Source organism: Beta vulgaris, chromosome 9 (assembly GCF_026745355.1).
Source record: "Beta vulgaris subsp. vulgaris cultivar EL10 chromosome 9, EL10.2, whole genome shotgun sequence".
In the NCBI taxonomy this organism is placed as follows: Eukaryota; Viridiplantae; Streptophyta; class Magnoliopsida; order Caryophyllales; family Amaranthaceae; genus Beta; species Beta vulgaris.
Window position 1 is genome coordinate 3,800,744 of NC_079210.1, and position 72,089 is coordinate 3,872,832.

The 72,089-nt window shown below is 34.3% G+C and overlaps 2 protein-coding genes and 2 long non-coding RNA genes across 7 annotated transcripts; 2 read left to right on the forward strand and 2 right to left on the reverse strand.

Annotated features, from left to right (window-relative positions):
• Nucleotides 1-322: 322 nt before the first annotated feature.
• On the reverse strand, nucleotides 323-10,498 carry LOC104902733 (GDSL esterase/lipase At2g42990). The gene is made up of 3 exons (XM_010690627.4): nucleotides 10,037-10,498; nucleotides 2,918-3,407; nucleotides 323-705 (listed from the first exon to the last, which is right to left on the reverse strand). The coding sequence occupies exons 1-3, from the start codon at nucleotides 10,436-10,438 to the stop codon at nucleotides 512-514; spliced, it is 1,086 nt and encodes a 361-aa protein (XP_010688929.2). The 5' UTR covers nucleotides 10,439-10,498; the 3' UTR covers nucleotides 323-511.
• A 14,699-nt stretch (nucleotides 10,499-25,197) lies between these two features.
• LOC125493471 (uncharacterized) lies at nucleotides 25,198-28,010 on the reverse strand. The gene is made up of 2 exons (XR_007270071.1): nucleotides 27,608-28,010; nucleotides 25,198-25,901 (listed from the first exon to the last, which is right to left on the reverse strand). It is a non-coding gene; the product is annotated as an uncharacterized LOC125493471 (long non-coding RNA).
• A 30,224-nt stretch (nucleotides 28,011-58,234) lies between these two features.
• Nucleotides 58,235-64,590, forward strand: LOC104882974 (uncharacterized). Of its 4 annotated transcripts, none has more exons than XR_007269738.1 (7): nucleotides 58,235-58,383; nucleotides 58,481-58,564; nucleotides 58,958-59,064; nucleotides 60,205-60,403; nucleotides 61,405-61,702; nucleotides 64,194-64,266; nucleotides 64,347-64,590. It is a non-coding gene; the product is annotated as an uncharacterized LOC104882974 (long non-coding RNA). The 4 variants fall into 4 exon arrangements; XR_007269736.2 differs by having other exon boundaries at nucleotides 58,237-58,383; nucleotides 58,950-59,064; nucleotides 61,396-61,702; XR_007269737.2 differs by having other exon boundaries at nucleotides 58,237-58,383; nucleotides 58,975-59,064; nucleotides 61,396-61,702.
• Nucleotides 64,591-65,464: 874 nt separating this feature from the next.
• Nucleotides 65,465-66,205, forward strand: LOC104902776 (uncharacterized). Its single transcript, XM_048637357.1, has one exon. It carries the CDS (start codon nucleotides 65,465-65,467, stop codon nucleotides 66,203-66,205), a length of 741 nt encoding a protein of 246 aa, XP_048493314.1.
• Nucleotides 66,206-72,089: the final 5,884 nt, after the last annotated feature.

Sequence of the window (72,089 nt, forward strand, 5' to 3'; positions counted from 1 at the left end):
TCTATGTGTCTTTTTCCTAAATCACTGGAAAATGAATAAAGAAAAGATGTAGACAAACTTACTATTAAATGCATCGATTTAATCTTCTTTTCTTAAAAGTAAAGCCTTGTAATTCTTTTTTTTTTAATCTAAAGCTATAGTAACTTGCGAAATAATAATAAGAACAAAGATAATTACTGCAGCAATATAGTTCACATATATACTGTCAAAAGAAAAAGATAGTTCACATATAAGGGAGATAACTACAAGACACTCTAGTGATAAAAAAAAGTTACAAAAGTGAAGGCACCAAATTGGAATAAGTGAAAACAAACAACATTGATTGAAGTGAAAATTTTGTCAAACCTCAAACTACCTAAGTGAATATTTCCTCTTCTTTGTATATAATCAAAGGGAGATTTCTGAAAGTCCAGTATAATTGGTCTCCCCTCAAACAGAAAATAAGAAAGAATTTCCATATTCTTTTTCTACATACATTCTTACCAATAATTGAAGAATACATAGTATGTCCCTACAGAAATTTGTACAGAACTGTCTTGAACAGATGTTCAGCCATAATTCGATTGGTTTTCTCAGTTGGGTGAAAAGAATCCCAGAACACATATTTGTCAGCATCAGAGCAGGTCAATGAATTATCCAGACTGCATAGATAACTCATCTCCAATAATCCAGTCCCACAACATGCTTTATATGTAACTTCCATCCCTGTCAATTCATCAAATCTTTATTAGTCAATCAACTTATAACTACCCCAGCCAAACTCATAACTACTAGTGTATCATCATCATCCATCTCTAATCAATCATATATGGATCAATATTCTGAAAATTGTTACTCCATAGTCTCCATATATGCCTTTTTTTTTATTAGAGTTAGGGTTAGGGTTTGACTTTGGTTTAAGTTAGTTAATTATGGTTAGAGGGGGATTAGTGGTTAATGACTAACGGACTTTAATCGCTGTTAGTCATTAAGGGTAATTGAATGCATTCTTTGAAAAATAGATGATATATGGTAAATTTGAAAACTCGAAAAGGTATATAATGCACAAAATAAGAGGTATGTGGTGAAAAAATTGTTCTGTTATATACATCAAAAATAAAAACAGAGAGGTCATCTATATACTAATAGAATGCCACATAAGTTCTGACAAAAAACCTCTTTTTCTACCGGAAATGACTCAAAGAAGGTGCACGTAAGGATTTGATCCATCAACCATTTACTTAGAATATCATCACTTTTAAAGCTATATCACCTCTTATATAAATCAAGTCCAAATTACTAAATGATTTTACCATATCAAAAAAGGCATATCAGCAATCCCATTCAATTTCATAATAGAAAAACCAGCAAAAAGTCAATATATACTTACATTAAAACTGGCAAAACTGATCCAATAGCAACCCAAAATTGACCTTAAACATGAAATGACCCCCACTTGACAACAATCCAACCTGAATCAAGTTGATTTGAACTTGACCGGATTCAAACCAAATTATTCCATCAACTATGATTCAATAAACAAAATTTGTTTTAATTTTTTAATACTTTTTTATTTACTTTTATATTATCTTCTATATGTTGTTTTTTAAACAATGACTTATAATATTTTATATTAATCATTATACTATTTTTGAATTATTATATTTAATTTAAATATTGACCTGACACGCAACATAACTGACCCGACCCAACCGACCGTGTGAATGCAAAACAACACGTCGTGATTTGACCTCAACACGGACCTGAAAATAAGCAGATAACACGACCTGAAAATAAGCAGATCCAAAACAAACCCGATCCGGATTGACCCGGTAATTTGGATGATCTGGTTGTTTGCTACCTCCACTAACAATGGTGGAAACGCATATGAAATACTTCTCCATTTCTTTACTGACAATATTTTTACTTTCATCCTTGTCGATGTACAACTTTGACCATTAATATCTCTAGTCATATTGTGAAAATTATAAAAAGTTGAAATCTTGTAAATATTTAATGAGACAAATCCAACTACACCTTACATGCTTAAATTTCAGATTTTTGGTCAAAGTAAGTGCATGAATAGTGCAAGTGACAAACGTTGCAAGTAAAACAAAAAGGAGGAAGTATATACTTAAACTTTTCTCCAGTTCTTTCGATGAACACCATGAAAATTTGAATATCTATATTATATTTATATATATCACGATTAAAACACGTGGTAAAAATTATACCGTGTCGCTCTCTCAAATGCTTACATGGTATAATGTAAGTTATTATCAATCATCAAAGTTATACTTAAGACGAAATACTGACGTACACATTATATATATATTTTTTTATTAAATTACTTAGAGGTATCACCAATATCCAACAACTAGTTATGATAGCATATAGTGGCTTTGTTATCATAGACTCATAGTCGCCGAATAGCACTAGGTTACTTGTCTTAGATGGGCCAAAAATATATGAAGTCCATATTTTGTTTTGACCACATTGTCATAACTCCCATACTTCAAGTGGTTACTTTCTTTTAAGAGGAGAATTAATCTTCAAGTGGTTACTTTGTACATTATTAATCTTTAACTTCGTTCATAGAACACAAATTTGTATCATAAAATTATAAATAACATTTCTATTTTTATATAATTAACACAAGTCCCCGAATATGTTCAAACCAGCCTCTTGGTCATATATATGCAAGTAGCTATTTCAATATCACTATCACCCGATGAAACGAAATGGTCCAACAATTTTTTTTGTTTTCTTTTTTGTGCAACATGATCATTTATAAGTATCCAAAAGTAGGAAACAAAACCCATCAAAAATAAATCTATAGGGTTGGCAAAAAATAAATGAGCAAAATATCATGCACGTTGTTTTTCTAAGTCAGTTCATGTACAATTAATAAGTGGGCTCCTAAGTAGAGAAAACTTACCATATATTGAAGGCTTCCTAATCATTTGGCGTAGGACGTTATAAGGGTTAGATAAAAATACTTTGATGCCAGGTAATTGCATATTGAGTTGGTTCACCAAGCCCTTTACTTTAGCATTAAACTCAAGGGCCACATTGTTGTACTCTTCATTGCATTCATGTATTGCCATGAGATTTATTGTCCTCTCCAATGGCAAACAACCCATTGGAGGAACGCCGGCGAGTGAGATTTTCCGAGCACCAAGACTATATATCTCTTCCACGAACTTCCTCGCGAGTCCAACAAGGTGATCCTCGAACTCTTGGATCGTGTAACACGCCTGAGTTGTAGGCAATAAGTAGTAGTTTTCTAGGAAGTCGTTTGTTCCCATGCTCACTAAGTATACTGCTTCAGTTATGATCTCATTTGCCTTAACCTCCCCAACATAGGCATGTAATTTCTCTATGTACTCCTTGTAATATTCAATTTCTTGCCAAACTGGTATCACATTCTGTGGAGCAACAACAATCAATCATTATTTCTGTCCAAACAATTCATTTGCCCAAACACTTAACTACTATACTCTTAGAGGGTGTTTGGTATAAAAAAATTAATGTACGAAACGGATTCAAATAAGCGTTTCTATTTCTAATTGTTTGGTATGAGTGTTAGGTAACAAATACCGTTTCCGGAGGGATTTACAATCCCCCCATTTGTTATCCTTATCAAACTAGTGGAAACAAATCACGTTTCCTTCCTGAATCATAAACCTCTCAATTGTTTCATTCCACTAGGATACCAAACAACTATTAAAGGTAACAACTATTATTTCCATTTCCCCTCCTTATCCAAATCTTTTCCATTCCGTTTCCATTAATCATATCAAACGCCTCCTTAATGTATTTCTTGATATACATAGGCTCCGTTTGGTTGGGCGTAAAACATTTTCAGTATAAAATTATTTTCATGGAAAACAATTTATAATGTAAAACACAATTCTAAAATTAATTTTCCGTTGTTTGATTCAATGTAAGAAAATTGATAAAATAAAAGGAAAATGAAAGGAAAAGTAAGGAGATTGTGAGAGCAGTGTCCAGAGATACAAGAATAAGGAATGAAAACAATTTACCTTTATTTTGAAGGAAAAATGATTTTCCATCGTTGGAAAAGAAATTTTACCCCAAAGGAAAATGATTTTACACTCATTTGCAAACCACAATTAATGTAAAACTAGTTATTAGGCCCGGGCTATGCCTCGGGTAAGAAAAAATTTCATTTATTAATATAATACTTTATGATAATAACAATAAATACAACTTAGTCTAGTGGTTAAGACTTTAGTATATATACTTGAGGTCTCGGGATCAAACCCTATACTACGCAATTTCAAAAAAAAATTATCGTACATAGATTACATGACCTAAAACTCCCTAGGGGTAGTACTGTAGTGGTCAACACTGCTCTTCAAATGGTATCGTGCACATATAATTAATTGTAATGAACATGCAAATTTATTTATTTTTAAGGATGCAAGGGATATATTTAATAATATTAACTAATTACAACACATATTTGTAATTTTGTGGAAACATGGATCACTAAGAGATGTTAGATGAGATGGTAATTCTTTGAAAACCCTTACATAAGGTCAGGGGTTCGAGCCTAGCCTTTAGCATATTTATTTTTTAAATGATGACCACCTGACTTTGTTGGTGAACAGACACGTGGCAAAATTCTAGTGGCAGGAGGAGGGTGACACGTGGCGCATCGACGTTGTTACGCACGCCTTTTAATATATTTGTATAGATTGAAAATAAAAGAAAAGAATTTTTCATGAAAATGATTTACGCCCTACCAAACAGAGTCTTAGTTCCTAAAATCATATATTCATATTAGAAAGTTAAATCATGCAATTTACAATTTGTAGCAAAAGAAATTAGTTTGTTTGACTACCATCGTAATATAAAATTAGTTCACCAAAAAATTAATGATTTGAGTTTTTTTATTGCTAATTTGTACCAAGATAGATGTGGTCAAAACTTTGTGTAGGCTCGTTGCCTATATTGATAGGAACAAATAATCTGGATTGCCCTCTGTAAGGTACCAACCAAAGGCCCACTTGTATCACCAAGCCCCTCCACATCCCCTTCCTTGGAAGAAAATTTGAGCCCGAGGTATGAAACGGAAAGTTGGGGTGTGCGACCATTAATCTACTCCACATTTTCTCATTGATCGTTTTATAGTGTTGTCATTCTAAAAGATCAAACGTCACTTTAATTTTTCTTACTAACGCTCTAAGCCTCTAAATACATAGAGGTCCATTTTTATGTATTTAACTTCATTTCTCTTATTTCCTCCTTCATTCTCCATTTCATCCCACATCCCCCCTCCATGGTGTGGTGGATCCAAATTAACAGGTTAGTGGGTTTAAAATATTTTTCATTATTTTAGTAGGTGTAACTGGTCTAATTTTATAGAAATAAAACTAAATTTTTTATAGAATAATACAATTTAAATAGGGTCAAATGACCCCACACCTCAAAGGCTAGCTCCATCCCTGCCTCCACCCCCATTCCTCCTCCTCACAAGTCATCCAGCAAACTCACATTTTTCGACGAGCTCACATTTTCTAACAACTTCAAAGTTTTCCAACACCTTGTCGTTAGCACCCCAAGTAATTTGAACATCTTGTCATATCTCCTGAAAAGCTTAGTGTAATTAAAAAAGATTGTGAATAATAACTCATACCGGAATGACTTGAAATTGCCAAAAAAAAAAAAAAAACCCAGACGTCTACAATAGATGATTGAACTCGTAATTAGGCCCCTATGCAAGTGCCCAACCACATGTACAAGCGCCTATGATAGGCGCCCAACCACCGGTATCTACCATAGGCTTTTATAATTGTGGTTAGGCTCCTTGCTAAATCGTTTGAAGCTACGGATTATAGATTCAAGACATTCCATCAGTGTTGTCTGAAAAAGATTAACTACATCAACATTTTCCGGTGATATGATGACGTGATTGGAAAACTTGAAGTCGCTGCAAAATGTGAGCTTGTCGGAAAAAATATGAGGTCGTGTGGTCTTCATCCAATGAGGAAAGAGATGAAGTTGAAATGGATGAGATAGAGTGAAAGATATCGGGATTAATAAAGTTAATTATCAAGTAACAATCGCAATAATAGAGTCTCTAACCTGATAAAGTTGCACTCTATCTTTCCTTTTCTTAGATGGGTGGGAACTAGGGAAGGGGAGGATCATGGGAGATCAGGTAGGGGTTGTGATCATTGGAACTCTAGTGAAAAAACTTTATATGTCACAAGTTAACTGATTTGGTTTTTTAAAATCCGCATCCATTAAGTAAACTGATTTGGTTTTTTAAAAACTGGATCAGTTATTATTGGTTATTGGAGCGAAAATTGTGAAACAGTAAACTAATACGGTCCATATGAGGAACCGGATCAGTTAGGCTTGATACGTTATATAAACCGCAACCTATTTTCCTCACCCAATCAAATCTCCCAACAAACCCTAACTCCCTCTCTCATCCGCTCACTTTTCTTCAATTCACTACTCTCCCTCCTATTCTGATCTGCTCCTCCCTCCTCACATGCCTCTCCTCTCAACCCCCCAAACCCTGACTCCTCTCTCTCCTCTTCTAATCTCCTCCCTACTTCCTCCAATGACGAGGCGTTTCTCGAACAACCACCAACGCCACTCTTCTCAAATCATTATAGCGCCAACCGATAATGTCGCTAACGAAAAAGGAACCACCACAATGCCAACCACCCAACCGTTCATTCTCGCCGCGCAGTCACCTACTCACCATCACTAGTTGCAGTATCGACAACAACCACAACCCAAATTCACCCCCAAATCTAGGGTTTGAACTTTTTTGAGCTTTTGGAGATTTGAGCCATTAGATCTAGGCTTTGAATTTTTTTTATAGATAAATTTAATTTTCTCTTGTAATATTCAATTATTTGTTCCTCTCTTTTTTGATATAGGTTTATTTGAATTTAGGGTTTTGTTCATTTTCTTAGTTTTCTTTTTTTGTGGAATATTTTTGGATTATTTTCTTTGTAATTTCTCTGTATTTCTGTAATTTTCTATAAGTTTCATAGATTTCGTTGTAATCTATGTAATTTTATGTAAATTTCATAAATTGTTGAATATTGATTTTAATTTCTGATTTTAGTTGATTCTTTGTAATTTGTAAATATTTCAGTTGTTTATATTGCTGGTCTTCACAGTAAAAATTCATTCAATTTTGCTTGCCTTTTGGTAATATGTTCACAAAAGCCGAAGGAAACATGGGATGAGTGCAACCTGCAGGTTGCTTTTTTGTGACATATATATCATCCTCAAGTGATCCGGTTACGGGGTGAAAATCGGATCAATTTTGTCAAACTAATCCGTTTTCACCCCCTAACCGGATCAGTTTGTTATATATCTGGTCCGGTTATTTGAAAATCGAATCAGTTTTTTGGATTCGTAAGACCTATTTTGACCGGAACGGTTGAATTTTTTTTCACTATTGCAAGAACCGAGCGAGGGATATTGGAATGGGAATGAAGGAGAGAATGGAGCGGAAAGAAAAGGAAAGATCATTGTATTTTTATACTAAAATACAGGCCGATACTAAAAAAAGGGGTGGCATGTAGCAAATCGATCCCTTTTCATTTCATATTGTAGCAGCTTTGAAGCCAAGTGTAATATGGCGGAATGAGGATGGCTTCAAAAGTCTACCTCATATTCACATGACTAGATAGTAGTTATCTCTTTAGTGGATATTAGTTATCCTTAACCTATGCTATTAACTTAGTATCCAATCTTCTTATACTGAAAGACAGACTAACCGTAGTAGTAGTCTTCACATGCATTGATCAAAATCATAAAGATTTCATCCTAAAACCAATTAGTAATAGGAGAAGTAGCTTATGAGACATTTTTTTAATCTCTAACCCCTTACTTCTGCATAACGATGTGGGACAATACTATACATACACTTGGGAGATTTTCAACACTTGTTAATCTAATTTAGTTATGAATTTGTTGTGCACTATGAAGTGCAACACATATCAATTGTCATATATATATATATATATATATATAATAATATATTATATATTATATATATATATATATATTACGGATGTACTATTATTTGTTTTATTTAGTATATTAATTCTACAGTGGTCCACTTTGATTATGATTATATTATCAGCTAATATTTTGTAGACAACGACACACCATTATAAAAGTTTTCCAAGTACCGGGTAGAAAAATATCTTAAATCACGTAAAAATAAAATAATGTGAATATATATGGTACCAGTGCCAGGGGTGCATTTTACACAGTTGCACACCCAATAATTTTTTTAGCAACAAAAGGCAACAATAAAATGACAAACAAGAAAGAAAATACTAGCCTACTACTGGTACTTGGGAATTGTAAAGGTTGTTGGAGAAACTGCTAGTTGTGTATGCCCACAATAGAGCAATACTCCTCGTCGCGTGTCCTCGGACTTGAGTTATTGCTATAACCGGTGACGGGTTAACGTAAATGCCAATAAACTTATACTAGTCTGTATAGATTAATGGAACATTCCTATTATCAATGTGGTCCTTGTTCTACACTTGAAGAAAAGACAGATCTATTTATACAATTAGTGACGAATTCAGAATTTTTATATTTGATGAACCTTAAGTCCTTAACTAAAAATGTTATTTCCTTTTAATAATAAGATTTTTCTAAATTGTATATAATTATATATTCCCTCTATTCCAAAATATAGTTCTCATTTCTCTTTTTTCACGGTAATTTATGCAAGTAGAATCTAAGAGGGAAAGTAAAGATTTTTTGTTTATTTAAATACATGTTGTATGGGAAAAGATGATTTTAGGAGAGAGAATGGAGAATAATTGGGGAAAGAACATTAATTGTAACATTTTAGTTGAGTAAACAAAGGAAAAAAAAAAATTCAAGAAGCAAATAAATAATGGAACACGGTTTTTCTGGACAAATTACGGAAAAATGTAGAACTAAATATGGAACTGAGAACTATATTTTGGGACACCCAAAATGAAAATGGGAACTATATTTTGGAACGAAGGGGGTATTATGTATAATTTCACAAAATGTATGTGTGTATATATATATATATTATATTCCATTCTTTTTCATTTGACTTTAACAGATACCTGACTCTTAATAAAGTGATCGATATGACGATATCCACTTACTTTATTCTATGTTTGACGTTTAAAAAAGTTTAATCTAACCATACGATCAAACAATAAATTAAAGAGTAATTTAACGCATTGATACTCCGTGACACAAGATTAGGTGTTATAGTACACTCTACTTATAGTATTAGGTAGCTTTCGGTGTTGAATTTGAGGTTGGCCCATAGTAGATATTTCACCTACCTATATTGCATGATATCATTCTTTTCATCTTAATAGTTTGTAGTATGTAAGCCTGCGACGTATAAGTAACAAGCAAGTACTAGTACTAACCGCCAAATGAAAAGAAAAGGTCTCATGTACTATATTATACACAAGATATCCGAAATATCTTCTATATGATGATTATGTCCTATTACAATATAATCATCTCACAACTTCATTAAATATGGAACATTTAATCATAGAAATCGAATAATATTTGTATTTCCATATTATTATTTAGTCTTTTTTATTATTAAGGTAAGGAGAAAGCTTGACAAGTTGGGGAATAAAGGGGATCCCAAGTTGTCAAGAGTGAGAATCGATCCCAGGCCAGTATCTCCTGGAATCGAGAGGGAAGCACTAACAACTAAGCTATACCTCACTCTCATATGTTTCTTTTGTTGGTTGATATTTAAGCGATTGCGGCGGGTAAAATATACAATTGTAGTATAAAAACAATATTGCGGAAAAAATGAGAAAACTAAAAAAAAAAGTGAAAGCAACTTTCAAAACCTCTATATTTTTTAATGTACACAGTTTCATTTTTCATCGTTTGTCAATACTAAATTTCACCATTAATATTTTTAATTACCAATATATAAACATGCATTATAAAAGAGAGAGTGTATCAAGTATGCATGTATGAGTACATCAACAAATAAAACTAACAAACCAATGACACTTACCAGCACAGCAGAAGTGGTGTTATCATAGCCAGTACCAGCAGAAGCAAAATTAACACCAGTAACAAAATCTTCCATCCCATAATTAGGATCCAAATAAGCTGGAACAGTTTTTTTGAGCCCATAATATTCAGAGAAGAAATCCACAGGTACCCGCCCATTAGAAAATCGACCCGTGGGCCGACCGCCTTCAAAGTTCCTACCATAAGGCTCAAAGTTGCTCTTGAGCAATGTCTCTATCCCATTATTGTTCCCGGTGTCGACGGACGAGTCCCCGAAAACTATCACAGCCGGAACTTTACCGCGGACTACCGGGAAAATTAGTCCTAGAAGTGATACTAGGAAGAAGAAGGAGAAGAAGGAGAAGAAGGAGGAGGAAATGTGTTGACGTATGATCTTGGCCATTTTATTATTATGTGAAAGTGGCAATACAATAGTATCTTTTTAATAGTTAGTACGTGGGGTTGGGAAATAAAGAGGGGGGGATTGGTGATCAAAATATATATACTACTATTATGGGGAAGTGGGGGAGGGGGTTGTATTGTGTTAATGTGATTGAAATTAAAGAGTTGTAAGTGTTTGATAGGAGTTGATGAAAAGTTTGTTAGTTGGGAACTTGGGGTGGTATTAATGGTATTGGATTTTTGTTTCTCCATTTTTTGTGGGAAGGAAATAATGAGAGGGGATTGGAGGGAATTTGGAAGCTCCAAATTAAAGACAAAACTATATGAGTTTATCCGACTTAAACTTGAATTATCTCCATTATGAATTTTAAAAAAAAACTTAAATGGACTTGGTACACACTAACTTAGTGTGCATCGGGTTGGTAAGATATTAACTTCATATATGGAGTTCTATAGAGATATAGCGAACTTATATACAATAAAGTACTCCCTTTTCGTCCCATAATATAGTGCCTACTTCATTTTGGTGGGTCAAACTTTAAATTCTTTGACCGAATATTCTCATTTGTAAATATAAAAAAACACATTCATGTGGGATCTTGTTAGATTCGTCTCAATGTGTAGTTTCATAATATCAACTTTTTATATTTTTTATTAATACGGAATTGAAGATATTAAAGATCAAAGTTACGTCTTGGAGACCATGTAAAAAAGAAACAAGCACTATATTATGGGACGGAAGGAGTATATTTTATTAACGAAAAACATATGTGAAATTATATGCAATATAATGGAGGAATCAATTAAAATATTTTAACATACAGGAAGATCTAAGTTGCGTAGTATATATCATGACACATGTTCTAACATATGGAATGATTTAGGTTCTCCAGATATAGTGAATGTTTGAATAATATAATGAGTTTCTGCTTGATATAGTGAGTTTCTGCATAATATAGTGTGTTATTGAATGATATATAATGTATTTCTGAATGATATAGTAAGTTATGTATGATATATAGTGTGTGTTTGAATGATATAGTGAGTTTTTGTATGATATATATATATATATATATATATATATATATATATATATATATATATAGTGTGTGTGTGTGTGTGAGTGCGTGCGTGCGTGCGTGTGTGTGTGTGTTTTAATGATATAGTGAGTGTGTCTGACTAATATAGTGAGTTTCTGCATGATTTAGTGTGGGTCTAAATGATATAGTGGATTTCTGCATAATACAATGGATTTTTCAGTAATGATACGTTGTTTTGCTTGGTGCACACTAATATTAACGTGAACCGGGTCCACACAAGTCAGATTGTATGAATTTATGATGAGACTCGAACCAAAAATCACCCGATTTAAGTAAATCTATATAAATATACTAATTTCTAACTCGTGCAAAAATGCACGGAAGGTTTTATGTGGATATGATTTGTACCCGTACATAATGCACGGAAAATATTTTGTTCATTAAGCAACATTTTTTTAGATGAACCAAAAAGTCTCCAGGCCCTATTGTTAAAAATAGGGAAGACCGAGAGCTAACTATCAACACTTTGGGTTATCCGGACACATACTTCGTGAAATGGTTCTAGGAGCTTTCACCCTACCAATTGCTTCATTCACATGCTCATATATATAGTCACAATTCACACAACTACTTGTACTCAATCATGCTACCACTACAATTAGTTCCCCTGTTTCGCAGTCCCCCTCAATCCCTCTATTTTATTAAACTATCTTATTACATATTTTTATTTTTTATATGATTAGCCGAACTGTATTAATATCACAGTTTAAATAGAATGATTTCATCACAACCGTGAATGAGGTGTATCTTTAAATCTCTAAGTAAAAAAATTAATTTAAACAGACAATCACTAAGAAAATCATATAATTAAATATGACATATTGTGTCTTGATTTGCTTTCTATTTCTTGATCACCATATGATCTATTCTTTACCATATTCTTTTTGATTCTTAGAATTGTATTGAAGAACAATCTCAAACCTCTATATTTACATTGCATCACACCCGTGAATGAGGTGTATCTTAGAATTTTAGTTTGAAATATATATCTAAATAACTATTTTGCTCATAAAAATCAAATGGATATTGCGATATTTTGTCATGATTTTCTCTATATTTCTTAATCATTATATGACGTAGGGGTGTGCAAAAATATCCGATCCGAAAACCCGCCGATCCGATCCGAAATTTCGGATATCCGATCCGATTTTAAGATTTCGGATATTTCAGATCGGATATCCGGAAAAAATTCCTGGTTTTCGGATCGGATACGGATCGGGATTTTTCAAAAATTTCAACGAACCCGATCCGAAAATCCGGCATCCGATCCGAGAACCCGGTGATCCGATCCGAAAAGTTCGGATCGGATTCGGATCGCAATTCCTCCGATCCGAAATTTTCGGATATCCGGATTTTCGGATCGGATCGGATCCGATATCCGACATTGAACACCCCTAATATGACGTATTCTTTTCGGATCTTAGAGTTATTTTTTCCATAATATAGTTTGTTTGACACTGTGAGAGATAATTAGATTAAATTTCTATTAAATAAATAATTCAATTTTTTTATATGAAACACAATATTCTATTAGAATGACAACGAAAACACTGATATAAATAGCCAAATCATTTTAAAGAGCAATTTCATTACATATTTTTTTTAATAAAATCAAAAGTAAACAGAATTTAAAACGTTGAGATGGTGCAATGCATATAAACAAAAGATCAATTCATCTATAATAAGAGCAAAACTAATCAAATTTGATAAACAACACAGATTAGTAGATGAATTAGAGTGTGAATGATCATGTAACAAAATAAATTAAATAGTCAAGTAGATTAATACTATGATTATTGATTACACATTCTGAATTACTTCCTTGTACATTACATTAGTGGTAACATTCTAGATCCCTCGACGTTTAACACATTAGATTTTCAAACCCCTTCTTCAAGACTTTTCTCTATTTATCCGTTGGAGGTTGAAGATTACTAAATTATCTTTTTGCATGTTGGTTTAGTTCTTTACCTCAAATTCAATTCTTTCATTACAGTGAAGAAATACCTGATTTTCTTTTTTTAAAAAAAAGGCTTACATGAAATATAACGAAGAAGAGATTCAAATCCAACCATTTTTATTATATCCCCTATTTTTGGCCCAGGTTGATTTCTTGATTATTCCCTCTAAATCCTTCTATATTATGTCATATGAAGTATAACTTCTATTAAAAAAAATATACACAAACATTGTAAACAAAATCTGAAGCAAAACATGCATATGATTCTAAAAAATCAACTACTTCTGAATTATAATGGTTCGACAGTTTCAAATACTAAAACTTTATAATCATTACTTAATGGGATGTTTTATATTTTCTAATATACTTTCACAAATGCAATAACATAGTTATACAAATAGGCAATACACTTTAAAAATATAATTTTATTCGAATCTAAATCAGTGCAATACACTTTATTGATATAATGATGTAGTTGATACATGTCAATACATTAACTACATAGAAGAGGATTTATCATATTCAATATCCTCTACAAAGGTAATAAAAAACATAATTGGCAAAAGTAAAACTATTGTACTCATGTTATTGGCACTAGTAGAATAAAGGCTATTTGCTGCGGTTAAAAAGTGCCCTATTGCTGCGATTTTGGGCGCGCAGCAATTAAGGGCGCAGCAATAGGTATTAATAATATTGCTGCGGTTTTAAACTGCAGCAATATCTACCAATATTGCTGCGGTTTTTAGTCCAAACCGCAGCAATATTATAATTTTTTATCTATTTAACACGTAATATTGCTGCGGTTTCTGGCCCAAAACCGCAGCAATATTATTAATTAACAATAATAAAAGTAATATTGCTGCGGTTTTGGGCCTAAAACCGCAGCAATATGTACCAAATTTCAAAAAAAAAAAAATTTTTTTTTTTTTGATATTTTTTTCTTATATAATTTTTGTAGATTTCATTCCAAATTTATCAAAAGAAACTCACAGCTCCCAAAAGTATGTGGAAGAGATAGAAACAAACAATCTTTAGAGTATATAAAAAAAACACTTAACTAAAACACAAACCAGATCAAATCTGCTCTCACAAAAAAAAAAAACACAAATATATTATATAACATAAAAAAATTGACTAACAATCTACTGCATCTAAAATTACAAAACAAAAAAAAAAAAAAAACGAGAAAAAGTGATGGCAGATCTACTGCATCTAAAAGTTGAATAACAAAAAAACAGAAAAACAAAAAAACGAAAAAAAAACTACTGAAACTAAAATTACATAAAAAAAAAAAACAAAGGCAGAGGAAGGAGAACCTAAATTACAAATCGATCACGAAAAACGGAAAAAAAATAAAATAAAAGCACGATTTAGGTCGAAAGCCACACGAAACCATCTTCGATCAAAGTCTGGATCCTCTGCTAACTCTGGTTCGTCCGACCGTACTGACCCACCAACTTCCTGGCAAGATGCCGACGGTTCCGACGAAGAAGACCGGCGAAGGACGAAGAAGCTAAGGCGAGCGTCGAAGGCCACGAACGACGACGAAGACGAGCCACGAAGGCCAGCGAGCGCCGAACGCCGGCGAAGGATGAAGAAGACGAGCGTCGAAGGCCACAAACGACGAAGAAGGCGAGCCACGAAGGACGGTTTATGAGAGAAGGACCGCCGAAGAGGAGAGAGCCGTTGTGTGAAGAGGAGAGAGAAACCGCATAGCGAGAATACTGAGGAGAGAAGGAGGACGGTTGAGGAGAGAAGGAGAGAAGGAGAGAAGGAGAGAAAGAGGACAGTTTATGAGAGATAGAAGGGGAACAAAACCCTAATTTCTTTTTATACTTAAAACAACTTATATTGTTGCGGTTTTCTTGAGGAGCCGCAGCAATATATTAAAATTATATTTTTTTATACTATTTTAATATATTGCTGCGGTTTCTACGAGAAACCGCAGCAATAATGTTTGCTTAACTAGTCAAAAAAAATTAAAAAAATTTCCGTTGAAACCATATTGCTGCGGTTTTCGGACGAAACCGCAGCAATATGGTTATTTTCTATTTTTTCTTTTCTTTTTGCGTGTTATATTGCTGCGTACAGGTAAAACCGCAACAATATCACCGCAGCAAATAACATTTATTCTACTAGTGTGGTCTCGATCAATTTTTCATCTGTCTTTTAAGTTCAGTGTGCTCATTGAAAACTCATAAAATCCTCGATTGACCTGTTAATAAAATTACACATGCATAGATAGTGTAGAGATGAATAGAGATGAATGTAGAACACATTTTTGCATTCAATATTAGAGCAACACATCATCAAAGGAAGAGAAAACATGACACCTGGCAATTGAATTAATACAGGAGTTGATGAATGCTGCCAAATGATAGTGTAGATTTGTAGTGCATCCATATTTTTTATTTCTTCTAAATTGCCACTTTTATTGTCATACTAATCAAAGACAACTGTCAAATGAAATCTATGATTTTTTCTAAAACTATAAGAGGTAGTGAAATTAGTTAATTGTTTAGTACATATTCTCAGGGTTTAGGAGGTAGTGTAATTAGTTAATTGCAATAATGTTTGATTCGTGTGAATTGAAGTTATTTAAACAAAGTTCAAAGCATTCCAGGATTATTAGAAGTTATTTAAACAAAGTTCAAAGCATTCCAGATAATATAATGTTTGATATATACTTGGACCCCATGAACATAATAGGATCATGGGATGCAAATTCGCAAAGCAGATATGGGATTTACTAGAAGTAACCCATGAAGGAACTAATGAAGTTAAAAGATCGAAAATTGATTTACTTATGAATCAATACGAACTATTCTGCATGAAATCTAAAGAAAGCATCCGAGACATGTTTACTCGTTTTACTAACATTATTAATGAGTTAGCTTCTCTTGGAAAATTTATTTCATCGGAGGAACAGGTTCGAAAGGTTCTTAGGAGTCTTCCTAAGGACAGATGGATGGCTAAAGTCATCGCTCTTCAAGAAACAAAAGACTTCACTAAGTTCAACTTAGAACAGTTGGCAGGGTCACTTATGACTCATGAGCTTCACCTTGATACTGAGTATGGTGAAAGCTCCAAAACAAAATCAATTGCTCTCAAAGCAGATGATGAAGATGATTCGGATTCAGAAGAAGAAGAAGCAGCTCTCATGGTTCGAAAATTTCGAAAGATGTACAGGAACATGAAGAATGGAAACTTCAAAGGTAAAACTAAGAAATTTTCTAACAAAGCTGCTTGTCATAAATGTGGTAGTACAGATCACTTCATCAAGGAATGTACTCTTTGGGAAAATGACAAAACCAAAGAAAGGAACAAGGAACGCTTTGCTGAAAAGAACAAAGAATCAAAGGCTCCTTTCTCTAAGGCAAATGTACGCAAAGCTATGATAGCTGCTTGGGGAGATTCAGAGACGGAAGAAGAAGAGGAACAACAAACTGAAGAAAGAGCAAACCTTTGCCTCATGGCAAACAGTGACGAAAAAGTAGATGAAGAAAAAGTTGAGGTAAGTCAACATGGTCTTGAGTCAGACTTAGATTGTAAAACTAGGCCTGAAATATATGATCTTCTTTATGATGCAATTCTTGAATGTAGAGATGAACGTGAAAAACATAAACAAACGGAACAAGCCTTAAAAGTCTGCAAGGAACACATAGAATGGCTAAAGAAAATGAGAACAGATGTTGAAACAAGATTCTTTGATTTATTTGATAAAGACTTGAAAATCAAAGAATGTTATGAAAGTTTGAAAAATGAAAATTATCTAATTAATTTAGAGATTTCACACTTGAAGGAGTTTGTCCCTGTTCTGAGTTCCTTTGATATAAGATCAACCCCTTTGAAAGGATACAGATCTGAAATTGAAAATTTGAATAAAGAAAAATATTTTAAAGGAACAGATCTGTAATCTTAAAAAGGAACTGGTTGTCGCAAGGAACAGAGGCAAAATCATGAAAGTTCCTAAGTGGATTGAGAAACCACAGACCAAGAGGAAGGAAGGTCTTGGTTTTGAAAACTACAAGAAAAGGAACAAGACAAAGAAATATGTTGATCTACCTAGTGATAAGTCTTGTATGTATTATGGCGAGGTAGGTCATTACATAAATCAATGTCAACTAAAATCTGAGATGATTGGGAAAAATATGACAATAAGTAAGAAAAAATGGGTTGTCAAAACAAATCCTAGTCAAGAACAGGATCCCACGAAAGATGGGGTTCCTACAACTAACACCTAGTTGATTTTTGCAGGTTGGAGTGAGGGGGAACAACACATGGTATCTCGACAGTGGTTGTTCCAAGCACATGACAGGAGACAAAACTAAGTTTCTCTCACTCACAACCTATGAAGGTGGAAGTGTAACATTTGGTGATAATAAGAAAGGTAACATAGTTGTCATGGGTAAGGTTGGTAAGTCACCACTACACTCCACTGAAAATGTATTTTTAGTTGAAGGTCTAAAACATAATTTATTAAGCATTTCTCAATTTTGTGACAAGGGAAATACTGTAAAATTTGATAAAGAAAAATGCTTGATCATCAACATTAAAACTAAGAAGGTTATCTTGGATGGAACAAGGAAAGGAAACACATACATTGTGGATCTAGACCTTGTTCCTCAAATCAATTTAACTTGTCTTAGTGTTATTGAAGATGATTCACTTCTTTGGCACAAGCGTCTAGGACATGCTAGTTTTCATTACTTAAGAAACTTAGATCAAAAGATCTTGTTTTAGGATTACCATCCATAAAATTTCATATTGATCAAGTTTGTGATGCATGTGCACGATGTAAGCAAGTAAGATCCTCTTTCAAATCTAAAACGATTGTAAGTACCACTAAACCATTAGAATTAATTCATATGGACTTATGTGGATCCATGAGAATCTAAAGCAGAAGTGGAAAGAGGTATGTACTTGTGATTGTAGATGACTACTCTAGGTATACTTGGGTTATTTTTCTCACTAGTAAAGATGAAACTTATGATGAGTTCCTTGTCTTTTCTAAAAGAGTTCAAAACTTAAGTGGTCATAAAATAATGCACATTAGATCAGATCATGGCAAAGAATGTGAAAATTATAGATTTGATGACTATGAGATTGGGTTAGTACAACCAAGTGAAAGGAATGCAGATTCACAAGAAGAAGAAGAAGTGAAAGAGGAAAGGAACGAGGAATTTGAAAATAACATCAATGATGTTCCTGTTCCTCAAGGAGGAGAAGATGTTCCTGTTCCTCAAAATGAAGGAACTGAGTCCACCGAGGCTAATAGAGGAACAACTTATCAGAGTTCCTCATCTACTCAAGGAACTCATGAGGAACAACATGTTCCTATAAGAGAGTTTCAACCAAAACCTTGGAGACAACAAAGTCACATCCATGGAACTCATAATCAGCGACATATCCAAAGGTACGCAAACTAGATCTCAGTTAAGGAACTTTTGTGCATTTCATGCGTTCCTATCAATGATGGAACCAAGAAATCATGAAGAAGCCTTAACTGACTCTGATTGGATTACTGCAATGCAAGCTGAATTAAATGAGTTTGAAAGAAACAAGGTATGGCATCTAGTTCCCTCATCTAAACAACAAAAAGTAATTGGCTTAAAATGGGTGTTTAGAAACAAACTAGATGAATATGGAACCATTGTAAGAACAAAGCTAGACTTGTAGTAAAGGTTATAATCAACAAGAAGGAATAGATTATGAAGAAACCTTTGCTCCTGTAGTAGCTAGATTAGAAGCCATTAGAATTTTAATTGCATTTGCTGCTTACATGGGATTTAAACTATATCAAATGGATGTTAAGTGTGCATTTTTAAATGGCTATCTAAACGAAGATGTATATGTTGAACAACCCCTGGCTTTGAAAATAATAATCTCCCAAATCATGTCTACAAGCTTGATAAAGCTCTTTATGGGTTAAAACAAGCACCTAGATCATGGTATGAGAGATTATCAAAGTTCCTTTTAGAAAACAATTTTAAAAGAGGAAAGGTTGATAAAACCTTGTTCCTAAAATCTAAAGGAACTGAATTTTTGCTTGTTCAAATATATGTTGATTCGGAGCTACTAATGAAACATTGTGCAAAGAATTCTCAAGTCTCATGAGTAATGAATTTGAAATGAGTATGATGGGTGAGTTAAATTTCTTTCTTGGATACAAATCAAACAAACTGAAAAGGGAATAATTGTTCACCAACAAAAATACATAAAGGAACTATTAAAGAAATATGGCCTCGAAAATTCAAAGATAAATCACACTCCTATGGGAACTTCAACTAGATTAGATGAAGACTCCATAGGAACAAGTGTTGATCAAACAAAATATAGAGGAATGATTGGTTCACTTTTGTATCTAACTGCTAGTCGTCCAGACATAGCTTTCAGTGTTGGTTTGTGTGCTAGATTTCAAGCAAATCCAAAGGAGTCTCACCTTACTGCTGTAAGAGAATTCTTAGATATCTTAAAGGAACAGATGATCTTGGACTCTACTATCCAAGAAGTGATACATTCGAGCTAAAAGGATATGCAGATGCAGATTATGCTGGAGATCTTGTAAATAGGAAAAGCACCTCAGGTATGGCACAATTCCTTAGTCATAGTTTAGTTTCTTGGAGTACCAAGAAACAAAACACAGTTGCTTTATCCACTGCTGAAGCAGAATATGTAGCAGCTGCTGCATGTTGCTCTCAAATGCTTTGGATAAAACAACAACTTAGTGACTATGGAATAAACTTTGATTGTGTTCCTATTTATTGTGATAATACAAGTGCTATCAGTATTTCTAAAGATCCAGTGCATCATTCTAGAGTAAAGCATATACATATCAGACATCACTTTTTAAGAGAAAATGTTGAAAAAGGTTTGATTAAACTTGAGTTTTGTCAAACTGAGAATCAGATTGCTGATATTCTAACTAAGCCTTTGCAAAGGATAGATATGAAAAATTAAGGCTTGAGTTAGGGTTAATAAAAATTAAGTGATTGTTCCTATGTCATTCCCCCATGCTTGAATCAATTTGAGTGACTTTGTGTGCTAAAAATAATTGTGTTTAATTGCCTAAGACCATTGCAAATTGGAATGTTACAAAACATAAACATGAATTCAAAGAATTAAACAACTCACAAATGTCACATAATACTCCCCTTACTGTTCCTAAGGTTAAGAAACATGCATGATATGAAGGACATTGATATGTAGCATTAGTTGTTCCTATAGCACAAGTTCCTTAGCATTTATTTTCTTTCAAAAATTAAAACTCATAAAAATCCGAAAAATCCGAAAAATCCCAAAATAAAAGGAATCAGATTTAATTAAATCTTGATTCTTATTTATCATCTTTTCGTTTTCTTTTTCTTTTTATTTTTTATTTGTTTTATTTTTTCCCGCGTGTCATAAACACTATTACATGCAAAACTCCCCTTAATTCACATTATAGAAATCGTGTTCCTTCAACTCTTCATCTTCACCATAGCCGAAAATTCATCACACCTCTTGATACTCCATAAAAACCTCAATCTTCTCAAATCATGGCAAAAACTCACGCAAACTCCTTTTCCAACATCAAAAACTACCAACACTTCAAAAATGGAAAATTCTCATCCCAACCAAAACCCTTGAAACGACCAATTCAAGAAACCCCATAGAAGAACAACAATTAGAATCTCCAAGAAGGAGTATGCGTAGAAAAAGTTAATTGGGGAAGATGATGAAGAAGAAACCCCGGAACAACTCAGGGGGAAGAAGAAGAAATCACGCCTGTTCCTTCCAAAGGAACTGTTTCTTCATCTTCCAAGAAACGGGTCGAACGAAGTGAATCTAGGTATGTTTGGGTTTTTGTGTAGATTTAGAATGGGCAATAAAGTAGAATTTCATGAATTAACTCCATTCTAAAGGAACAGGCATGGAATTCTTGTTTGAATTCGCCTTTAACAACGCACTTGTTCCTTTAGCATGGATGAATTTTGTGCAAATTTTACTAAACTAATGGTCTTGCACAACTGAGGTTAGAGGAAAGAAAATTAAGTTTAATCAAGCCACATTGGGAAAGTTTGGGAAGTTCCTTGCAAAGGAACTGATTTGTACTTTAAACGGAATGGAACGGTCTCTTTTTCGAATTTTCCTCAGAACAAAATTGTAGAATATTTTGGAGGAACTGCTGGTCAAAACAAATTAAACCATAACCTACTCTCTCCCCTTCACAAAGTACTATTTAACTTGGTATGGAGAGCACTCATTCCTCGGACTGAAAAGAGGAATGAAGTGGGTCTCTTAGATATGTGTTATATGTTTTGCTTGGACCACCACATTCAAATCAACTTCCCTTCCCTCTTCATTCAACATCTTACTCACTGTATTGAAAACAATTGTGTGATTGGGTACGGTGCTTTATAACTTCTCTACTTCATCACTTTGAAGTAAGACTTACTGGTTGGACACATTAGGAGTAAACAAGGGAACATTTGAATGAAAGACTCTAAATGGACTTGGTTTGTCTGTCCAAGAAGGAGTACTCACTCAAGGGAGAATAGCTCCAGTTCCTCAAGTAAAAGAAAACTGCCTAAGCTTGATTAGAAGAAGATATGATGTTATCTTGAGGAACCTGTTCCTAACCGGAGGAACCAAAACCAAAGAGGCGCAAACACATTGCTACCAAGCCTAAAGTTCTGTTCCTCAGAGGTGAGGAAGAGCAATCGTCTAAAATTGCTCCACTGTTTCTGTTCCTTCCAACAAGGACTCTCCTTTAGTCCTTTCGGATGCTGAGGAACAGGAACCCTCCTACTCTCAAGGAACCCACTCCACCACCATCCCTAAACCTCTGTTCCTTTCACAAAACTGCCTCCATTTCTCCTCATCCTTCTCTGTTCCTTCCAGTTTGAGCAGATGAAGGATGAAATAAAAGGACCTAATCCTTTTGCTTCCACCTCCACAACTCTTCCACCACACCACCATTTCTCCTCCATTTATCACCCTTCACCTTCTGTTTCCATTCCTGGAACAGATGAGCCTTCCACTCAACCCCTCCAGTTCCTTCACAAAATCCACCATCTGCCTCAAGTTCCAAGGGTAAGGAACAGGATATTCCGGATGATGTAACTGGGTAATGATGTTTGTCTTCCTGCTCAACACATGATCAAATTTTATAATCATCTTCACTGGACTTTGGATGCTAAAACTGATAAATGATGAGTCTTATGAAGACTAAGTGATAGTGTTGCGCAACAAAAGAAGATGGACTCTATGGCCCTTGCTTTGGAGGAGTTGAAGGAACAAGTTGGACTCAACCATGGGTGGTGATGAGAAACTAGAGGATGTGGTGAAGAAGAAGTTGTAGAGGAACACCATTCCCTTCCCTTTCTTAGTTTTTTTTTTTTTGTTCCTGTTTCCTTTTCAAGGAACACGGCTTTGTTTAATCCTTTTTCTTTTCTTTCTTTGTTTGTTGTTATGGAAAACAATGACTTTTGCTATTATGTCCGTATTTCCGAATGTTTATGCATAATTTCTTCCTTGGAATGGCTAGTATTATGTGATTGATGTTTGAGCAAGTTTACTCTTTGAAATTCTAACCTAACCACTAATGGTGCTTGCATATGGTCTTAAGGTGTTAACTCAATTCATCAATACATGCAGAGTCTATTCTTTTTGAGGATGACAAAGGGGGAAAATGATTAAGGAACAAACTGTACATATAACTAAAATGAAAAAAATTAAAAAATTAAAAATAAAATGGATAAAGGTAAATGAAAAATCAAAAATAGGTTAAGGTAAATGAAAAATAAAAAATAGGTTAAGGTAAATGAAAAATTAAAATTCAGTTACTTACTTAATTGTGTTTTATTTTTCATTTTCTTATTTATTATTTATCATTTTCATTCACTTATATTATTTGTTATTCCTTAGTTTGTACCTTTGTTGTATCATCAAAAAGGGGGAAATTGTTGAACCCTAGTTTTGATGATGACAAAGAAACAAAGATGCAAACTAAGTAGTGAACTAATGAGTTATTTAAGTGTATGATGTTAAGGTATCAATGCAAGGAACTGGGAGAATACGAAGTCAAGGAAGAAGTCAAGAGAGGATTTCAAAGGCTAAGTAAAGAAGTTTCTATAAGTTGATACTGGAGCAAGCATTGGATCAAGAAGAATAAAAGCTAGGCGTTTTATTTTCTAGTTCCATGTAAAGGAAAAAGTAAAGATGGTAAGGAACAGTGGAGTATTTGAGAATGAGAGTTTGTTCCTTCTTAAGGAACAAACTAAGTGGCACTAAACGAATCTGTTAAAGGAACTTAGTTTATAAAGGAACTAGACTTAGGCGTGCAAAGTATAACGGTACAAATTTGAAATTGAGTAAGTCATGCCTAAATTATAGGAAATTAGTTTTATCTAATCTCAAATGATAAAATCAGTTTTAAAAAGAAAATCGTTTAAGAAAAGATTTTGTTTTTCGGAAAAATAAAGAAAATAATTATCCGGTTTTATAAAGAATTTGTTTAAAAGATATTATTTTCTTAAAGATTAAAAATTCAGTTTTAAAGATAAAAGTATTTTTATAAACTGATTTTCGGATAAAGCTCAAGGAACTCCTATTACTTAGGAGTAGTGGCTAAAATATATCCACGTTCATTAAGATCATGGGATCATGGGACATGATGAGAAACGTGTTCCTTAGGGAAGGAACATCATGGGTTAATGGACTTAACATGTAATCAAGTTTTACTCCCACGTTCTTTGTGATTATCACTATAAATATTGAAGTCTAAATGAGTTCCAAAGTGTGTCTGACTAAGTAATTAAGTGAGTTTAACTAATTAAGTGTCAGTGCCTTCATTCTCTCATAATAGCCATTTGTTCTTTGCTTTCTTACTCTAATTCCATAAGCTTATTTCGATCAATTGTATTTTGGTTTTTGGGGTAAGGGAACTTTGAGTGAAGTTCTGTAAGAGAAAGGCTTTGAGTGAAGCTTGTATGAGTGAGAAAACTTCGAGTGAAGTTGAGAGGAACTGTTGTTAAGGGAACAGTGGCTCAGGAACTTGAGTTTAGGAACTCAAGGTGTGGCTCGAGTTAGAATTAGGTTGTAACAAAGTTGTTTGGCCTAATTAGTGAAAGAGTTGAGTTTAAAATCCCTAGTGGTCGAGGTTGTTTCTTCTTGTTGGGCCCAAGAAGTTTTTCCTCGTAAAAATCCCTTGTGTTCCTTTAGCTTGTTTATTCGTTTAAGTTTTAATTTCCGCAAAAAGTTTCGTTTATTTCTACACCTACAATTCACCCCCCCTCTTGTAGTGGTCCTAGGGAAATAATAAATTTCTTTCTCTCTCTCTTTCTCTCTCTCTCTCTCTCTCTCTCTCTCTTTCTATATATATATATATATATATATATATATATATATATATATATATATATATATATATATATATATATATATATATATATATATATATATATATATATACCTTCTTAGTTTTTTTTAACTGCAACGTTTCCCTTATTTGAAAGTTTCATATTAATTGCAATATTTTCTTATGTGGTAATATCTTTTCTCTATTTCTCTATCACATAGGTCCTATTTTTTATATATCTCCATTGCTTACCTCTTCACATGAGTTTCTTAAAAAATGTGACAATGAAATATGTTACAATGATTATAAAATGAAGTATACAATTATATTATAGTTCAAGGGGTGTATGAAGATTACTATTTTTTTATAATTTAGTTCATTTTATTAGAACTCATAATAGAGTTAAAGGCATACATTGACTGATTGAAGTTCCAAGACTACAACACCTTGAAAGACAAATACAAAAACACGAAACTAAAACGCTTCAGGCACAACAAAAACCCCTCAACAATATCACCCCTAGAACGATCAAGAAATAATACAACCACCACATCAAAGAGGCGAGAAACATCCAAGTTTGCCGACTGAAAAACAGCAAACTAAGACAACATCAAACAAAACAACAAAAGAACTCGTGAACTCAAGACGATTTTGAATCAATGACATCAAATTAACCATTGGGATACCCTTTCGCTACACCGCCTCTTTGATACTTGAATCCCATTTTTCTTCTCCATGTTACGATTGAGACCAAGATGATTAAGCAATTGACATTAGATTTTCTTTGCTAGCCTCCGAAAAGAAGACTTTGACACAACATTGCTCATAATTGAATTAGGCAACATAACCGAAACCTCAATGACAACCCCATCTGAATCTAATATTGTGACATGTCCTACAGCACAAGAAGAACCCTCATCTCCATCAACACATACTGAACTTCCTCATTTAATGCACATCTCATTTGCAAATGAAAGAGCACTTGCAATACCACTCAAATTAACACTTCCCGGCAAACTCTCTAGCTTTGTCGACATCTTCTCCTTGACAACATCAGCGTTCCCTAAAGGGACACAATTCAACATACTAGGTTCCTTAACATGATCACTAGTGGAAAAAAGCCCATCTCATCAGGTGGGCGCACAACAGCTATGAGAAATAATCTGATGCGGTCCAAAACCGCATCAGATTTGTTAGATACTGATGCAGTTTTGCACATGACTGCATCAGAAAGTACAGGAAGGGGTTTAAAAAAAAAGAGCAACATCAATAAAAATCGCATATCAACAGCAACAACTAAAAACAACCAAAGCCTTGAGATGAATTGAGACAAATTTATAGGACGAATTAATCAATAAAAAAAGCGAATTTACAGCAATTAAACATTAACAAAATAAATAATAATTCGAAAAAAAACCACATCTGCAAACTAAATTAAAGAAGAAATATTATACAACCAAAAATAAATTAGATTATACAAATTAAAAACGATTTTCGACGATGTCTTCGATGATGCAAACTAAAACGTTTGGTGAAGATGAACGTCTTCTATTCGACGAGGAACGACGAGAAGGCACGAACAGATCTGAAGGTGCGTTGTTGCGGTGGTGTTTGAGGGTGTCGTGGGTTTGAGAGGGAGGAGAGATAGGAGGGATTAGAGTCGAGTGTTGAGTGAGGAGAGAGATAGGAAGGCGCCGTGGTTTGAGAAAGAGGAGAGAGTGTCGTGGTTTGAGAGAGAGAGGAGGGAGTGCCGTGGAGAGGAGAGGGGAGAGAGAGGGATTAGGGTTTGAGAGGGCGGGAACTCGGGTAGGGTTATGGTGGTTATAAGGGAAAGAAATGGACAACAGTGTAATGGGCCACACATCTCCGTTTTTTTTTAAAAAAAGTGCGAAAATCTGATGTGGTTCTCAGAACCGCATCAGATTTCAACCAAACCGCATCAGTTTTTTAATGTGATGCAGTCTCCAAGAGAACTGCATAAAATTTTCTCCCAACTTTTCTTTTGATTTTTTTATTTGATTTTCTGATGTGGTTTTGTAAAAACCGCATATGTTACTAAGTGACAGATAAGATGAGCAGAGCATCTCATTTAAAAACCCATTTGATGCACATCTCATTTGCAAATGAAAGAGCACTTGCAATGCCACTCAAATCAACTCTTTCCGACAACCTCTTTGGCTTTATCGATATCTTCTCCTTGACAACACCAACGTTCTCTAAAGGGACACAGTTCAACATACTATGTTCCTTAACATGATGAACCTCGCTCTTTCAATTAGGATGACTAGAGTCAAGCTGCATATTTTCTAAGATGAGCAGAGCATCCACTTCTAATTTGAGCTCACTATCATGAGAAAGAGGGGAATGCCGTGCCGAAAAATAGAAAAAGAATCCAAACAGACATTATGGCAATCACCATCAATAACAACAACCTTCAATTCCTCTTGAGCAACATGAAAAAAGCATGGACAAAAAATTTCCAAGGATTATCACTACCTAAAGCAGGGAGAAAAACTAAATACCATAAACCTTTAATCTTCACACTTAACTTCAAAAATCACCCCCATCAGTTATAACCAGATTGAATTTTCTACCAAAGACAACCAAATCGTCTAGATTGCTCAAATTCAATCAACTTTGAACAATCCTTAAGGGCACCGAAAACCCAAACAATCAACTTAACCGAAAAATTAATCCACCTTTTTCGATTGTTATAAAACTCACCAATTTTTAAGAAACCATTATTCAACTCCAAATAAAAAGCTTTACCTTTGATTTGAATTCTCATATTCGAACTTCAATCGAGCTTGAGTCACTGGGAGTCGCGTTCTCCTTTCACAATTGACAGGGAAAGGGGTTTCGGAGCCGCGATGGAGGTTTCAGGGAGAGAGAGGGGTTTAAAGGATGCGGGAAAGAGTGGCGGCGATGGGAGTTTCATTGCAGTGGGGGGTAGGGTTTTGGGGCGGGAGAGGGTTTTTTAGATTTTGTTCTAAAAAACACTCATTTAAATTATTTTTTTTAATGAAGATTACTATTGTCTTGCACTGAGTAACAAAGGTAGATTTGCACCTTTCATCTATACCAAACCCTTCAATCTTTTAGCCCAACTGATAATTTATTCTATTGAGAAGTCGGTGCCCGACGAGGCTAGCAAAATGTGTAGTAACTTCAGTATGAGCAAGACATAAGTGCTACTGCTACATGTGTCCGCACGTTCTTCAAGCATATCTAGAAAAGAGAATGTTAGGTGTGCTTTATTAGAATCAAAATAGCAGCACGTCTGGTCAAAAGAATTTGTAGTGCAGCGTTTATCATCCAGGTGAATCGTCAATATGGATTAAAGTGATTATTACTTATAACTGTTCAACTTGTTCGTGCACAAAGATTTGGAGTCAGTGTGATACAGCAATAGTGTGAAGAATAAATGCTTTCCTCTTGTTTCATTACTCCATCAGAAAGTTGATGTATAGGAAAAAGTATTTTGAAGTAGGAATTAGGACTAGTTACTTAGTAGGTCTTAAGTAGCTATCCTTCTTGTTTTTGTCGCATGTTTTGTACTACGAATTTTTGTTGTCCTTTGGATTGGTTTTTTTCTCTACTTTGAGGTTTCTTTGAGAATCATATGTTGTTTTGAGACTTTGTAGGAATGAGGGTATGGGACCTCCTTTCCCTTTTTATATATGATTTCGAAGGTTGAATATTGTCCTTGAAGGATTATCCTTATTTATAGTTTCATATTCTACTCCTTAGAGTAGCATCTCCGTTTTAGTGGTATTTCCGCTGCCGCTAGTTGCACTATTTCTTTTACTTTAGTCTCTACTCTTCTTTCTATTGGATGGGATGTTACAAAATTAATTATAGTAAAACTAATCGGGAAATCAAGGTTCCCGTTTCTAGATTATTTGAGGTCACGGATCATAAAAAGGGAAAAATTTGATAAGTCTTGATATGGTCATGATTGATGAAGAGGTATGTATTCTCTTTCAATAATCAGTAGAGATTTGTTTAATATTTTATCATTATGATCTTCTTTTTGGCTTTCCCATCTTTCATTCTATATGCGTTAGTAATTATGTGTTATATTAAAAGTCAAAGTTGTGGCTGACACTCATATTTTTCTCTATTCTTTATGTCGTGCATTTATTAAATTATTACCCTGTACCTTCTTGAGTATTATTTAGGTAATTTTCATGTTAAAATTGTGTTAGCATTCTTAGTCATACCAATTAGTAGGATACGAGTTAATAATAGACTGAGCTACAACATTCAATTGAATATTAACTATAGAGTAGGGGATAAATAAATCCTTAATAAAGTAAATGCAACTTTATGAGGTAATTTATTGAGTAATTAAATATGGTTTTATTGATATAAAGTAAAGGCAATATTGTCAACTATAGTAGTTTTTTGTAACTAAAGTGCAATGATTTTAATAGAGAGTTAAGCATAATATAGGGTACTAAACTTTGTCTAAAATTACAGTTTACTCACCCAAGTTTCAAAAGTTGCACTTTCCTCACTAAAAGTACAACTCTGTTAAATTTTCTATTAACTTTGAATTTAATATACAAAAAAAAGTTGCGTGGCCCAAAAAACTAGAATGACAGTTATACTTTACAAAACAAAAATTAATTTCCCAACGGTAACTTAATCTGGCTATTTATGGCTCTAAAAAAATGTGATTTTTCTCCAAAATTCTCCAATTAACGCCAACTTCACTTCCTTGCTGTGCTCTGAAACTCCCAAAAAAAAATCCAGCAGTTACAGGTACCAACTGCAGTGATAATTTTTCAAACTTAATGTTTATTATCTAATAAAAAAAAAATTCAAACATAATTTTTTCTTTTTGTAGAAAAATGTCAAGGAACAGGAGTCTCCCAACCATAACATATTGTTACTGTGGATTCATCATGTTCAAGACTAGGTCATGGACTAAAGACAATCCTGACAGAAGATTTCTAGCATGCCCTGATTATGATCCTGAAGCCAACACCATGGGTTGCAAGTTTTACAGATTGGTTGATGTTGAAGACCCTACAGAGTGGCAGAGGGATGGAATTTCGAATTTAATGGAGGAGAACACAGAATTGAAGAATGAGGAGAGTAATTTAAGGAAATTTCTTGGTGGCAGACTTCAAATTGCAAGAAAGATGGCTACGGAGAAGGTGATGTTGAAATGCAACATAATGGAGGGTCCAAAAATATTCTTAGATGGTTTTTTTCTAGTACTCTTCACTTTAATTGTTGTGGCTTATGTTCTTATCTAGTTATGACATGGAATGTGTTGTAATGAATGAAACTATATGCAAATTTATAAACAATACTTGAGTTGCAATGAACTTACTTAGTTTAAGTTGTTCTGCCGTCTTTTAGCCTTTGCTAGACCTTTTAGTGCTTGGCTTGTGATTGTTTGTGGGTTATTCACTACTACAAAAAGGCCTAGGAAACTGGTTGAAAATGGCCTAGGAAACTGGACTATTACACATCTCCATCTCACAGGTGTCCTAGGCTAAGAGACCGGTTATAATGCCTGGTTTCCTTGTTTATTTAGGAGACCAGTGGACAGGTAAAACCAGTCTCTTAGATAAGTATATATATAATATATAAAGAGGTTAGGAGACCATTTAACATTAAAAACCGGTCTCCTTGCCTTACCCTTTGAAACCATTTATTGACCATAACCGGTTTCTTAGGTTTAGTAAAATGTTACAATACATACATTACCATGTATTTGGGGCTCTCTTCGTATATACGCTTTTTTTTCTATTAAAACAATTTATTTTATTTATTTTTTTTTGACAGGTTTGTATAACAATTTATAAATAGCCACAACAATATAATAAAATATAACGACTTGCTTGCTTTATTCATCATGTGAAAAAAATATTTGCTACATTTAAGTTATATACAAAATCAATTTGATTCAAAACATCAATTTCTTCTAATAATGTCTTAAAATAAAATTTCTATAATCTAATGCTAGCTACTACAACTAAAATTCTAAAATAATTAAAGGGTTTTTTGTCAGAAACAACCTTTTAAAAGTGTCATTTTGTCAGAAACAACCTTATAAAATTTTTTTTGTGAGAAACAACCTTTAAATGCGATTTTCTTGTCAGATCAGACCCATTGACCATTTTCCGGCATTGACTAGATTTTTCCGGCGAAGACTTTTTTCTTTTACCCTCTTCCCTCTCTTTTTCCCTCCAATTTCTTCCTCCCAACCCCACCCCAACCTCCAGCCTCACCCCATTCTCCATCCTCCATCCTCACCCCATTCTCCATCCTCCATCCTCACCCTCTCGCCTTCTCCTTCGCACAAGAAGTCACCACATCGGCAGTGGCCGGAAGCCTAGGGAAGAGTCCCCTATTTCAAACCTAAAGAAACCATTCTCTCTCTCCTCTCTTTCAAATGTCATCCCCCATTTGAATCTCTTGTGAACTTGCCATTTCATCTCTTTTCTCTCATTTCACCATGATTGCACAAAAAAATTAGCTTGTTGCCATTAACTACTAAGAAACCATGGCCCTCCAATGTTGCTAACCTAAGAAAATCCCCCTCCCCCCACAAGCTTGTTGCCATTAACAATAAGAGTGGAGACAGAAAACAGAGGCGACAAATTTGGGAGAGAAGGAAAGAGGATGAGCAGCAATGGCGGTGTTCAGTGGCACTGTTCAGCGAGGTGGAGGAGAGAGAAGAAGAAGGCGAGAGAGATGATGCGTGAGAGAATGAGGGGTCAAGGAAGGAAGTGAAAGAGAGGAGAGATAATGGTTTGCAATAAGAAATTGGAGGGAAAAAGAGAGTGAAGGGGGTAAAAAAAAAAAGTCTTCGCCGGAAAATCAAGTCTTGGCCGGAAAAAATCAAGTCAATGCCGGAAAATGGTCGAAGGGTCTGATCTGACAAGAAAATCCCATTTAAAGGTGGTTTGTCACAAAAAAAAATTTATAAGGTTGTTTTTGACAAAATGGCACTTTTAAAAGGTTGTTTCTGACAAAAAACTCATAATTAAATAATATGTACAATTCAAACTTGACCGTCGTCTTCAATCTCCATCTTCTTGTGTTTGATTGTTTAAATAATCCACCCACCTATCTCTTAACTCGTCAATCATCTCTTGGGAATAAGTGCTAGGAATTCCTGGAAAGTACTACAAAATATTTTCAGATAATTATAATTAGAATTAGTATAAATATGTATTTTATTAGTATGAGCAACAATAGCATTCTCTTCGTTCCTCACAAATATTTTCAATCCCAAAAAGTTATATATTAATGAGTGACGAAGTTACCTTATCGGGAATTAATTGTCGTCTACTTGCGATAGTTTCAATCATGTAACGACAAAAATAATAGCCACAATCATTGGAGCCTAGAGCTTGACGAGGACACTGTCATGAAAAAGTTCAGATAAATCAACAACTGACATAACTATTTCAATTCAAATGTGTCATTACATATAGTATATTTTTAGATATATTATTACACAAACTTCCACCTTACAGGATTCTTTTTCAATTTCTTGACGTCTTTTCGATGAACCATGCTAAATTTTACAATACCTCTACGAAATTTTCACCTAACTTAATTAGATGAAGACATTGATAATAAGATAATTAAAAATATTAATAGACTATGATTAGCTCACATACTCATTGATGATCCGTTCAGCAAATTCACGAATATAGTCTGCTCCACTAGGATCAAGCCAAAAAACTGTTCCGTTCCAAGGGCTTATGACAGCTAGCATCCAATGTCGACTATATGCAACTTATTAGCAAAGGCAAAAAAAATACTCATATACACTAATTTAGATCAAATTTCAATATATTACACATACACACTTACTTTTCATGGAAAGGTGCAAAAAATAGTTGATTAAGGTTCTTGCCTCCATTGCACCCGAAAACACGACATAAATAGTCAGATCGGTCTTCTTCTATAGTTGGAGTTCATTGAGCTAGGTAATTAGGATCACAAAATCCATACACCCCATATTATTATGCTGTCTAACAAAATTAACGAATATATCAAATGTATAAGATAGGAATGGTGTATGTTATGCAGTCTAACAATGCTGAAAAATTTGATCTCATAACTTCAAACTTATATACTTTCTCCGTTTTATTTACCAAGGAAAAAGATAGACAGAAAGAAAATGAGGAACCCATGTAATAAGGATAGAGATAGAAAGAAGTGGATATCAAATAAAATAATATTTCATTTATTTTGAAACGATCTAATATGGTAAGTGTTTCATTTATATTAGAACGTGGGAAGTATTAAAGTATTAACGATCAAATTAGGTGATAATGTTACAATTATAATTTCAAAATAATATATCAAAGTAATTATTAGGCATTTCTCAGTTCAGAATTCAGATCCTTCTTCCCCATATTTGTGCACTTCTTAGTTCTTGGGATACATCACTTCTTAGTTCTTAGAGAGATAAACAGGTAATCACCCACTTCTGCTTTGCCTCACATTTTGATAGATCAAACATTCATTTATTACATTACATCCACAACATTTTAAATTGTTATTTCTTGCTACTTTCTGATTTCAAACATTCATTGATCATCATAGATTTTGAAATCTGATTCTCTTACACAACAACCCCAAAAATATTCAATCGAATTTTACTAATTTTAATATCTACATCTTTTCATGCATCTTATTTGTTGATATTTCTGTAATTTTCTCTTAACTTAGCTTTAATTTTACGCTCTCTTCTAAAGGGTATCTCCAAATTCTTTTTCTCTCCTTAATTTAACTCATTCTCTACGCAAGTTATGGTGATAATGTTCTCTTAAATTTTCAGGTATAAGAGGCTTGAAGTTTTGTCTGCCTTCACGAATGCTGTAAGTTATGCATATGCCAGATTATTATGGCGGACCTATGCCATCCATATGATCTAATTTTTCTACTTTTTCTTTCTCAATGTTAATTGAATGTTGTTTGGTATGGCTGATTATATGTCCTGATTTGGATTACTGTATATTTGTATTTCCCTGAAAGAAGGGTTTTTTCAAAATCGGAGTCTACAATGGTTGTAATAGAATGTACTTTCTTCCTGCCTTTCATTCATTCATTTTATAATGATTATGCAAGTGGTAACCTTCTCATAAGCTATGTCTAATACGGATCAGTATAGATTGAGTTGTGTTTCCTGAAGCTAAGAACATCACTCAATTAATCAGTATAAGTTTTTCAGAGACCAACAGCAGCACTACAACATCCATTCTTAAGAGACCAACAACAGCACTACAGCATCCATTCTTCCATGTATGTAAATAATAAAATTTAGTTCTAAATACCTTATGTTCGTCCTGAGGAGCAAAACAGCAGCAAAACATATTGGATAGAACAGAGGTAATAAGAGAGATATGGAGGAGTTATAGAGTTAGTATCATAGAGCTAACATCATATTGTTTCTCCCACAGCTATCACAATGATAAATTAGGCAGCAAAACAATGGAATAAGTGCAAAACTGCAGCAAAACAGCAGCATTTTAAGAAAGGCATAGGTATGGAGGAGCAAAACAGCAGCAAAACATATTGGATAGAACAGAGGTAATAAGAGAGATATGGAGGAGTTATAGAGTTAGTATCATAGAGCTAACATCATATTGTTTCTCCCACAGCTATCACAATGATAAATTAGGCAGCAAAACAATGGAATCAGTGCAAAACAACAGCATTTTAAGAAAGGCATAGGTATGGAGGAGCAAAACAGCAGCAAAACATATTGGATAGAACAGAGGTAATAAGAGAGATATGGAGGAGTTATAGAGTTAGTATCATAGAGCTAACATCATATTGTTTCTCCCACAGCTATCACAATGATAAATTAGGCAGCAAAACATTGGAATACGTGCAAAACAGCAGCATTTTAAGAAAGGCATAGGTATGGAGGAGCAAAACAGCAGCAAAACATATTGGATAGAACAGAGGTAATAAGAGAGATATGGAGGAGTTATAGAGTTAGTATCATTGAGCTAACATCATATTGTTTTTCCCACAGCTATGACAATGATAAATTAGGCAGCAAAACATTGGAATAAGTGCAAAACAGTAGCATTTTAAGAAAGGCATAGGTATGGAGGAGCAAAACAACAGCAAAACATATTGGATAGAACAAAGTTAATAAGAGAGATATGGAGGAGCTATAGAGTCTTCATACCTGTGGCAAATTATGTTCACTAATAGGTTTAGTGTCATAGTCCATTTCGCGCAAATGAATACTCAGCTCGTGGGGGAAGGATTGGGCAGCTGATAGTGAAGCTCAGGTTCTTGTTGAGTCACTGCATCCTCAGGCAAACGAACATTATGGTATTAATCTATTGACTATCATTTCTCTCTTTTTACAAGATAAAATACAATGGTGGGACCATTTACAAGGTGGACAAGGATCATATCCAATCACACAGATGAAACATATGATTTATCAAAAAAAAAAGTATACTGTGAAGCTGCATTAATAATGCACAAGTGGGGTTACAACAATGCATATATAATAAGGTTGTTGATAAGCATTAGTAGTGTTATAATGGTATTAATCTTAAAGCATCAATGGCCAATTATGATATCAATGAAGTTATAGAAATACATATCAATGGATTAGTAATCATAAAGTTCAGTTAAACTACAGCAAACTGTCCATTCATATCCAATTTGAGGTTCCAACCTTTCTTCTATTAGTCCATTCATATCCAATTTATATCATCATGTATATATTTCTAATTCCTCATTATGTTCATGATAACAACAAAGTTATAAACAATATACCTAAATGAAAAAAAAAAACACAATAAGTTATGAATAGCAAGAAGAAAATAATCGAAAGAATTCATTGAGGCATTTAAACAAACACATTGTAGGCAACTAAAACTGAGATGAAAAGCTTGCTAACCAGAAAAAAAAATTGCACGAATCACCTTTACAAGTGCACCAATTTTATACTTTGTCTTTTTCTTCCCAAAAGAATCACAAATTGATGAAAATAATATAAAACTCCAGAAGAATTGATGAAAAGAATTGACGAGAATCACAAATTGATGAATATAACAATGAAAAGCTTGCTTGGCAGACAACAAAAATTGCTCGAATTACCTTTACGTACAAGTGCACCAATTTTATACTTCTTCGAAAATGTCTTTTCTTCCCAAATGAATCACAAATTAGCGAAAAGAATCACACATTCCAGAAGAATTGACGAAAATAATTGACGAGAATCACAACTTGAACAATGTGAGAGCCTTGATTATGAATTTTACGAAAGCAAAGGTGAAATTTTGATGGAAGAATTTGGATTATGGGGGAGAATTTTTGGATTATGGGGAGTGGTGGTTGTAGGGATGGTGTGCGAGTCGACTGAACTATGAGATTGTTAAAGCTATGGCGTAAGTTGCTATGGCGGCAAGAAGCAATGGCGTAGTTTTTTTTTTTGTTTTGACTGTTACATGTATTAATCACGATCTAGATTCTAGAGTAGTATTAGGAGAGGTAGTTTTTTTTTCTATTATATTTGTTGCATAATTTTAAAAGTAAATAGTTTTATTATAAAACTTATACTGCATTAGTATTAATTAAAAAGATATTAAAGTTTAAAATTATTATATTTAGGAAACCGGTTGAAGTTAGAAGTAGTCTCCTAAATCTTCACAATAAGAATACATACGTATAATAGTGTATTATGTTAAAAAAAAATTGAATTAAAAAAATAAAATATATCAAGGAAACCAGTTGTATTTGGAAACAGTCTCTTATTTCACAATAATATTTTTTATTAGTCAAATACTTAAACTTAAGAGACTGGGTTTAGATAATAAATGGTCTCCTATATTTAAGAAATGGGTTAGTAACCTCAACCGGTCTCCTATAGGTAGTCTCTTTGGCCATTTTTGTAGTAGTGATTAGAACTAACATCAGGTTGTGACCAATTGTAATCTTGATTGAAGGAGTAAACAGTCTGATCTCCTTCAAAATATGAGTAGAAAGCTATTGCCCTTGATCGCCTGAATACAGGTTGTGACCTTGCACTCACTTCAGTTTGAGGAACAAACTGCAGCAATAAACATCAATTAGTTATCTGATAACAGGATAAAAAATTTGCTTAATACATGTTAAAATCAAATTCACTTACAATTACTATTCTCTGATGTCCATTAGGGTAAGTATATACACCTACTCCTCTATTGTGCATTGGTGTTGTTGCTTGTTCAGTGGTAGTTGTTGCTTGTTTAATGCTAGTTGAAGGACCATAGTTATTAGACCTCACATTTTTACACTCTCTCTTGTTGTGTTTTTGTATGCCCCAAGAACTACAAGTCATTGCAGTCCTAACATTCTTTAACTTACCTGATTTGGTTACTTCTCCATCTTGAAGTCTCCTTTTGGTTTTAGGTCTATGTTGAACCTTTTTCAGTTTGGATGAAAGCACTAAGGAGTCACATTGTGGCTACTCTTGAAGACCATTCAATGGCTCCAACAAAAACTCATAGGCTTTCATGTATATTTCTTTTCTGAAAAAATGACAAACATATTGTTCATGTTCATCAACTTTGTTCTATATAGCCACCACTGCATGCTGGCAAGGTATTCCACTAACTTGCCATGCATTGCAGCTACAAGTTCTTTCTGTCAAATTAACAACGTACTTAATTTGAGTGGCTTCTTCTCTTACTCCATAACAAAAAACCACCATCCCAGAAAGCACACCCTCTAGGCCAAATCTTGTGATTCTCTAGAAGTTGTTGAATTCTAAGCCATAAAAACACTTCTTTCTTCCTAATTTCATCTCTTATTTTATGTAATCTTTCCATCAAACCCTCTCTAATGTCTTCAAGTATTGTTATGATTGGCTTATGTCTACTATTCAGGATGTAAGCATTGAAAACTTCTAACATGTGTTGTTGTCAACACTATCACAACATGACATGGAACTATAGAAAGCTCTACATTACTTCCTATATTATAGTTTCTATTTAGTAGATCTTTTGCTACAGCAACAGAAATTTGCCTCATCACTTCAATTTGAGTATTAAACTCATTCTCAATTGTGGATTTGGCAATAATCCAAAATTGCTTCCTGTACTCCATGCCGCCACCAAAAACAGTTCTAAAGTTTGTGTACACATATCTAACACAAACTCTTGTTTCAACTTCTGGAAAGACTAGCTTCTCTCACAGCAGCTAACAATCCCTTTTGTTGATATGACGTGAATATGTACCTTGCACCTTCTTTGCACCCTAAATCTATTGCCAGCAAATTCAAAAACCAAATCCAACTATAAGTGCTTTCCACCTCTACCACTGCCCAAGCTATGGGGAAAGATTGTTTATTCCTATCTCTACTTACTGAAACTAGTAGCTGCCCTCCAAATGGACCCTTAAGAAAACAACCATCAAGTGAAATAAATGGCCTACAACCTGCCATAGAACCTCTCCTCAATGCCTCAAAGCATAAGTTATCCCTCTCAAACACATTCTCATTCATCTGAAGCTTGACAATGTTGTTTCTATTACTCCTAAGGATCTTAGCTGTATATCTTGGGAGTAGTGCATACTTCTCTCTCAAGCCAAATTGTCTCAATTATGTCTTGCAGCTTAATGTAAGGGTTCACCTTAAACTTAGTTTGGTAGTTTACAGCTATCCAACTTGCTTTCATCTTCTTCAGTTTTGGAGTTCTCCCACAAGTGTGTTCAGGAATATGTGTTTTCACCATGAAATTCCTCCTCCCTCTTTTCCAAAATGCCCAAATTTTCCATGGGCATCCTTTGTTCTTATTAATGCAATGTTTACCAACCCTCTGACTGTCATTTCTATTCATAGGAATGTCCCTACCAACTAAAATGGAGTAGTCAATAAGCAATTTCTTAAAGGTTTTAGCATTCTTAAATGAGAGTCCAATGTAAAACTTAGACTTGTTACCCTTTCCTTCCTCCAATAGCATGTCCTTGCTTCTCGTAGTTGGTTCTGGTGCAACTAGATACCCATAATCCTCCTCATCTAATTCACTAGGGCTTTCTAAATCACTCCTATCTTCATCAAATCCAGCTTCAATGTTAATGCTCTTGCCCTTGGTCTGAGCTAGCCTAGTCAACATCTTCAACTCCTCTTCATATATGATAATTGCTTCTTTTTATCCTCCCTCACCCTATCCCTAGCATGCACTACCTCAACATCATCTTCATTAGTACCTTATGCGTCATAGTCTATGTCTGCTTGGTTCACATTTGTTGAAGGAATTGGGTTCTCTACTGAAGTCAGTAAGTTAAGAAAGGAATTAGTTTGGCTATTGAGGTCAACCTGAACTTGGGTCTGGCTACCTACATAAATGGGTCTTCTACCTCATAGTTATGGTCATTGTAGATAATGAATCACTTTGTAGGTCATAAGTAATTATAGGAATGGGTGAAATGTACTTTTAATCATAACCAAGAAACCTAATACCATTGTTGAAGTCCTTCCTAGGGTTTGAGTAATGGAGTTTCATTATGTTCTTATGACCTAAGCTGCTAATAAAGTCTTTCAAGTAAGACATACTCACACAATCAGGTATGTGCTCAAACACACTAACATGCCCTCCATTGTATACCATGCCACATTCAGATGTCCATTTTCCACCATGATGCACAATCAAACATGGATTAAGTGCAACTTCTTCAATAATAAAAGATCAAACAAAATTATTGAAGTAAATGAGAATATGTGTACCAAAATCAGTCATTTCCATTAATTTCATCATCAATTTACATCAATAAAGTTGGCTCCTCATGTAACACCATCAACCAACCAAGTAGAGCCAACTTTGTACAATCGAAACAAGGATGTCATAACAGTGACAAATGCCAAAAACAAAACCTAACTTTTGTTACATTCAACTTCTACATATGGCTATGACATGCATCCTAATACAATTCATAAAAAGCTTAACAATAGGCAGCTACTAACCTAAAAAATTACATTTGCCTACCCACAACCTCGCCCATACACAACCTACAACACATCAGTTCTCCTTGAAGAGCCAAGGGAAGCAATCGAAATACACAGTCATGTCTTTGGAGAGACAAGCCATCATGTCCACCCATTGTTGTAAATTATATTATATTATTGAGGGCCCAAACCTTAAAATTAAATCACTATCAGTTCCAAAGTAATGTTGTCCAAATGAAAGCTGCCTCAACCTACACTATATCCTCCATTTCTTGTAAATCAGCTCCACACTCATTTGAGCTTCCCAATCTAGCTTTGGGAATATATGGAAGCACATGATGTTTTACTCATGACACAGGGGGTGTAAAATATCTAGGGCAGTCAATCCTATGCACAATTAAAAAAATAAATGGTTTAAACAAATCCAACTTTAACAAATCCTACTTTTCATTTAAACAAGTTTTCAATTGATTAGGGCTTATTTTAATCGAGAAAATAAAGCAGTTAATACAATTAAAAAAATTGAACCATAATCCCTAACAGCTTCAAATGATATTTTAGTCACATAATTACCAAAAATTGAAGTAAAATTACTCAATACTCACATGTTTCACACATAATCACACAAAAAAAATTGATTACTCATCCTTTTCATGATATTATGCAAAAAACAGTAGAAAAAACAAACCAGACTTTACAACATCACTTTCCGAAAAAAGAAAGGAATCTAAGAAAAAGTAGTTAAGAATATACCTTGGGGAGGAGAAAGATTTGAAATTTTCCCGGCTGCTGAGCTTCCCTACGCCATTTTTGTCTTCAACCAATTAAGGAGAAATAAATGAAAGTTTTGAGGAAGAAGGTTCTTTTTCACTTGCAGAGAATATAATAAGTGTTGAAGTGAGCTGTCTAGGTTTTATATAGTACAACCAAAAGGAAGTACTTAGGGCGCTAAAAATACCGCCCCTTCATTACTCCTCCTAGATTCTTGTGCGTTTTCTTATTTTAATTAAATGGAAAAATTGATAAAAACATTTCCAACTATTGGACATCTTCTATAACCAGTCTCAATTATTAATTAATTAATATTAGTCCTAACTTTAACACATGTTTGAAACTAACAGACTCTTGGAAGGATTAACCTGCTATAGCAGGTAAAAAACACCACGTGACCCTCATGTGATTTTTAATGAAACCCCCTCCCTTTCTTCCTTCTTCCTTCTTCTTTCTTTTGCGAATTTTCCCACCTAAGCATTCAATTCCTCCATAACTCCTCCTACCTACCTGTCAGACGCCATTAATTGGCCTCTGCAATTCATCTTCTCCAGAGAAAGGAACGATTTTTTCGGGCGACATTGAAGGTATAAATAATGAATTTTTTATTTCTTTAATTTTTTTAATTGTATTGTTGTTTGTGTGTTTGGGGAAATAAGTGGAAATTTCTGGTTTGCAATTTGTTGTTGTGGTTCATAATTTTGTTTGTGGTTTAGTAATGGGTTGGTTCTGGTAATGTAATTCAAAATTTGAAGGTTTATTTCTTCAATTTTTTTTATCATCTTTGCATTGTGTATAAATGCAAGGAATTAGGTGATTGAAATTTGTTCTTGTTGGATTGTCTGTATGAATACAGGTGTGAATTTTGTGATTGGTCTATGAATTATGGATACTAATGTAACCCTTAGGTTTTGGCATGGTGGAAGTTTTAAACACAGTGAGAAGGGAGTGCAGTATGTGGGGGGCAAGGGAGGACCTTTCTAGTTGACAGTGATGAATTATGTTGGTGGTTTCTTGAGGAACTTGCAAGCACTAGTAGAATAAATGCTATTTGCTGCGGTGGTATTGCTGCGGTTTTACCTATACGCAGCAATATAAGACGCAAAAATAAATAAAAAAATAGAAAATGACTATATTGCTGCGGTTCCCGCCAAAAACCGCAGCAATATTGTCCAACAGAATAATTTTGAACAAAATGTGGTGCACAGGCCAGCTAATATTGCTGCGGTTTCCGTGTAAGACCGCAACAATATATTAAAAAACATTTTTTTAATATATTGCTGCGGTCCTACGTGGAAACTGCAGCAATATAAACGCTTAATATATATATATAACTCACGCGCGCCCCTCCCTTCAAAGGTTACAAAACTGAAAACCCTAAATTAAAAATAGCGCCTCCCTCAGCTCCTTCCCCCCTCCCTCTCACTCCTACTCCTTTCTCTCTCATTTTCGCAGTGCGTTCTCTCTGCTTCACCCACCTGCTTTCTCCCTCCTTCACCCTTTACCCTTCACCCTCCTGCATTCTCTCTCCTTTTTCTTCGCCGAAAATACAGGGGAGACAACCAGAAATTAACGGCCTCAGTTTCTTCGCCGGAAATACACCGCGACAGTCGTCGCTCGTGAAGCCGGCGTTCTTCTTCCCGTCAACCTTCGAAAGGAGCGACGCCAAGCGCACCGGCTCAACCGGATTGTTCGTCACTCCTCTACTTCGCCGTTCGATCCAGATTTCTTCGTCGACCGCAAGACAAGCCGCCTCTGACGAGTTCTTCTTCGTTTTTGTTTTTGTTTTTCCTTTTTTTCGTTTTATTTTTTATTTTTTTTTGGCTATCAGTTGGTGGAGGGTTGTTTGTTTTCCTCAGGTTTGGTGATGTTTTTATTTTTTATTTTCAGATGTTGTAATATATTTTTATGCTTTTTTGTTTAATTTTGTAGTTACAGTTTCATTATAGTGTGGTGATATTGTTTTTTAAGATATTTTTTTCGATTTTCAGTTTTTCAGATTTTCATGTTCTTAGTTTTTTCATTACAACTTTTTGAGCGTACTAAAAGCTTTTGAGTTTTTTATTATTAAATATAGCATATTGCTGCGGTTTTCTTCACAAACCGCAGCAATATTCTTTTTAAATCTGATATAAAATAAATATATTGCTGCGGTTTGGCCTAAAAATTGCTGCGGTTTAAAACTGCAGCAATATTTAATTGCTGCCCCCTTAATTGCTGCGCGACCAAAACTACAGCAATAGGGCACTTTTTAACCGCAACAAATAGCATTTATTCTACTAGTGAAGAAAAAGTGATTCATACACAAAAATAGATGAGAGTTACTACTCAATTCCTGGTATGAGTTTCAAAGATGGGTTGAGGAGAGTTTATGCTGACAAAGAGGTTTTAGCCATGACCCCTACAGTTTTACAACATAAATTCATCGACCTCTATGTAGCACATAGTGTTGATAAACCTCAGTTAGTACCACTTGAGCTTGGGTACATTGAGGAACAACCAAAACAGCAACCAAATGCATTTAGTACCCCAAAAAGTGGTCCCACAGAAACTACCTTTTAGGAGGGTCCACCTAAAACTACCCCAAAGTCCTTGGAAGGTTCAAATCTCAGAAGAAGTCCTAGGAAAGCATCTTCCCAGGAGGGCGTAAAATCTATTCCCAACTTTTCCCAGCCATGAAAATCAAAAGCCTGTCATGCTCCAAACCCTAACATAAAAAAAATTGAACCTCCCATTTCATCTCCTCAGCAGCCCTCACAAACAAACAACCCTCCCATTACATCTCCTCAACAACCCTCACTCACAAAAGACCCTCACATTTTATGTCCTCAGCAGCACTCACTCACAAAAGACCTTCCCATTTCATCTCCTCAGCAGCCCTCACAAACAAACAACCCTCACATTACATCTCCTCAACAGCCCTCACACATAAACAACCCTCCCGAATCAGCTGCACAACCCTCACACACAGCAGACCAGCCCTCTTGTTCATTTGCTCCTCCAAGCCCTTGTCAGTGGATGGGGACAATGAAGAGGGTGAAGAAACAGATCTTGAATTAGAGGAGGAGTTCAATTTAGATGAACTTCACAGAGAAGCATTTGAATACATCCCTTTATGTGATCATGATCTGGATGGTAGTGATGATGAGTTGAGAGATGCAAGAGAAAATGAGAGGGTTTGCACACAGAAGTTATTGGCAATAGCTGAACAGCTGCAAAGAGAAGCTGCTGCTGCAAAGACTGGAGGTGAAGTAGTTAATGAGGGAGGGAATGTTGAAAGAGAGGTCCATGAGGGGTATTTCAGTGAGTATGAGAATATTGATGATGAGATTGACGCCTGATGAGAGTGATGATGATGTGTTAGGAAGTAAACAAAGAAGAGTCAGGAGAGTTATTGTGAGTGAGACCACTGATTTCACATCATTTGAGTGGAAAGTTGGTTACAGATTTGCCAATAGAGATTCATTTAAGAAGGCAATAGCAAAGTTTGCAATCATTCAGGGTAGGAGCTTGAGTTTTGTCACAAGCAATAAGAATAGGCAACAAAGATTGGAGGTTAGGTGCTTGGCTGGGTGCAAGTTCAGATTGTATGCTTCTTGGGACAATAACAAAGAGAGTTTCATTGTTAAGTCTGTTAGATTCAGGTCACATTTAATTTGCAACAGGAATATGGAGAAGAACAAGCAGCTTAAGTCCACATGGCTTGCTGCACAGTTCATTGAAATTTTCAAGGCCAGGCCTCATTGGCCTGCAAAAGAAATAATGGACATTGTGAAAAGGGCATATATGATCTGAATCAAAAAGGATGTAGCATATAAGGTAATGTATTATTCCCACAGGATGTTGCATGACAGTATGCAAGAACATTACAACAAAGTTGCAAGATATGTTTAGGTTTTGAGAGAGTGCAACCAGGGGAACCACATTGCACTAGTGACTGATGACAGTAAAAAAAAACCCTGTGTTTAAGAGGTTGTTTGTGTGTTTTGAGGGTTTGAAGAAGGGGTGGATACAGGGTTGTAGAAAAGTCTTATCCATTGATGCTTTTTTTAAAGACTTTTCTTGGAGGTCAACTAATGGCTGCAGTGGGAAGGGATGAGAATGATTAGATGTTCCCTGTGGCTTGGGTAGTGGTTGAGGGGGAGAATAATGATTCTTGGGATTGGTTCATGCTTCAACTACAAAACTTCTTGGAGTTGGGCAATGGTACATGACTTGCAATCATCTCAGATGAGCACATAGTAAGTAAACTAACACTTGTAGTTTTGTAGTTGTACACACATTTAACTAACACTTGTACTAACACTAGCACTCAATACATTTTCTTATGTAGTCTATCTTGAGCTCAGAGGGTGCTACCAAATGCTGAACACCACCATTGTTCAAGGCACATTTTCTCACACTGGCATAGAGCATTTGGAGAGGATGAGATGAAAGTGCTGTTTTGGAGGGCGTGAAGGCCTACAACATGTGATTACCATGATGTATGCATTGGATGATATGGAGAAGGTAAATCCTAATGCAGTCATTGGATTTAAGAGCTATGATCCTAAAGTGTTTTGTGGACCTTTCATGAAAACACAAACTAAGGTTGATGTCACATTGAATAATTTAGTTGAAACATTCAATTGTTACATTATAACTGCCAGAACAAAACACATAATTTACATGTTAGAAGAAATTAGGACATCCCTTATGCAAAGGCTTGCTGTGAAGAAGCTAGGAATGGAGAAAGTGACTGGGAAGTTGTGTCCTAGGATATAGACCAAGCTAGAAAAAAACAAAGAACTAGTTGCCCAATGCATTGTGGTCCCTTCCACAGTTACTGTTTTTCAAGTTAGCTACTACATGGATGCGTTGGAGGTTAATTTAGGTGCTAGAAGTTGCACATGTAGGTATTGGTACTTGACTATGATCCCCTGTGCCCAAGCTATTTCTTGTATTTTTTTTCTTCACAAAGATGCTGAGGACTTTGTGTCTGAATGGTATCACAAAAAATACATATTTGAAATCTTATGCTGGTAGCATCCCCCCTTGTGTTGGTGAGAGGCAATGGCCTAGGGTCCACCTACCAACTCCACCTCCCATAAAGATAGGTCTAGGTAGGCCCAGGAGAAACAGAAGGAAGGACCCCTTTGAGAACCCTAAAAAACTAGGGAGACTAACAAAGCATGGGGTCCAAATGAGCTGTAGTATATGCAAGGAAACAACCCATAACAAGAGGACGGAGATGTCCTAATAAGGACAGGGCTGTGGAACCACCTAATAAAAGGCAGAGAGTTAGCGCTGAACAACCCCAAACTTCCTCTCATTTGAATGCTACTGCTGAACCTACAAGGACTAGAAGAAATAGAAGGGTCATTAGAGGAGGAAGGGGAAGCAGGAGTGGTGGAGGAAGAGGAAGCAGGGATGGTGGAGGAAGGGGTAGCAGGGGTGGCAGGACTAGAACCAGGAGAGGTAGAGGAAGAGGAAGGAGTGCATCTCAACAAGTATGACTCAATCATCCTCTTCATTTACTTCACTTTGCTTGGATTTAGGAAATTCACCACTTACTTGTTTTCTTGTCAACAGATACCATCTGGGGTTGGAGTGTTTATTGCACATGATGGCAGTTCTTTCTTGAATGTAAGTAAACAATGCATCTTCCTAATTTTTTTTGTTAAGTACCCCCGTGTGCTTTACTAATTATTCTATTTTGTAGGCCCTCACTCAACAAGGAGGTCCAATTGAGATCACACAAAGCTCAACCACAGTGGCTGATGGATGTCGAATTGGAAGTCAAGCATCAACACCTTCCTAAGACCATGTATTTTGAGATAGATAAACAGTTTATGATTAAGAATCTTTTGTTGATAGAACTAAACAATACCCTTGTTAGATATGTTTAACAAGTTGTATTGCAAACAAGGAACAACTTTTTTTGGGAACACTTGAATGTATTGACTGATAACTAATGTTTCATTGCAAGCAAGTAAAAGCTAATCAAGGATTTCATTTCATTTCTTCATTGCAATGGTTACACCATGTTCTGAATCAGTGCATAACTGCAACTTCTAAAAGATCAACAAGAAAACAATGATGAAAACTACCCATGACAACACTTATGCAATAGTTGCATATTTTTCCCCTCTCCCATGTTTTGACTTCTCATCATTCAGTAGTAAAATTACATTCTTCAGTTCTTCATTTGCATCCTTCAGCTTCATTTTCTTCAAGTTTGTCTTGTCCAACCTCATCTTCACATCTTCTACCTTTGTTTCAAGAGCTACACATTCAGTACATATGTAATCTTCACCATCATCATCCTTCCATCAAAAAAAATGGCATTCTTCATTGTTCTACAATAATAGAAAATTTCAGTTTCCCCTAAAAACCCTAATAAGTGTGCCAAATCAAAATATTGCATAGGTTTACTTTCTGGCCACAACGAGCACCCATAAAATTGTTTCCCTTGATTCTTCTCACTCCTTCCAGTCCTCAATTTCGCAGCCAAATTGTGGTGGCACTTCAATGTAGAATCTCTTCTTCCATTAGAGTGCTTCCTCGAAGTGGTGGATGATGCACCTGACATTTTCGCAAAAACAAACTGGAAGGGGGGAAATTTCGCAAAAGAAAGAAGAAGGAAGAAAGGGAGGGGGTTGCATTAAAAATCACGTGAGGGTCACGTGGTTTTTTTACCTGCTATAGTAGGTTAACCCTTCCAAGGGTCTGTTAGTTTCAAACATGTGTTAAAGTTAGGACTAATATTAACTAATTAATAGTTAGGACTAAATATAGAAAATGTCCAATAGTTGGGACTAATTATAGAAGGTGTTCAATAGTTGGGACTGTTTTTATCAATTTTTCCTAATTAAATATCATAAAGTTAGCGGGCCATGTTAATAGAATAGTACTTTGAGTGAGTAAACTGCAATTTCTATGCAAAGTTTAGTACCCTCTAGTATGCTTAACTCTTTCAATAGATGAAATTACCCAGAGTGATAATTGTTGCAATAAAACGGAGGAAGTATGTAAATATTATGGAGTTGAAAAATCTCATTTCACAACAATACAAAACAAACAATGTTAACAAAAATTTGCAAAAAATAAAATAAACAACAATCCGTGCAACGCACAGGCTTCAAAACTAGTATATACCAATAACTTGAAATGATCATGTCAAGAAAAAAATAACTTGAAAAGATAAATAGAAAATGACTTCCAACTTCAAGACCTGGGCACCCTTTTACTATAAAAAAAAACGAGAGTCCACAACCCAATTAGTTGTTTCTTTTGCTTATATATTTTGGTTCAGCTTCAACTCTTGGACTTAGTTTGTTGAGTGATTTTTATGGATTCACATTACTGAAAAAATAAATCAAAATGAGACTTATATAAGCATTAACAGCTCATAGCCCTTGGTCATTCCATTAGATTTGGAAAATTGATATTTCCCCAAAAATTCATATTTTCTTATGGCAGATTCTGCATAATGGCCTCCCCGTAATGTCAAACGTAGTAACAAGACAAATAATGGATAGCTCTCGTTGTCCGATGCATCATACAGGATCTGAAACCATAAGTCATCTTTTCTTTACATGCCTTATTACTCAAGAATATTGGAACTCTAATCATATAAGGCAAAAAATTTGGTCTATTATACCAACTAATATTGAACAATGTCTTGCCTCACTTCGTCACCATCCTATGGCTATTCGTTTGGTTAGCTATAGCATTTAGAGCATATGGAAAGAACACAATTCTATTGTTTTTGAAAGAAGTAATGTCAACATAGATCTTATATACTACATAGCCTGGCATTTGCAACAGGAATGGACCACTCGTTCATTGGTAGATATCTCTCACACTATCTCTTCCCTCCCTTTGTGCAGGCCACCTACCAGAGTTTCTATTCACTGGCGCCCCCACCGCAAGGATGTTGTAAACTTAATTTTGATGGCTCTATTGTTGGGTCCTCCGCTTCGGCTGGTGTAATCATCCGTAACTCTACCGGACAAGTATTAGCAGCCCAGACTTATCATTTTGGTCAAACTTTAGCTCTTGCAGCTGAGGCTGGGGATTGCGCAATGGTCTTATTTTGGCACAAAATCTCAATATGCAGAACATTTATGTCGAAGGAGACAATCAGGTAGTGATTCACATTTTTCAAGGTCGATATTCATGTCCATGGAGCATTAACACTCTCATGAGTGACATCCGGTTGAAAATTAGTCAAATGACTATTTGTTTCATATATCACATTTTTCGCGAAACCAACTGCACAACAGCCTATATATCAAAAAAGGCCACTATTTCTGCTGCGGTGGTGGACGTTGACACAGGAAATGATCCTACACTTGCCTATTTTGTAAACCTAGATTTGTTACGTTACTCCTTTAAGAGAAGGGTGCCCTAACTTCTCCTTTTGTACCAAAAAAAAAATATGAAGTATATATATAAAGAAACAAAAATTAAATTATTAAAATATAAGAAAACATAGTAATAAAGCATCAGAACACATCATTATAAACAGGATGAAGAACGAAAACCACAAACCATAGTAGAGGTAATAGCCTAATACGGCAAAATGCAAATATTAGGAAAAACCATTATGAGCCCATAAAATATTCTTTCAATATTCACTTTTCCCAACTCTCTTTCTTCAAGTTCAACAATTAATCAATTATGAGCCCGAAAATAAAGAAAAGGATCAATTGATAAGAATAATCTCACCTTTATCCAATCTTCTGAAAGTGATCCCACCTTTCATAATCTGAGGATAATTCCAAGTTTGGATTACATCTGCTCAAAGAGGCCATTAGTTGTTGGTAACCTGTAAAAGTAAGTTAAAAACCTTAATTGTGTAATTTAAAACTAAGGCTCCATTCGTTATCGTTTTTTGTTTTCAGTTTTCAGTTTTTTTTTTTAAAAACCAAAAACCAAAAACTGGAAACCAGAAAAATTGGTTTTCACTTTTCAGTTTTCAAAATCATGATGTTCCCAATAAATTTGACTAATTTTTTATTCATTATAGAACATATATCATATGACTTTGAAAAAAAAAAAAACAGAAAACCACAGTAATACCGAACGGGCTCTATCATGCTATGTTTTAAAAATGAATTCTTAATCAAACACATATATTTAATTATTACTTAACTAAAAAAAATTTAAGACATTATCCCTCTCGTTTTCCACCACCCCTCCACCAACTTCCTTTCTTTCCTATCCCACGAGCAGCACCTCTCCTTTGTCTTGGTATTCGACGACACTTCATGTGGTTGTATCCCACCGATTTTAATTGAGGCTTGACAATATCTCACTGTCACAAACTACCACACCACTAACGTTCCTCCTCCTCATCAGCGACATTTCCCTGCAACTCAACTCATGAGGCCATGGCTCGTCAGATTAACTCGGCATCGGAACTGCACCAACTCGTCTTTATTTACATATCCCATGTTTTCTCCCTCCTCGTCTATCCATTGTTCCTCATATCCCCAGAAATCCTAACACCACAGCCACCTGCCAAACCCTAATCCAATATATCTTTCCTCTAAAGACCAACCCCCCTTTTGAGTGGTGGTGTGGGATTTTTTTAGTGGGTGATGTATGTTCAGGGATAGTGAGTGCGACATTCTTGTGGCTGAGCGGGACCTTGAGTGGTGGTGGTGGAGTAGGTGAGTTGGGTTGTGGTGGTGGTGAAAAGAGTAATGCTCTTGAGAATTGAGGTTGACGGTAAAAATATGAGAAAAAGGGATTCAAATTATTAAATTTAACTTGTTCAACAGGTCTTAGGCAAAAAGGAATACTTTAAGAAAATAGGGGATTTAAAGTATTTTAAAGTTGATGTATTTTTATTAAGGGTATTGATTTTAGTTTATATTAGTCATTTAGGCGGAGAATATTCAAAAGGTGACTTTTAAGGAATTAGAGGTGGCCTATCAACTGGTTTACACAAGGTACGTACATACCTATGTGCTATGTGATATAATATCATGATTTAAAAAGGAAAAGTTGTAGTATCATGTATAGGAACTTTATAAGTTCATATGTGATTTCTAGTATGATTGGATTTTACATGCTTTATGCCTGTATGCAAACATGTTAATTATGAGATTGGTTATCGATTAACGATTATCATGTTTGTATGAAATTGTTGATGCAAGCATGTGGATGAGAATTTTAGCTATTAATTCACATGGGAGAATTAATAATATTATTGAGATTGAATCATGTTTATTCATGTTTTCCCTTACACTGGTGCATGTCTAGAGTTGGACAATCAGGAGTTAGAGTACATGGTCGTAGCCCATGGCTTTTTCTGGGAGATAGATTGATCACCATCCCTATTATTTTTCAAAGGTTCCTCGATATTGCAGGTCATTCTGAAATACGAAGTAGTGCCCATATTCCGTCTTCCTAGGTGAAAGCAAGATTAGGTAAGACAACTCAAGTCCAATAACTATTTCATTAAAGTAATAAAAAGATGTTTACAGTTTAGTTCAGTAGAAGTTATCTGCAAAACTTTTTTATTGTTATATTATTATTTATTCCTGCATGTTATTTATTAGTATCATTTTAGGAATGTTTATGTAATATTATGTAGTACTCAGCTTTGCTGATTACGTGCTTTGTTTGTGATTGCTGATCATGACTTTGCCTTATTGATCCTGTGATGACCCATTTTGGTGAGCAAATTCTTTAGAGCATCAACATTTACAGGTTCTTAGATGTTGCATCATTGAGAATCTGGGAATTGAGAGCTTGTGTAATCTATTATTATAGTTACTACATTAGTAGGAACGTATTATAATAAGTTTGATTTGAGTAGACAGTTATAGTGTGTTTGGTTTTAAGTACTTATTTACTTATTTATTATATTAAAGTATGAAGTTTAGTTATATGTTTTCCGCTGCAAAATTTTGAATAAGCCGATACGTTATCACACGGGCGATAATGCTTTGATAATTCTCTATGTTTTATATTAAAAAGGTATTTCTAAAAAGAGAGAATTATCGGGGTGTTATAGGTAGGTTTGCTTATGCTAAAAGTTAAGACCCAGCACTATCGCTCAGGAAGCCTTTTGAAAGGCCAAAGTGCAGATCTCCCAAGGTGGCCCCACGCATAGAACATATGCGGTAATACTGCGAGGACATAACCCTGAAGAGCCATACATATGCAAATTGTCATGTCATTTAAAGGCATAATACAAGTATAAATCGCATTTTTTTGAGTTTCACCCACTCCCCAAACATTAAATAGAATTCCCTCATCATAAGGTTTTTAGATTTATTTATTTTTTGAAAAAAGTAGTCGCTAACAAGAATTTAAAGGAAACTCATAAACCTAATTGGATAGAAAAATCATAGGAACGTGGTAGGGACTTATCCAATCTAGATTTCCTCGTCATGACTTCATAATTGGCCAATGAAAAGCTTGAGGTAAGGGTATGTATATGATCATTAATAAAAATTTCCCGGTCTTGACCTCTACTTAATAAGATTCATGTTCTAGTTTTATGCAAATAAACAACCAAGTAATATGTTCATGCATTTAAATTGATATATATTGGTTTATTAAGCAAGGCAAAGTCTAATTTTTATTATATGTTCATTAAGCAATCAAATTACTAGGAACCTAATTTAATTGTCCAAATTATCTTATTAGTCATGAGCACATGTATTTAGGTTTTTATTAGCGAAAATAAACAATAGAGGTGATGAAAGCATAAATATACAAAGCATGTATGCATATAAATAACAATACATAAGAATATAAAGGAGAAGATTGAAGATTAGAATATACAAGAAGACATGATGGTATGTTTCCTCATTGGGTAATAAAATAACGAGATACAGTTATGTGTCAGCATAATGTATCACTCTCCTTTGGGCTTGTCCCTCTTCAATCACGAAAAAAAAAAAAATATAATGTATCACCCTTTACTTCATAGATGACATGGCGCTTTGTCACTAAACACACACATAATTAAACATATTGTTTTCTGGGAAACAAAAAAGCAATCAATTGTAAATATCAATGCTTGAACCTACAATTTCATGTTTGATAAAGGAGATCATTTACCACCACTCCAATGCTACAACAAAAAAAAATAAGCAACAAAAAAAGTCTTGCTCATTAGTTCTAATCTTTAATGCTCAATTTTTCTAGTTTAAAACTTCCATATCTTATAATAGAACAATAATACCCCAAGTCTCTTTTACATACAGATTTATAAGAAGAATATATAAATAGGCAAAAAGTAAAGTAAATTAAATTATACTGAAAATTAGACCTATTAAATTATTCTTCAGTTGCACTTTTTCTTGAAAAGTAGGGGGAAAAAAGCAATTTGCTATATTAAAAGGGAAAGAAACTCAATATAGTAAAAGAAAATAAAACAGTAAATTTCAGTCTCTCTCTAATTGAGAGTTTTTCTACCCATATATTGGGTTATATCTACCCATATATTGGATTTTATCTCTCTCCATGTGAGAGTTTGGAGACTTTGTTTTTGGATTTTTGTATAATTCAAGATGTTGATTTGTTGATCCAAAATTGTGCGCACTTGCAACAGTTGTCCAGACTTCATTTACAATCACTTGAATTAAATACAGTTCTACTTTAAAACTACAAAAGATCGACAGATCCCCTTATAGAAGGCTGCATCAGACATCGATGTGAAAGACGAGGGTTTTCAGAAGTGTTAGATCTACTCAACGATCGTGGTTTTGTCATATTAGAATTGTATTTATTTTATTTTGATATGTATTTGTTTAGTTTCTACTTCTTTTGTAGATGTCGTATGACTTTGAATCAATGAATTAATGTTAATTTCAAAAAACAAAAACAGTAAAACTAAGTAAATTCGTTTCAATAATAAATTAAAACATAATGATAGCAACTTATAACTATGTCAAAGAGAAGGAGGGAAAAATGGAATGAGAAAGGAGAGGGAGAAATGAAATGAAGGGGGGAAAAGGCGGGGTGAAGAGAATTGAATAAATGATATGGTTTAGTGAACCAGATAAGTTAACAGATTATCGAAGCCGTATTCTGTTAACTGATTCGGTTTACTACAGGACTGGATCAATAACTTAGCGCAACTAGGAGGTCCAAATATTTGACGATTAACGGATCCAGATTTCTTAAAACCGGAGTATCATGTAACGTTATTTCCACTAATGTTACTTAATGTTTTAAATCTATCTCTTTAATTTAAATGTAAAGTATGAAGCTATTCTATTTCGTTCTAGAATACATTTTGTACCGATGTGAGATTTTGATTTGGTGCTCGAAAGACATTTCTAAGTTTCTAAAGGAGCACTTGAAAATTTAAAATATATGCAAATATATAGTCTATTTTGTCAGAAGAGTCATACTTTTTTATATTTATCCAAGTGAGTAATGTTTTCCCCTTCTATTTTACTAAATTATATCACTAATTAATTACACCTATTAATTTTTGTCAATATTTTAATGTCTTTGATATTACGTTAATTATTTATAAATTCTTACTACATGATTTTTAGAGAAAATATATATTTAGATATACAATTTATCACCTTATTATATATCTTAGCTTTAACGCAATCATGAACTATAATCATCTATGTAATAAAACTGGAACATAATATTCTTATTATAAAAAAATTCGTGAGAAAATGTTGTAATATAAATATTTTATTAAACAAAAAAATTTACGACATTTTGCAAGACTATAAAGACTCGTTTTCTATAATAACTACCATATATCAATGAAAACAATATTTTGGATGGGGTATACAATTATATAAATAGCTAAAGCATACAATATTTTGGATAGGGTATACACATTGACATTGCATTATCCTACGTGACACTTCATATGGGAAAAAGGGATAAAACTCAAAGTATGAGAGATATATTTATTTTAGAAAGCTCAACTGGTGTGCACTTTTATGATCAATAATGGAGCCAAAGTTTTGAGTATTACCCTTCCCTTCTTTATTGTCTTGATACTTGTAATACTTGGTCTTAGTGGCGGATTTACTTAATAACACGCTGGTGCACGTGCACCAGCAATAATAATAAAAAATCAAAAAATCACGCACGATTTGTTTTCCCAGTAGACACTCAACATCGTTCTTTTCTCTCACCTCACAATCGCAGACCTCTACCTTTCTCTCTCATAAAATCTCAAACCTTCTGGCTGGTGGCTTGACTGGCTTCGTCCGGCGGCCTTACCGGCGGCGCCTTTGTGGACTAATAGTCTTGAACCTCCTGGTGGTTCATCCTTCGTGGGCGATTTGTGGCTTTGTATCGCCATTCGCCATTGAGTGTTGACGTCCTTGACGATTCGCCGACGTGCAGCCGCAAAAGTGGTCGGAATTCGTTCCTTGGTGGACGGACAACTTCCAAGAATCGTGAATCTGCTCTAGGTACATCTTAATCTACTCAAGTTGTTTGATTTCTTGTTTTACTTTATAGATTAGGTTTATCAATTTCATGAGAATTGAAAAATAAATTTCAATTTCAGTTGTTATGGGTGTTATATATCAGATTATGTAATGTAGAATTGTTATAAATGGTGATTTTGTTATTGTATTTTGATTTGTGTGTTATTGGTACTTGATAATTGAAATTACATTATATTTGAATTGGGTGTTATCACTTTATTGCTAATTTTGTTGATGATAGTTTATGGTCTATGACAAATTGGCATATGTTTCATTTGGTGAGATACATCAAATTTAGTTCAATTGTTACTTGATTTTCAAATTTGATAATGAAGAGAAAACTTACTCCAAATAAAATGCAAAACATTGCTAGTTTCTTCACTAAGAAAAATCCAACTCCAAATTCTCCTCCACATCCAACACAAAGTGAACAAATTTTGTCTCCTCAACTAGCAAGCGAACAACATTCCTCTCCATCACACAATTCAATTCAAATTCCCCTCAAAATTCTCCTCAAAATTCCCCTCATAATTCCCCTCCAAATTCCCCTCATAATTCCCCTCATAATTCCCTTCATAATCCTACTAGCGCTCCGATCTTTGGTCAAAGACTAAGTGAAATTGATTGTGCCAATCTTCCACAAGACCCAGATTGAGGAGAAAGATGAGTGATTTCCATAAAAATGATAGAGATTTAGTGAGGAGAACTTACATTGAGAGAAAACCTTGTCAACCCAAAGACTTTCTATTTCCTCAAACACTTATTGCACAAAAAAAAGTCGATTTGTTGCCAAGTGGTTTGAAACATGGAGTTGGCTTGAGTATAGTGTGGAAAAGGATGCTGCCTATTGTTTCATTTGTTATTTATTCAAGGATGAGAATGCAATTGGAGGTGATGCTTTTGTTAGTGGGGGTTTCAAATCTTGGAATAGATTAGATACGATAAAAAATCATGTCGGGAAACACACGAGTGCTCACAACAAAGCAGTGATAGCCATGGATTTATTCAAGAAACAAAATCAAGTATCTCCTCTGCCTTGTCAAAACAAACAAAGGAAACTATGGGTGCTTATAGGAAGCAACTTGAAGCTTCGATTGAAACTATACAATGGCTTCTACTCCAAGGATTATCTTTCCGTGGTCATGATGAAAAAGAAAGTTCCTTGAGAAGAGGTAACTTCATTTCATTGTTGACTCTTCTTTCAAAAAAAGATCCTGAATATTCAAAAGTTGTTTTTAAAAATGCTCCTGGTAATTGTCAACTTACTTCTCCAATTGTCCAAAAAGATATCATAAATGCATGTGCAAAAGAGACAACTAAAGCAATCATTAAAGATATTGATGGTGGTTTCTTTACTATCTGGCTGATGAGTCTGCTGATGTTTCTGATAAGGAACAAATGGCTCTTTGTTTGAGATATGTGAACAAAAAGGGAGAAGTTTGGGAGCGTTTACTTGGTATTGTGCATGTTTCCATACTACTTCTTTGACTCTTAAAACTGCTATAGAGTCATTGTTGATGGAGTATTCTTTGTCTTTTCTCAAGTACGAGGTCAGGGTTATGATGGGGCAAGTAATATGCAAGGTTCAATTAATGGCCTTAAGACTCTAATACAGAATGAATGTAAACAAGCATACTTTGTCCACTGTTTTGCTCACCAACTTCAGTTGACTCAAGTTGCACTTGCTAAAAAAAACTCTGATTGTGCTTGGTTATTTGCTGATGTACTTGCACCTATCTTGAACTTTGTGGGAGTGTTATTTCCCTAGGAACACTACAAGAGGGGGGGTGAATTGTAGGTGTAGAAATAAACGTAACTTTTTGCGGAAATTAAAACTTAAACGAATAAACAAGTTAAAGGAACACAAGAGATTTTTACGAGGAAAAACTTCTTGGGCCCAACAAGAAGAAACAACCTCGACCACTAGGGATTTTAAACTCAACACTTTCACTAATTAGGCCAAACAACTCTGTTACAACCTAATTCTAACTCGAGCCCTACCTTGAGTTCCTAACCTCAAGTTCCTGAACCACTGTTCCCTTAACAGCAGTTCCTCTCAACTTCACTCGAAGTTTTCTCACACATACAAGCTTCACTCAAAGCCTTTCTCTTACAGAACTTCACTCAAAGTTCCCTTACCCCAAAAACCAAAATACAATTGATCGAAATAAGCTTAGTGGAATTAGAGTAAGAAGGCAAAGAACAAATGGCTATTATGAGAGAATGAAGGCACTGACACTTAATAAGTTAAACTCACTTAATTACTTAGTCAGACACAATTTGGAACTTATCTAGACTTCTATATTTATAGTGTTAATCATGAAGAACGTGGGATTAATGTTAGAGTACACGTTTTAATCCATTTACCCATGATGTTCCTTCCCCTAAGGAACACGTTTTACATCATGTCCCATGATCCCATGAACTATAAATGAACGTGGATAAAATGCAGCCATTACTCCTAAATAATAGGAGTTCCTTCAACATTATCCGAAAATCAGTTTTTATAAACTCTTTTTATCTTTAAATCTGAATTTCTAATCTTTAAGAAAATAATATCTTTGAAATAAAATCTTTCTAACAACCGGATATTTATTTTCTTATTTTCCGAAAAATAAAATCTTTTCCAAAACAGATTTTCTTTTTAAAACTGATTTTATCATTTGAAATTAGAAATAACTAATTTCCTATAATCTAGGCATGACTTACTCCATTATTTTTTAATCGTTATACTAAGTACACGCCTAAGTCTAGTTCCTTATATTAGTTCAGTTCCTTTAACATATTTACTAAGTGCCACTGAGTTTGTTCCTTACAGAGGAACAAACGCTTCATTCTCAAATATTCTGCCACAGTTCCTTACCATTCTTTCTTTGTTCCTTTACATTGGAACTAGAAAATAAAACGCCTAGCTTCTATTATTCTTGATCCAATGCTTGCTCCAGTATCAACATAGAAACTTCTTTACTTAGCCTTTGAAATCCTCTCTTGACTTCTTCATTGACTTTGTATTCTCCCAGTTCCTTGCATTGATACCTTAGACACCATACACTTAAATAATTCATTAGTTCACTACTTAGTTTGTTCCTTTCACTACTAGAAATAGAGTACTTTCTCAACACAATTGTCTCAACACTTTACTTAAGTGTTAAATATTATTAATAAATCGCGTATTTTCTCAACGCTTTTTTGTGTTGCAGTATTTCTCATCACATAAAAGCGTCGAGAATTAATTATCACGTGCCCACCACATGTCAACCTAAACCGCGCTACTTTCAATCTTTTTGATGAAAAAATTCTCTCTCCTAACCGCGTATTAGGCGGTAACCATTACCCACGTAAGTAGGGGAATACTCGCTCGAGTTTGAGCAAATTCTCAACCGTATCTCACGGTTTGCACCGTGCTTGAATTTGCTAGGGTGAGCAAATTGATCTTCATATTCAAGGTTAATGCTTTTTGAGCAAATTCTTCATAGTCAAGGTTAATGTTTTTTGAGCAAATTCTGCAAATTACAGGTGACACAATTCTGGAATTTCAAGCTGCTAATTGACGCAAACTCCATACTCGATCGGTTGATTTTCTTCTGCAAATTACTCAAGGTCAGTGCTTTTGAGCAAATTCTTCACATTTTGTTGTTTATGAAATGAAAAAAGTTCCTGATTTATCCCAACTCTCATTCAATTAGTTCCGACGAAGTGATAAATACCCTAATTTCCATATCTTCTTTTGTCCACGCAACAACTAAGTGATATTTTTGGGAATTTTGTTGAAATTCAATGGGCTTTCTGTGACCTTATGCTATTTTTTGTTTCTAGGTTGTATTTGCACTAGATTTGTGTGATGCGGGTAGTTCATTGATTAGGTGTTCGACCTTTTGCCTGCAAGCATTCCCTATTTTTTAGTTATGGGCATACGTCAGTTCTTAAGAAATACTAACATCTACAAATTCTATTCTCTCCCCTTATCTTCTTTCCTATTGGCAAGAAGTTCAGATCCTTTTTGGTTGCAGACTGCAGAAGCAAGGAAGGGGAGCAGGGGAGCAAAGCATAGCAATGGTTGGAGAGCCTTGATTACTCTAAAATTCTGAATGGGGAATCATGTAAGTAGCATAGCCATGTTTTTTTTTTTTTTACTTTAGACCCTTTATTACACGAACAAGGATAAGACAGAAGCAGCAATTTGTGATCTTCTGGTGGTTTAATTTATATTTACCGCTATATACATCTGCAAAATGCTCGCTTAGATTGTGCTAGTAGTTTTAAATTTCGTGTTGTTCGTAGCAGATTGAATGTGAGCTGATTGGCTTCGTCAAAGCTCTATCTTTTTCTTTTACTTTTTCCTTCACATCCCTATTCTCGTCCTTATAGCTATGGTTATCAGTTGTGTCCATAGCTTCATCATTTTGTTTCCTCTTTAACCCATACCAATTCCTTGGGCCATAGGAAGGAACTATAATGTGATGTTGTAACTCCTTTCACTTGCATTATCTTTATTAACTGATTCTAGTCTTATCTATTTTTTTATTTTAACCTTCAACAACACATGAAAACTGGGAATATCTTACAATTGCTTTCTAGTTTGTAGCTCTTGTTTGATTTTGTAATGTTTTGATAGGTAAGGAAAATAGAACTTCAAGTTCAAAGCATCAAGATGTATAATGGTCCTGTCTTATATCATCATACTTAGAGCAAACAAAATGTTATCGATTTAAGCTTCTCATCATCAACATGTTTCAGTGACTTTTAAGTTGTTGAAGTATGAGTGTGAGATGTTGGCTCACTGTTTTTGTGCATTAGAAGAATCCATTACTTGATTTGAATTGTTTCCTGCTGCTTTGTTCTCTGGGTATTATCTACTTGATTTGAATTGTTTCCTGCTGATTTAGTTAAGTTGATCCATGCTTAGTTATAAGTACTAATTAAACTGAATATGTCATCTAGATCTTTCCATAATAATCTCAATCATTTGTTTGTCGTTTAAAGCCTCTACATTCTCCTGAGAAGATCTATTTGTCTTTGCTAATTACTAGTGTAATGATGATTGTTTCCACCCTGTCTTGAGTAATCATAGTCTCTTGTTTTACTCTTTCACCCCACCTTTAGCTAATTTTTGCTTCTTGTTTAATGATCAGCTGCAATGGAATACCATTGTCAATAGTCAAATTAAATTACTTAGATTATGTGTAATCTTCAACTCCTACTTTGATCTTTTTGTAAGTGATCTTCTGAGTGCTTTGCAGGATATCAGGCATTATAATTAATGGGGAATGAGCATCCACTGTAATTATTGGAAACACGGGAGCATCCTCAACTGCATTCGAAGGTGGACATCTGGATTACTACTACTTGAAGATTTCTTTGAATAGGCTAAGACAGGGGAATGAGCATCCACTGTAATTTTCGGCAGCTTTTCAGATCGGTGATCCTTTACCATAGCGGGTAAGCTAGAGTGTCTAAAAGTTTCATCGAGTAGATTGCTATTTTTGTTATGCTGTCCCCCTTGCTATATTGATGAATGACTATCATTCTTCTCACCTTCTATTTTTGTCACTTCTACTCTGTGCTTGCTCGGCTGCATGTAGCCTGATTGTGTGGCTCTATTTCTGAGAACATGAAAATATTCCATATAAGGTCATGATGTAGGTTTTGTGCAGTAATGATATTAGAAGATCCTGAATGTTAGAGAAGATCATGTACTAGTTCGATTATAGGAATCCAATCAGTCAAAGATGGACATGTATTATTGTACTAGTTACAACTGTATACACAACACTTAATGATCATCTACATAGCATAGTAAAGCACAATAATTTTTTACAGTATTAGAATAAAGGTACCAATTGTAGTAGGATCTTTGTGTGGAGCAAATTTGAAGAAAAGCTCTTTTGGATTGCAAACCATGAGCTATTTAGCATCATAAAAAATTACAATAGAGAAGAGGAAGGAGCATACACATGTTTGACTCTCTTATTCCTAATGACAGAATCATGATACTGGCCACCATCATAATTGTCATCCTGAAATCAGAGGAAAATATGTTTCAAGTAAACAAACTTCAAATAAACCGAATATGATTAATTTTTCAGATATATGGGATTTGCTTTATTAGAAGTAGCGATGAGGACAAGCCATATATCATACTAAAAGAATATAGTCACGAGCTTTTTTTAATGTATTTGTTTCCCTATTAATTAATGTATTCATTTCTCCCATTTCCATTTCTGTGCTAGAATAGTTAGCTAGAATACTTGGCACCAGAAACTCTAGAACTTAGAGAGCTAATAAGGGCTAGTAACCTCTATAAACCGGTGCAATACAGTGGTTATTAAAGCAGTCAGAATATAGTGGTTATTAATTACCATTATTAGCAATGCAAATTAAATTACTCTCTCTGTTTAATACTCACTACTGTTTGGTTTTCTTTGGAGAAGCATAATCAGCTTTGTTGTCGAATTGATATCTATGAAGACAAGTTCGATGTACAATCACTGCGTCCAAGTGCTTTTTGTATAAGATAAATGTCATATAGTATTTCGCTGGCTTATAAAGAGACCATAGTCTATTCTCTTTTCATTTGCTTCTGGAAATTTGTTGAAGCTGGAGCAAAGCTGTATCTAACAGGACCAAACACAACCAAATATAAAGTAATTTGTTCGGCTAAATCTCGACTTTCCAATTCAGACTCGGGATGGCCAACCAATGTGAAATTTGATGCAAAGGAGGAGGTTATAATCACAGGTATGAACTCATACTTTGTTTTTACTAATTCAATAATGTGAAAGTGAATCGGGATTTCTTTTTTTCTCTACATATCTGGATATTGTATTTGGCAAGTACCATTCTGCCAAAATTTCTTCTTCTGCCATAATTTTCTGTAGTTTTCTACAGCCATGACTCTGTAGTTTGAATTGATTCTTTGTGTAGATAAGGAATGTAGGACGACTTAATTAATTCAACTCTGCCATGATGATGTTGTATGTTTATATGTTACCTTGGTGCTACATTTTCATATGGAAAAGAGTGCTTAAAGATAGTAGTGTCTCAAATTTTTTTTGTGATATAAAATACTGAATCCTAAGTTCACAACCAAGTGAACCTCCACTTTCAAGTAGCCAATAGCATTTATGGCATTGTGAGCCAGATCTAGAAATGATATACTAAGCATAAGACCCGCAACGAAGCCCTACATGATTTAACATAAGCCTCAGGAATTATAATTTCCTTAACAGAGATGCAGAATGACTAATATTTCATTGTTAGCACAAGGTCATATCCTAGACAAGCCTTCAAAGCATGTAATTTATAGAGTTAATTTGGTTGATATGATTATTTGCTGCCAAAAAATGCTGGATCACTGCCAGTTCCCTATTCTTCCAATTTTTCTGGTGTGGGGATTGTGAGGGCCGATTTGCCTAGTTGTTCTGCTGAAAGAAACTATATGAGTTAATGGGACCAAAAGTGTTATGGAGATATATCAAGTTGCAGACTTTTCTAATGGTCTGGTTGACTGATTGCTGCCATGGTATACGCAGAGGAGCTACGAATTGAATCTCATTTTTGTGGCTGTTGGTGAATGTTCTTAGACTATAGGGAATTAAATCTCATTTTTAAGTACTTCCCCTTGGTCTCTTTGTTATATCCTTTAGTATTTATCAAAAGAAAGAAAGAATATGAACTTAGGTGGGCATTGTGACTTGTGAAGACTTCGTCCTGTCCTGGTATTCCTTTATAATCTTGTTTAACCAAAATAGCACTTACTTTTGGGGAAATTGATGACTCACTACTTGATGGACTTGATTAGTTTGTCCCTTATGCTTCTGGATTTCTGTTACTTGATACACAAAATATGGCATCTAGTGAGTCAAAGATTCTTCAATAAAGCTACCTTATCTAACATCCAAGCACTTTGGTTTTTCAATTGATTCAATGAAATATAATTCTAGTTCGGTAAGGCTAATAAAATTTAATGAGTAAACAAACTTCTATCAAGGATTTTCCTTGGTTCTGTAGCCTTCCTTATTAAGGTTCTTTTAAAACCAGATAAATTAGTTTTGTTTGGGAAATTGACGATTGAACAAATGTAATACTCAAGCCTACTTCATCCCCATCTCCACTTATCTCTTTTTGATTCTAGAACTTGGAGCAAACACATGTTGAAAAAGTTGTTAAATCTCCCTTATTCAATTTAACTAAGACAAAGTGTTGGCGCTCCTTGTCATGGATTATTTCATCTTCTCACAGCTATGTTTCTTCTTTCTCCAATTTCTGATTTCCTCTATCTTCTGTCTTCTTCTTCTTCAACACAGCTTCTATCTTATATGTGCAAGCGTCTTGGTGTTCAATGAAGCTTTCAACTCTATAAGAATAGGAAGATTTAGACAATAAGATTTAGAGAACAAAAAGGAAAATGGAATTAGTCAAATTCATAATAAGTTAAACTAAATTCATAATAAGTTAAAACTGAATAGTTTCCTAGTGCAACTGTGTAAGTGGTGGATGTTATAAAAAGGTACAACAAAGTGGGTTTTATTTAAAAGCCATCTTCATTTCATGGTTTGTCTCTATGTTGAGGAACTCGTAGTAGAGACAAGGAGAGGAAAAACAAGGTAGAGTAGTGTTATTAATGGGCTTACAACATGACATGTTAAAGCAAAATATCAATCATTTACGGAAACATACATTATACAACACCCCAAAATATATATAATCTAGGATCATATCTCAAAGATCATAATTCAGCCATATTACTGTAAGTTAGAAGTTATGAATCCATATCTTCATTTTCACAACTGTCCCTCGAAAATGGATGCTAGACATTAAATTTTGCTTTTGGCATGGATACTTCTGGTGATATACATGTAGAATTATAGCTTCCAAGTCTTCGGTTAGCACACTTACTAATGAAATATACTATGAAATCTAAGATTGGTTGATGATCAAGTTCAATCTGGGTGGTTAGAATTATTAGGTGTTTTAATGGAGCAAAATTGAAAGATGTTTCTCGTGGTTTACTATGTGTCAATGTGAATGATTTCTCTTTGCCTCTGCAGGCTGCTGCTGAAGCAAATACTTTTTTTTTTGTTGAGTTGCTTAGTGGATTTAGGGATAATTTCTGCCAGCAACTTCACAATAGTGTTGTTGGACAGCAGGGAACATCTTTTAACTGTTGCAGAGAGCATATTATGCAGCAATTTTTAACTTTACTTGAGTCATATTTTTTCTTTCGCAGATTCTAAGGGTGAACTTCAATTGATGAGCGGTTCAATTCAACCCATAGACGATTGACACAGTCGTGGTGTTAGGTACCATGTGCATTTTAATGAGTTCCACCAACCAATTAGAAAAGATTACTTATGTCATTATTCTTTGTTTTTTTTTCAAGGTTCAAGATGATGGTGAAGGAAAAGAAGCCAAGGATCCATCAAATTAGTACAACTCATAAAGATATTAATGATTTGAAAAGGCCTTGTAAAAGATATATTTCTTTTGTTATATTTTTTTTTTGTAAGGTTTGAAGAAGTTGATAGTAGACATTATATAAATGACTTATTTTATTTGCGGTGAAACATAATATTTTAGTGTATTTAATCATTAATAATATTATATACTAGTCATTTCTACCTAAATATTTTTTATTGGAAAATCGCTTAATTATAATATATTATATTTGATCCATATCCAATTAAATAGTGGTTATTATTATTACTGATTATAAACTCATGCATTCTACTGTTTGTAGATGTTTTTTCTAGGCTAAAATCTCGACACTTTTTCGTGTTGAGAGTTCTTTTGGCTCCAAAAATTTATTTGTGGAGGTAAAATAATCTTGACGCTGGAATGTGTCTAGAGCATATTTCGAGACGCATAAAAGCGTTGAGAAACTCAACACAAAATAGCGTCACAAGTCATAACTGGACGCAGCTTTGGGTTGAGAATATCAACGCATGAAAGCGTCGAGAATTCTCCACGCCTAAAATCTCGACGCTTTTACATTGCGTTGAGAATCAATTTCTCAACACTTTTTTCCGTCCAAAATATTGAGGAAAAGCGTTGAGAAAACACTCTTTTTCTAGTAGTGTTTGTTTCTTTGTCATTATCAAAACTAGGGTTCAACAGGGAGGCTCACCGAAGAGGAAATAATTTCTTTGTGAAAATCAAGCTCAAAGAATTGTGGAAGCATTGTCCTTAGGTGAACTTGAAATAGGGTCGAATTTGAATCAAGAACGTGGGTTAGGTAGACCTTGTGACACTCATTGGGGATCTCATTTCAAAACAATATTGAATGTGCTTGATTTATATCCTTCAATCCTTGGGTTGCTTGATGACATTGCAGAAGTCTCTAATGCACTTGATTCTAACAAAGCACAAACTATTACAAATTTGTTGATGTCTTTTGATTTTGTGTTTGTGGCGCATTTGATGGTTGGTATCTTTGGGATAACAAATAACTTGAATGTGGCATTACAAAAACATGATCAAGACATTGTAAATGCAATGTGAATGCTTGATGTAACCAAGATTAATTTGCAAGAGATAAGAGATGAAGGATGGGATTCTCATATGGAGAAGGTGATTTCTTTTATGGCTAAGTATGACATTGAGGTTCCTAGCATGGAGGGGAAATATGTTATCCCAAAGAGAAGGTTGTTTAGAGGTAAGGGCCTGCAAGTGTCAAATTTACATCATTTTCGAGTGGAAGTTTTCTTGAGTGTCATTGATCTTCAGTTGCAAGAACTTGATAATCGATTCCCCGAGATAAGTAAAGATTTACTTGTGTGTATGTCTTGTTTGAATCCAACGAATCGGTTTGCTTTGTTTGATAAAGCAAAATTGATTGAACTTGCAAAATTCTATCCAAATGAATTTTCAAGTTCAAAAATGATATTCTTTAACCATACACTTCAGAATTTTATTGTTGGTATGAGAAAAGATGAAAGGTTTTGGAATTTGAAGACTCTTAGTGAGCTTTCAATGAAACTTGTGGAGACGGGATTGTCAAAAACTCACGATAGGGTCTACTTGCTTTTAAAATTGGTGTTACTTCTCCCCGTTGCAACGGCAAGTGTGGAAAGGGTATTTTCTGGAATGACACAAGTGAAAGACAAATTGCGTAATAGTATGGGAGATCAAATGTTTGATTGTTTGATTACTTATTTAGAGAATGATTTGTTTTTGAATGTTAGCATGAATGATATTGTAAATCGATATCAAAACATGAAAACTCGTCGCGAGCAATTATAATCATTTTTACTAGTATTTGGTTGTATTTTGTAGTATAATTTGGATATTTGGTTTTTTTTAGTACTATCTGATTGTATTTTGTATAATTATTGGTTATATATTTATTTTCTTTTCGATTGAAATTTAGTTTTGAGTATTTTTTATTAAAAATTATTTTGATTTAGTGAACGGTAATTGATGGTGAACCTCCATTAGGAAATTCCTGGATCCGCCACTACTTGGTCTCACTCTACCATCTATAGAATAATAAATAAAGGTGCAACTATGCAAAGGATCAAATTAGCACAGTCTTAATGCTTCATATAATATAACGAGACATTTCATGGGAACATATTGAACTTCATTTTAGCATAGCATTCAAGAATTCTAATATAAGATCATAATAACAAGTCATTATACAGCTATAGAAGTAATATATTACATATTTGCATATCTATACAAATATATTAAAAGGTATTCCTATCAACGGAACGGTACCACGTGGCACACATGTTTATTATTATCTTATTAAAAAATATCAACAATGTATAGTTATGAGGAGTTAAACCTGTGACCTTTGAAATGAAATGTGAGAGTTTATTAACCACTAATCCACTACAATTTCAATGTTTAATGTTTCAACGTAAGACATAATAAATTCTTATAATTATATGTAACTACAAAGACATAGACAAACATTTTGATATGTAACACTTTCATTAAGGTAAAAACATTCTTTTACCCCAATTGCATTGACATTTTTACTTTATCTCCATATCCTTGGAATTTTTTTTATAAAAAAAACAGTTTATCATGCCACAACATCCATTTTTCAAATTCGCACTAGAAAAAAAATTACGAAAATCTAATAAAATCAATTACAAAACATAGAAGCATGAAATAGTAACATCTTTAATAATTATAATTGCCTGAGACATCGCCTAGGCCAAAAAATAATACTAGTTCAATACTTCAAAGTTAGTCTAGTTGTAATTATTTTAGGATGAAACTCTATTAACGATAATTGGGAGTACAAATTCTCCCTACCTTATAGTAGCACACATAACAATATAATAAATAATTAGTAAAAGATGCAGAATCATTACAAATGATGACATGCATGCATGCATGCATTCATAAATCATAAACCCTAATTTACGTATTTTGTTCCATCCCGGATGGCTTCTCACAATGGTTTTCCTCCTCACAACCTCTTTTATATACATTGGCTGGGTTTAACGGCTCTTTTACACATATTCCATGTATCTTTGTGCAGTCGGCATCTCTATCTCTACCCAGAGCTCCATAGCTTATAAAATTATTATTCCCTTGATCTATGCACAATACTTCAACCATCAAACACCATGCAACAACAACGACGAATATCAACATCTTCTTTGTCAACGTCATGATTTGGTTTTTTTTAGCTATGTAAGGTAATGGTAATGCCTAATTAACTTCTATGGTTTTTTTTCCTTTGAAAAAAGGATTATCTAGTTTCCTTGCATGTATTATCTAAAAAAAAAATTAACTTCTACGATTTATAGATGTATTGTTTTATTATTGAAGGATAAAATGATGTTTGATTATGTGAGGGTAATAATTAGCTTCAAAAATTAATGCCAACAAATTTTGTGGGTAAAAAAGAGCTTGCCTGTTTATCTTTTTTTTTTTTTTTTTGGTGTTCAAGCAAGGTTAAGGAGAAATTTTAGGAAGGCCAAACAGTTTGATATAGGCAAAGAAATATGGACATCATAATAAACTAGATTTACCCCTAGGATATTATTAATTTGGCAATACATAAACTTTCCTTTTTCAATAAAGATCAACTTTCCCGACACCCAACTTTTTTTTGGAAAAATAGCATGTGTAAGTTTGTATAAATCTTGGGTCCTAACATGGTTGTCCTGAAAACTTTAGGGGTCCTGTTCTTAAAATACAAAATTAGGCTTTTATATCTATTCAAAAAAAAAAAAAAAACAGGCCTTTATATTATTAAAATAATATGTTGTACATATTTTAGGCTATAATATACAATTTTGATAAGCAAATATTCTAAATTTTAGATTTTTTACAGAAGTGACAAAGAAATAAACAATTTTTAATATAAATATTTAAAAGTTGAAAAATTTAGGGCCCTTTTTGACGTTGAGATCATGTGCGGCTGGTTTCTTTGCAGGCCCTCTAAGACAGCCCTAGGTCCTAATTGAATTGGTTATCAACTCAAAATAAGGGATTTGATAGGCTGTCGTACACCTGTGAAAAATTATTCCTGCAAAACCTTCTAACAATGTAGTAGGGTAAGTAGGGTCAAATCCACAGAGAGATGGTCGTTTTATTCTAGTTTCTAAGGTATAGAGAAACTAAACAAGATCACAAATATTTGAATTAAATAGCTAAAACTAATCAAACTACGTAAATCAAACTAAAAAGAATCCAGGGAAATGGTTCACCATGTTTGTAACTATAATCTATCAAAATATCATAAATAGTTAAATTAATCAAATACTAGAGAACATGTTAGTTCTACGGTCGGGCCTTAACGCTCTCAAATCAACATATGTTAGTACGGTCGCTCTACATAATCAGATTTGCTAATTGTAGGTAAGCCTCTAAAGAGTACTATCTCTCGATCTATGACTCGATATTAGCAAGATTAATCAGACAAATGACCAGATTGCAAAATTAACAATAAATCACTAATCAATTGGAGAAATCAATAACTAATCAAACCATGAATAAATATCAATCAAATCATAGCATATAAACATGGATTCCCAAACCCTAGAAATAAAACTATTCTATCATGAAATAAATTAGAAATCTAATTCTACAAAGAAAAGCATAATCAAAGGAACCAACGAAAACTAATAGAATTCATGAATTAATGAAGAAGAATAAAAACTAGGGTTTACAACTAAAAACTAGAGAGAAAAAAGAGAAAAAATAAACTAGAATAACAAAATAATGTGATAGGGAGAGAGAGAAAGAATGAAAAACTAATCTAAATAATATTCAATAACCTAATATGACTGGGAAAGTAATTTTACAAGATAAGGAAAGTCGTAAATAAATCATTAATAGGCAGATTAGTGATCCGCACGTACGCGTGGCAAATTCCAGCAGAAACGGTGCAATCTTCCGAAAGGCATAACTCCTTGACTAGATTCTCATCGGGGCATGCCACCTATCGTTGGAAATATCTTCAAGTCTAGTTTCCAAATATGCTTGAATTACTCGATTTTAATGAGTACATCAAAAGTTATGATCATAAGAGTAGACGTGGATCCTTTTTCACATTTCTTCTAATGATATTCCGCTTCGTTTTCGCTCAAACTCGTACTATAAAATATCTATGACGATCCTTATGCATTGAAGCTTCCTTCCAAGTGCTCCTAATCCTAAATTTTAGCTAATCATACTTCAAATACGTCCTCAATGCCTAAAATTCATCAAAAACAAGAAAACATACCGAATAGGAGTAGAAAAGCATAACTTAATAATATAATGAAAACAATGAACCTAAATATGAAACTAAATTCCCTAAATTGCAACCTAAATGCAACCTAAATGCAACCTAATGCACCTAAAAACTATAATTGAATATGACTTATCAAACTCCCCCAAGCTAAACCATTGCTTGTCCTCAAGCAATTAGACATAGATAGGGGTGTTAATGAGCCAGGGTGGCTCGCAAATTGTTCGAGCTCGGCTCGGTCAAAGCTCGGCTGGAGTTTGAGATCGGCTCGTGACCTTAACGAGCCGAGCCGAGCCTAGTAGAGTTCGGCTCGAAAGCTCGCAAACATGTTCGAAAAATTTTAAAGTACAAATTTTTATACATTAATTTCTAACCCAACTTGAATTACAATTTCAAGTCCACTTTAAAAATATATACCAAATTAAAAATTTTAGCCCAATTAAAAGATACAAACGAAGGGCGTTTTTCTCAGCCCAATTAAAATTAAACCAAACAAACAATTGAAACACCCAAAACAAAGAAAGTTAAGCACTTCAACGTTCATCAGTCGTTCTACACTTCTACTGCTGCACTTCTTCAAGGGTTTTCGAAAACCCTAAATCCCCAATATTCAGTCCAGTTGATGGCGGCGACCAGCGACGCCGATCAGCGTGCCTGTATGCATATTGTCTCGGTAGCGAGCAACACTGTGGCGGCGAACAACATCGTCTTCGGCGGCGAGAATGATGACAGGTAATGTTCATAGTTTTCGTTTTTTTTTCGATTTAATCTGAATTCGAAATTTCTATGTGCCATTGTATGATGAATTCGAAGTTTTTCTATTTAATCTGAATTCGAAGTTTTTTTATTTAATCTGAATTCAAAGTTTTTATGTGTTGTTTATACTTTTTTTTTTTGAGTTTGAATGGTTTTACTACACTTGGGTAATGAGTTTGATTTTGCTTATTTATGATTGTCTATACATTTTTCGATTTACTGCACTTGTCTATACAATCTCTCTGTGGAAACACTATTCAGTCGAGTCTTACATGTTGGCAAAATTATATAGTCGGTTCGGTCCTTTTTTTTTTAATTACTTGGCTTAAGCTTTCTATCACATGTTTAATTAGATGCTTAAGCTTTTTATAGCTAATTATAATTTCATATTTGTAGTTTGTTGATGAAGATGAACCAAAAGAAATCATGATTCCTATTCCATGAATTGCGTTCTTGTATGAGGTTCTTTTTTCACTCTTCTCTAATCTTATACTTTTTATTACATAAATGAATAAGTTGTGTTTTTAGAAAATTATATCTTCATAATATTATTCTAATGTATGTGTTAAACATATTTTGTAGGTCTTAGGGGAAAAAAAACATGAAGATTGGCTTGGACTTGGAAATGAATGTCAAAGGAAGAGGAGTTGTTGTTTGTGTGTTTGTGTAAAACTTTGTTGTTTGTTGTGACTTGTAAACTTTGTTAAACTTGTTATCAACTTTTTTTTCTTTAAAGTTTGAACTTTGAAGTATGCGTTTCGTTCGTTGGAAAAAACTATAAATTCGATATTGGAAGCAAGTGTGCGGTAATGTACTAGAAATATTTTCGAGCTTTTTCGAGCCGAATAGTAGTTCGCGAACTCTTTCGAGCCGAGCCTCGAGCCGAGCCGAATTTTTTTTTTCGAACTCGAGCCGAGCCCAGATTTTCGAGCTCGACGAGCTTCGAGCTCGAGCCGAGCTTGAACCCTCACATTCTCGAGCCGAGCCGAGCCTGGTCCTATTCGGCTCGTTAACACCCCTAGACGTAGACATCGAAAAATTTAGACAACCTACAATAAAGGACTACAACAGGGCTAAACACTCAATTGAAAACACAATAGATATAATCACTACATAAACCAAGCATCGAAACAATCTCGAACAAAGCAGCATAGCATATCATGTATCGCAATCGACTCTCCAATCATACCACAAACCATCTCCCCCAAGCTGGATATAATAAAACCTGACAGACCTCTGTATAGTTATCTGCACTCAAACCATTCATGTGATTAAGGGTTAAATAATGACTCTCAACCTAAATAAGTCGACTCAGATGAAGCAAATACTCTTTAACTTTGACTTTTTGACTCACTTAATACTCAACAATACAATACATAATGATCAAGAGGACTTTTCAAGGGCTGTAATGGGGCTGAGGTTAAAGGTAAGGAGAATAATTTAGGAATTGTGGTGGAAAAACCAAGGTGGGGGAGCATCATATAATTGAAAACATGACCATAAAATGTCATAACAACTTCACTCAACAACTAACATTTTCCAATATAATCAACAACACTTTTCACTCAAGAAATTCAATCATAACCCTTTCCATTTCACTTTATTCACAACTCTTTTTCACTTCTTTTTCATTTCATTTTTCGCCTTTTTTGCATTTCTTTTTTAAGAACT

Bases quoted from the DNA above. Each gene is read 5' to 3' on its own strand.
- LOC104902733 (XM_010690627.4), bottom strand. From the start codon at position 10,438: ATGGCCAAGATCATACGTCAACACATTTCCTCCTCCTTCTTCTCCTTC. The intron at 3,408-10,036 runs GTAAGTGTCATT...GTTGCTCCACAG, and splicing joins ACACCACTTCTGCTGTGCTG to AATGTGATACCAGTTTGGCA. The intron at 706-2,917 runs GTAAGTTTTCTC...ATGAATTGACAG, and splicing joins TAGGAAGCCTTCAATATATG to GGATGGAAGTTACATATAAA.
- LOC104902776 (XM_048637357.1), top strand. From the start codon at position 65,465: ATGCTTGATGTAACCAAGATTAATTTGCAAGAGATAAGAGATGAAGGA.